The following is a 60948-nucleotide window of genomic DNA, read 5'->3' on the forward strand; positions in this document are numbered from 1 at the left end:
CAAGATATAGTGAGGTATCTCTGAAGGTATCTATGAATCTCAGAAGAAAAACTACCTTGCCTCGTGGGGATGAAGACCGGGACAAAGTTACATCTTTCGACCAGAATGTAGCCGTAGCATCAGCTGGGCCCTCATCATCAGAAGACTGCTGCTCATCAGTTGTTTCGAGGTCTGTAGCATGTGGTGCTTTCTTCTTCTGATACGTCTTCTAATGCTCCTTCACTGCAAGATCCATCCTGCATCGCCGCCTCCTCGACTATACTCTCATTCCTGCGTAATAATCAAGGGAGTAATCCATCCGCCGGAAACTGAAGCTTCCCCGCGGGCCGCGATTGATTAGCAGACCATCACCTGTTAGCAATCCATTGACTCCCATTCATGTTGGCGTCACTTTGACAGCAAATAACTTTACATCTGAGGCGTTTAAAGACTCCATTTGTCCATTATTTATTTCTAAAGAAACACAACAATTTATAAAACGCTCCATTACCTTGTATCTTACTTTATGGCCCCGTAGAAGCAGTTTTTGTAAAATAGGCTAACGATTGCGTCATAACCACGCGACTCTCTGTCGCACAGTCGAGAAATTACCATAGACAGTATATAAGATGGACACAGCGACCCCATTGACTTCAACGGAGAAAAGTGAAGCCCATTTGAAGCACTCACTTCCTGATCGCCAGGCGAACTGCGCAGGCTCAAACTGAGCTTGAACACGTGAGCAACGTGTCTGACAGCTGTCAGTCTTCTAGTAGCTGTGCGGAGAGAAATCTGAATCATTCCCTCCCGAATCTCGCGGAGACGGAGAGCGTGAGTATTAGCTGTCCATGAGCTAGCAGCAGGATCAACTTTATCACTCTCTGTGGGCTACTCCCTTCACTTTATCGGACTTAATGCCTCCACGTCCCCCCGATTGCCTGCGAGCTTCTACGCCGGTCTATACGGTAATTTCTCTACAGTGCGACAGAGAGTCGCGTGAGTTATGACGCAATCGTTAGCCTATTTTTACAAAAACGGCTTCTACGGGGCCATAACGTAAGGTACAAGGTAATGGAGCCTTTTATACATTGTCGAGTTTCTTTAGAAATAAATAATGGACAAATGGAGTCTTTGGACGCCTCAGATGTAAAGTTATTCGCTGTCAAAGTGACGCAAAAATGAATGGGAGTCAATGGAATGCTAACAGCAGGTGAAGTTCTGCTACAATGGCGGCGCCCGCGGAGGCTTCAGTTTCCGGCGGATGGATTACCCCCTTGGAAATTACCGTATAGCAGGCGGAGAAGCTCGCATGCAATCGAGGGGACGTGGAGGCATAAAGTCCGATAAAGTCAAGGGAGAAGCCAATAGAGAGTGATAAAGTTGCTCCTGCTGCTAGCTCATGGACAGCTAATGCTCACGCTCTCCGACGTCTCTGAGAGATTCGGAAGGGAATGATTCAGATTTCTCTCGGCACAGCTAAGACTTACATATGTCAGACAGGCTCACGTCACATATACGTCGTCAAGCTCAGTTTGAGCCTGCGCAGTTCGCCCAGCCATCAGGAAGTGAGTGCTTCTAATTTACTTCACTTTTCTCCGTTGAAACCTATGGGGTCGCTGTGTCCAGTTTATATACTGTCTATGGTTATAATCAAGGAACTGTGCTGCCCATGGGTGCAGCAGGCGCAATGAAATTACGCAGCGCCTGTAAATAGACAGTATATAAGGTAAAAAGTCCCCAGCTCGGTAACTTCCAATGTGGTAATATTGTAATATCATTAAGTAAGTAATATAAGTAAGTAAGTTTGTAATATCATTGCGCTGCTGGTACGGCAGCAGTTCCTTGATTATTACGCAGGAATGAGAGTATAGTTCCTAGTCATATTGGCCTAGAAAATCGCAACTTTTTATTTTCTGTCGGTCTTAGTACACGACATAACTACAGAAGAGTCAAGTTTTAAATAGAAAAAAATAATATCGAAACTCTTTGGTCCTTTTTTTAAGAGAGATGATAACGGTCTAATTAGATTCAATGATCTATGCTAAGCTATGCTAAAAGTGCTACCGCCAGACCCGGAGATCGGCTGAATGGATTCGAAAGCGGTAAAACTGTTTAACTCTAGGGGAGCTGGACAATGAGTCCTATTTCCAAAAAAAGTGGAGTGTTCCTTTAATAAACACACTGATGCTTCTGAGCTTGATAATGGCAGTGGATAGCAACCATCAGTTTGAAGGTCAAAAAAAGTGAATCCATCCATCATAAATGAACTCCACGTGACTCTGGCGGGTTAATAAAGAAGCAAAGCGATGAGTTTGTGTTTATAAAGTTATAAATATTAAAAAAATTCTTAAGTAAAATAACTAGCTACACTGCTGATATTTACGCTACGCACTATACGCTACTTCTGAAGTCACAAGTTGTGTAAGTTGTGCTTTAGGCGTAAGTAGACTGGCGGTTTGGCCAGAAGCTAGCATTTTACCTCGTAACCTGTTAAATATGGATATTTTTCTTACACAAACTCATGGTTTATTGGCTTTTATTAACCCCCGGAGCCGTGTGGAGGACTTTTTTTAGCTTCACAAAGTCATGTACACCTAGGATGGCTTCAGGGTGAGTAAATCATGGGCTAATTTTCATTTGAAAGTGAACTAGAAGATTGACACAAGAGACTTCTTATAGATCTCCTGCATGGTCCTTCATCCAAACAATTTTGCAAATATCTTAATTTAGGTTTCTGGTTTAAAGCACTGATTTATGAACTCTCATGTGAAAATATATCAATCAAGCACAAAATCTCTAAAATGTGCATATTTTGTGATTTATTTCCTAAAGAGGCAGCAACCTATACAACATAATCATAAACTGATGTTGGCATGTCTAATCATGTCAGTGTTTAATTTAATAACAATGAAACTTTAGTGTTTGAGAAAAATACACTTGCATTAATGAATTGCTAATGAAATAACGACCAACATTCTGTTATGTTATTATGACAACATTTTTTAAGTTTTATTTATCAGTTCAAAAATATCTTAACTATGTAATCAGCTGCTGTGATTTTGAACTTTATTCAGGGTTCTTGCATCTTTATAACATGTGGGAATCATCAGTGATCTGAGATGCAGAGCAGTTACACAGACAGATGTGTGTGTGCTTCAAGCTGCACAAAACAACTTCTGAATGAAACAATCCACAAGTCCCTCAGCGATCTTCCTTACATTAAAGCCATCGTCAAAGTGCTAGTTCAAAACCAGCATGACACACTTCATCGTTTACCACTGTTAATACACAAAATTACATGAAATACACACGCATCCTTGTTCATTACAGGTGCTCGATTTGGGTTTGATCCAACAATTCTAAAATAAATGTTAATTTTTCGCGTGTTTTAGTCTTCAAATAAAGTTCAATATCTCTACTCGATGTGTACGTTGTTTTTAGTCTACTTAACTATTTTACAACTCCAGTTTTATTCCAAATATGAAAGGAGAAAGCACAAGCAAAGGCGTTAGTGGAGAGCAGACGCTGAACAGAGCTGGTTGAGTCTACACGGTTCTCATGCGGCGGTTAAATGCGCAGCGGCTCATTGTTGATCACAGTCAGATTGTGTGAGTCCAGATTCACTCCGAGAAATCATGGCAGAAACCGCTCCAGCGTCCGCGACCAAAGCGGCCAAGAAGAAACCAGCAGCCAAAAGCAAGAAGCCGGGTCCAAACGTCCGCGAGCTGATCGTCAAGGCTGTGTCCGCATCTAAAGAGAGGAGCGGGGTGTCCCTCGCCGCCCTGAAGAAAGCGCTCGCTGCCGGCGGATACGATGTGGAGAAGAACAACTCCCGCGTCAAGACCGCCGTCAAGAGTCTCGTTACCAATGAAACCCTGGTCCAGACTAAAGGAACCGGCGCCTCGGGCTCCTTCAAGCTCAACAAGAAGCAGAGCGAGACCAAGACAAAACCCGCCAAGAAAGCGGCTCCTAAAGCCAAGAAGCCCGCAGCCAAGAAACCCGCTGCCGCTAAGAAGCCCAAAACTGCAGCAGCAAAGAAGCCCGTCGCTAAGAAATCTCCGAAGAAAGTGAAGAAACCCGCCGCTAAAAAGGCAACGAAGAGTCCCAAGAAGACAAAGAAAGCAGCGACTCCTAAGAAAGCAGCGACTCCTAAGAAAGCAGCCAAGAGCCCGAAAAAGGCAAAGGCAGCCAAACCTAAAACTGCGAAACCTAAAGCAGCAAAGCCTAAAAAGACAGCCGCCAAAAAGAAATAAACGTTCCCCCCTTTTTTCCAAATCAAAAAGGCTCTTTTAAGAGCCACCCACTAATTCATAGCAAGAGCATTATTTTATCGGTCATCTGTTCAATGAAAGTGTCGCGTTTCCATTACAGATTTGCGCGATTTTTTTCTAAATGGCGATAAAAACTATTGCAAAAACGTCATTTTTTCCCCTCGCGATAATCATTACAAAAATCATGGCAACGGATGTTTATATGGTTTGTATATCCCAGCCATCGCACTAGTCATTATTTTTAAATGAAGGAGACGTAACTTAGGTGTATCATCCAAGCATTAATTTTAAGGAAAGCCCTATAGCCTAGCCTACTTGTGAGCCTTGTTTGAGTTGTTTTTTTCCTCCTATCTGCTTTGAGGTCTTGATTGTGGCGTTTCTTTGAGGTTTAGAATCCAGTATTCCTGCAATTATTTGGTCTTTTATGACTTTAATAAATAACTCCGTCTTCTATCCAAACACACCGGGCCATCTACAGCCTATATGGGGAGGCTGCAGACCTGGAGCCGGTAGATATAGGACCCAAACAGTTTTACGCCCCTGACAGTTTTACGCCCCTGTTGTTCCTGATGCGTCCAGTAGGGGGATATACTGCGAAATAACTATCATTAAATCGACGCTAACACATTAATAACCCGTCCATAGACTTGAAAATTTTGTGGTTTTTGTTCATTTAAATATAAACGCTACAGTGTAGATCTGCACGGATTAAAATAGAAAAATAGATGCAGATATTCAGTCGGTGTTCACTCTCTTCACTCAGCCTACAGAAGACTTTTGTTTTTGTGAATTTAAAAATTAAAAATACACATAGTTGGATCAACTACGTGTTATGACAAGTAATGATATGACCTACTGCAGTTATAGGCCTATTCACCGTATGTTTTTATATGGAGACTAAGTGAAATATGTTATTGTGAATTTATATAAAGTTACATTTAGATATTAACCATATTTAGACCATTAGACATACAGTACCGTGTAATCATATGGATCCTCGATTTAATATCTGCTGTAGCTACTATTCTCTATTGATCGTCACACAGCTACAAAACAGTGTCCTACATACGTGGTAAGATAAATTTAAGCCAGATCGTCCTGAACCTTTTGGTAAATTCTGGGCAAGTTTCATCTGCATAAAGACAGAACCATCCAATGGCAAAACCTTTAAACTCAAAGGTTTCTAAAACAAATAATATCCTCGAGTCTGTTGTAAAGAACCTTTAATTTTTTATTGACAATGTAATATTGTATTGATTTGTGTAGCCTAATTCAATCTCTTTTGTACCCCCCTTGTTTTTTTTTTGTTTTTTTCCCTCTTCTCACTGTTAATGTCTGTATCCTTTCATTTGCAATACAAAATAAATAAATTAATTAATTTAAAAAAAGATTAAAACATACCTCAATTCGTTTCGCTGTACAACCTCCCCCTACTGGACGCATCAGGAACAACAGGGGCGTAAAACTGTCAGGGGCGTAAAACTGTTTGGGTCCTATATCTACCGGCTCCCAGGTCTGCAGCCTCCCCATACTCTCTACAGCTGACATGTAAATGCGCAAAAACTGTTTCCATTGCAGATTTACGAAATATTCATTTTTCGAATTGCCCGAAAACAACCCTCATGCGAGCGCAAAAACTTTTTTTGCGATAAATAAGAGTTTTTGCGAGATTGATATTGTGTTTCCATAGGGCGTATTTTCAATTCGTAATTTCAATGTGCGTAATTTGAAGGGTAAAATGGCTCCGCGAGAACAAAATAATGGGCCCTTTATGTTCATGTGCAAATACATTTCGACATTAAAGTTGATGATATGTGATCGTTTCGATGAAATCCTCTGCGTAGACATGTTTATAGCAGTAAACTACACAGCTTCAAGATCAACTTGTTACATTTGAATCAATTATGTTTCTGTTTTCAACCAGAGGGAGTAAAAATGGGCAAGGCAAGTTTATTTGTATAGCAGTTTATACATAATGGTAATTCAGAGTGCTTTACGTTAAAAAACAACAACAATGATTATTATGAAATAAAAAATGTAGAAATTATATAATTGAAACTAAAATACATTAAAAGGAAGCTAAGAGGCTGTTGAATAGAGGGACTACTGCGTGACGTGTGTGTCTGTAGCAGAAAGGGGGTTGGGTTTGTTGTTTGGAGGCAAGCTCACTGATTGGCTCGATGATGTGTTCAGACTCCAGCCAATAGGAGACTAGCGAGCTTTCTTTTAAAATGCAGAACCCAGCGGCCTAAAGTATCACAGTATTTTTTTATAGTAAAAAGATCAACAACTGTAAGCCACAATGAGCGGAAGAGGTAAAACCGGTGGAAAGGCTCGTGCTAAGGCCAAGAGTCGCTCTTCCAGGGCGGGACTGCAGTTCCCCGTCGGCCGTGTTCACAGGCTTCTCCGCAAAGGCAACTATGCCCAGCGCGTCGGTGCCGGTGCTCCGGTGTATTTGGCCGCTGTGCTCGAGTATCTGACCGCTGAGATCCTGGAGTTGGCTGGAAACGCCGCTCGGGACAACAAGAAGACCCGCATCATCCCTCGACACCTGCAGCTGGCGGTGCGCAACGACGAGGAGCTGAACAAGCTTCTGGGCGGCGTGACCATCGCTCAGGGCGGCGTGTTGCCCAACATTCAGGCCGTGCTGCTGCCCAAGAAGACCGAGAAGCCCGCCAAGTCCAAGTAAATGGACCGAGCGTCTCTTCAAACCAAAGGCTCTTTTAAGAGCCACACAATTTCTCCCTCAGAGAGTGATTTCATTCGTTCCATAATCCATTTATATTTGAATTTCTATTAAAGTGTTTAAAAAATAATAAAAATTAACAGTTGCTGGCGAATGCCTATGAATTGACCGTTCTTGTACTATAACGTTACAATGCTGACAAAAAAATGAATAAACATGTAGTAGGTGCCACAGGTCAGAGTAGATATATTTTTTAATTAAAATCTGACTAGATATACACAAGGCCCCCAAATTATGTTTTAAACCTTTTTTTTTTTTTAAACTAGTCTGTGTAGCGAGGATAATGATTGTATTATGAAAATTAAGTTTGATTGGCATGGTCAAAATATTTAAACCGATTGATTCATCTAAACAGCAGAAATGAAATGTATGACTAAGTGACATAAATATCTGTACTTGTCTCAGTTTTTACTATATTAGTTCCAGAAGTCAAATTCTGGATTTAATACGTTTTTAAAAAACAATCACGTGTTTTGGCGTTCAAAGTTAAAAACTGGTTTCCTATCTTCGGATACAAATAAAAAACAAAGCACGTTCGGGCGGGAACCACAAACTGTCGTCTCTTGTTTGAAAACAGGAGGCGCACAGCCATTGGCCAACTGTCACTTACAGACGCGAGACAATAACCAATAGAATGCCTCTGAAGCAAAGCCATCCAATGAGCGCGTGGCAGCCCTATGATTAAAACGCGCTGTGTTCTGGTGAATTTTCATTCATTCAATCGTCTTGTTCACAGCAGCAACCGACCTCCATTGTAACAATGGCAAGAACTAAGCAGACCGCTCGTAAGTCCACCGGAGGAAAAGCCCCGAGGAAGCAGCTGGCCACTAAAGCCGCCCGTAAGAGCGCACCCGCTACCGGCGGCGTTAAGAAGCCTCACCGTTACAGGCCCGGTACCGTGGCGCTGAGAGAGATCCGCCGGTATCAGAAATCCACTGAACTGCTGATCCGCAAACTGCCCTTCCAGCGTCTGGTGAGAGAAATCGCTCAAGACTTCAAGACGGATCTGCGCTTCCAGAGCTCGGCTGTCATGGCCCTGCAGGAGGCGAGCGAGGCTTATTTGGTGGGTCTGTTTGAGGACACCAACTTGTGCGCCATCCACGCCAAGAGAGTCACCATCATGCCCAAAGACATCCAGCTGGCCCGCCGCATCCGCGGAGAGCGCGCTTAGATCCACAGCAGCCACACAAACCCAAAGGCTCTTTTAAGAGCCACATCAATGTCTCTATGAAAGAGGTTTTCTTTTTTGAATATCTGCTTTAAGGTCAAGATTGTATTTACTATAAGTTTTACTCAAAAGGATATTTCCGTAAGTAGAATGCAGAATGGTAAGCAATGTCACCGTGCTTGCTTTACATGTTAAGATATTTTATTTATACTTTTCATAAGTATATTTTATTTTAACTCTTATCTTTTTCCAGCATGAAACTTTTCTTTATTGGAATGTAGCAGTGGTTCTCACTGCAGATCCATGGGTGTGAAGTCCTGAATGTGTAAGTGAAGCAAAAAAAAATATTTTGAGAACCATGTATTTCTCTGTATTTTTGACCGTCCTGGGCCACATCGTAATAGATTTGATAGATTGAAATTGATCAAACCTTATCTATAAATTTCTTTACCAACTCATCTCGTTCTTTGGTAAATACTGCATACTATATAGAGGTACATGCTCTATAGTCTCTGCTTCTCTACAGGATATACACAAACCAGTTTATTGTTTCACTATTGAGAATTATGAATGATTTTAACCAGAATGTCCTATTCAGAGTTGTGAAATAATTATCTTATGCATATACTTACGGATACTGTAGAGGTGCTGATTTCCCAGTCCCACAGTTTACAATAGGTATTACAATACTGGGATTTCGGTAATATCCAGAATCATAACATCTTTAGTTGCTGTCCAATCAAAACTGAGCTAAAAGCTCCACAACATATTCTTAATGATTGTGCCTGAACGGTTTCAACTTTATTAATCAAGGATTTTGATGGAGGTCCATAAATACTGACCTGATCAATGCAGAATATATTCATGTAAAGATTTTCAACTAGTTCTCATTATATTCCTGATAAACATCTTAATTATTTTTTTTTTTTTTTAATTTTCTAACAATTTCTGTATTTGTGTCTTGAAAGTTAAACTGGAATCCATCTATATCCATATACATATCTTATAACTTTAGCTTGTTCAAGTTACTTACTATATAGTTTCACTTTTATTTCAGGGACACGATTTCTCTTTGCAACTAACAGTAAAAACTCCTTTTGTTGTCCCATTTTTTCTTCATTAATCGCTGTTTGTATGACTTGTTACATGATGTGATGCATTATGACCCCTCTTCCATATTGCTCCATCATCAGCATAGAGAGATCTTCATATCTATTTTGAAAAACATATTTTATATCATGTTATTAAATAACATTGGACTGCATACACCTTGTGGAGTACCATTATCTATTTTATATATTCTGGAATATGATGGTCCAACCCTTACCTGAACGGTTATATTAAGAAATATTTTACAGTTAAACATTCTGCCTTCAATCCCTAATTGTTCCAACTTTATTAACAGCCCCTCCTTCCAAAGCATTTTTCTGAAGCTTTTTTAATATTGAAAAAATATGCCTATTACCACCTCTTTATTAACTTGAGCCTTTCTTATGACAAATCAGATACATTTTTAATCATCATATAGCATATCTCATCCTTTCCTGGAGATGTTTGCCTTAACATCTCTTTTTAAATCATGTAATGAAAATTTGACATCAAAATAATCATTATAAGGTCTTATCTCCGTCATATTTTGATGTTCTTTTCTAATTGGTTCTCTGTTGATTTTAATTTCTTCTAATCGGTTACCATTACTATGTACTTTAACAAACACCACTGCTAACATTTCTGCTTTTTCAACATTAGTCACAGCTATTCTTTCCCCATTACTCAGAGAAGACCAGAATGTCTTTCTGATCATATACCCATACTTACTGACATCTATTTTCTCTCCGAATCACAGTAACTTCTCCATTAGTTATTTTTAGCAGCTCGAATAACCAGTCTCACATTGGTTATTTTTTTTTATACAGAATGAAGTCATCAAATATATATGTCGTCCTAACCTTTTTAAAAGCCTTATTTCTAGCTTGAATTGCTTTGCTACATAATTGTCTGATTTGATTAACTGATTTCTTCCTTTTTATTCCTTTACTTTTTCCAATAATTCCTTCAGCTGTACTATACAATACTTTACATAATTGATCATTGTATATTTATACATCATACATTTCCTCAACTCAAAGTGTCAAATATAAGCGGGCTAACTTCTAGTAGCTCTATCATCATTCATTCATACACGACCCTTCAAATCCAGCATTTATTACCTTGCCATTATGTTCAGTATTACCACTCCCCCATTAAGTATTATAAGCATTAAAATCCCCACACAATATTACCGGTTTGATTACCCACTCCCATTATCTTATCTATTCCAATCCTTAATATATTGCAAGTAAAAATAATGACCTTAACACAGTTATCTTAAAAATACTTCTACTGTAATTGATTCATATTCATCACTCAATTCTATAATCCTATATATAATTTATTTTTTGATAAATATAGCCACCCCTTCACCATTCCCTGTTTGACTATCTAATACCAGTATACCTTTTTTAACTTTTACCCATTTGCGATTAAACTTTGATTGTCTAAGCATTGATTTTATTCACTGTGCCACTTATGTCATTTATTTAATTTTTACAGAAAATTAGAAGATTTCCATTTCTCAGATTCTTAGCACTCTCTTATCTGTTTTAATGCCTTGGGAAGTTTTATTGGATTGGTCAAATTGTTATCTGCAAACTTCAGCAGTACCCAAAAATCATCTTTGCTTTTCCATGTCGGCATCCTGATATTTTTCACTATCAGTTCCCGAATCGTTTCTGCAAGGTTTCTTTCTCACGAGTGGCAATTTTCCTCCAATAATTTCCTAAATTCCTCCCGCTAGAATCTTCCTCCATCTCCGGATCACTTCCGGTACTAACGTCACTTCCCTGCATCAATGCTCCAGTCACAGTCCAGTGTTGTCAACCGCCCAATCCTCCAATTGGAGAGATCGTGTCGGGTGACGTTTAATGGGACCGCCCATATGGTTTCAACTAGGTCCGCTAGCTGACTATAAACTCCTCTTCTCCGGATTTTTTTCTTTATTCTGTTCTGTCCTGTTTTGAATAGTGACTGTCGACAATGTCTGGAAGAGGAAAAGGCGGGAAAGGACTCGGGAAAGGAGGCGCCAAGCGGCACCGAAAGGTTCTCCGCGATAATATCCAGGGAATCACTAAACCCGCTATTCGGCGTCTTGCTCGGCGTGGCGGCGTCAAGCGCATCTCTGGCCTGATCTATGAAGAGACGCGCGGTGTGTTGAAGGTGTTTCTGGAGAACGTCATTCGTGATGCTGTGACTTACACTGAACACGCCAAGAGAAAGACCGTCACCGCCATGGATGTTGTGTACGCGCTGAAGCGGCAGGGACGCACCCTGTACGGGTTCGGCGGTTAAGAGATCCACGAAGAAGAAAAACCCAACGGCTCTTTTAAGAGCCACCCACATTTACACACAAAGAACAAGTTTCCATGTTATAATAATGAATTGAATTGATTTTACCGAGAGTATTGGCAGTTCTTATGGTATGATTCAGTAACAAACGTCATTCTAACATTACTTAGTGGACATTGTATGTTAATTAAATATGCTAATGTGAACGATTGAATGAGGTAACGTTACGTGTATAGAATAGAATAATTCTTTATTGTCCACCTTGGTGGGAATTTTTCTTTGGCTCACCAAACATACAATAAAAGTAGACAAACAAACAACGTCTCAAACGTAATAAGGAAATATTTCTAGATAAATAAAAAAGAAAAAGATACACTGTAAAATATCATAATGAGACTAAATACTTAAATACATCAAGATGCTCATTTGTTGTTGTCACTTAATTTGATTAAGGATGCAAATGGCATTTGGAATAAAAGATTTTTTAAAAGTACTTTTAGCCAGAGGCGCCTCCCAGACTTCAGAAGTTCAAACTCGCTAGAGAGGGGGTGAGTACTATCTACAGTGATTTTCCTAGCTTTCCTCCTTGTTCTGTCAATGTATATTTGGGTCAGGTGTTTTTGTGGTTTTCCTACTATTTTACTAGCCTTTGACACTATTCTGTTGAGCTTTTTCTTAGGCTTGCAATTTAAATGGCCAAACCAAGCAGAGAGATGAAAAGTTAAAACACTTTCAATGTGTGTGATATACACTAGCTCCATAATCTGAGCACTGACACCCAGGCAGTTCAGTCTTCTGAGGAGACTAAGTCGTTGTGAACATTTCTTAAAAATATAATCTGTATTATCTTTAAAACTCAGGTGGTTGTCAAGGACCGTACCTAAATACTTAAAAGTGTCCACAGTTTCAACTACTTGATCATGTAGTGGCGGTTTTATGATATTCATTGATCTTTAGTAAAATATAGATGATTCAAAGAATGTCACATGTGTGACTCTCACTTGTTAGTGTGAGAAGATGATGTTTATGTACCTGGGAAGGCAGAAGGGAGAGACACTCCAGAGAACAGACGAACGAGGACCTCTGACCTAGATGTCAGAAGGCCATTTGGTGAAGGAGGGCTTAGGAGTTGGCTCTAGTGACGAATCGAAACTAGTGTTATGGCTTCCTTGTCTATGGAAAACCACTGGATGGAAAACTACTGTGGGAGGAGGGCTCTGAAGAAGAAGACCTTGAATCTTAGATAAAAGCTGGTTCAGTCTGTCTGGGGGTGTGTCACTCTTCTGCACAGGGTAACAACTGTGTATTAGACTGCTCCTATTCTTGCAAGAATAAATACTTTAATTTTATAATTTGACTCTGAGTCTCCCTTACGCAGTGATGTTTGTTTGATGAATTTTTGCCACAACAATTTGGTGTCAGAAGTGAGATTCCTTGGACGATGCCTCCTGGACCTGAGATCGGACGGTGTTTGGCCACCTGGACTGAGTAAGTTCCAGCTCTACCTCGTAAACTTGAGAGAGAGAGGCCGGCCGATGTCAGAGCCCCGGGGGGTCGACCACTGGAATCAAAGAACTCAGGTGGCTCCGAACAACATATCTCTGGGTAAGGTATAATTCAATTAAGTTTAATTGGGGGAAGAGTGAAATTGAACCATATTGGCTGAGAACTGTTTTCTGTGGTACGTAATCTGAAATTAATTGAGATCTACGTACAGATCAAGATATTTCAAACAGATACGAGGAAAATAATCTGAAATTAATTGAGGTCTGTGACAGAACAAGATATTTCAAGCAGATAAATAATCTGGAATTAATTGAGAACTGTGGCAGACCAAGACATTTCACACAGATAGGTACCTGGAAATTAATTGTTCCACCACGGAGCAAAGTATTTTTGGGTGCTGAGGCTAATTAGGGGGAGCCAAGAAAGTCGTAACAGATTTTTTGGTAAACCGTAATTAGGAGGACACTAATAGTGTAACCCGTCCGACTGGGTTAAAAGAAAGGTCGGGTTTGTCGGGGACGCTTGACAAATAAAGAGAACGCGCGTAAAAGAGAAATCCACAGAAAGCAGATAAGCGGTCAATATGGCGAAGTCTCAAAAGCAAGCTTGCGAAATTTGGTACACCGGTGTTTTGTCAAATGAGATAAAATTAAGGGCAGAAATGTATGATATTGAGAAACAAGATTAAAGACGGTGCGGGAATCAGTTGAACAGGGCAGAGAGAAACAAAGGTTGTTGTGTCTGCGTTCAACGTGTGTAAAAGTGTGAAAAGACAATGAGTTGTTGGCTTGAAGAAGATAAAAGATAAAAGAGTCGATGTAGAATGTATTTCCATATAGTAAGATTGAATATAACTGATAAAAGGGTTTTTATTTTTCATCCATTAGATGGATGCATGACATTAGATGTCAGAAGATTTTGTTTGTAACAAAAGTTGAAGTAGCAAGCAGCAATAAGGCTGTCTTTGTGAAGGATTGAGATTTGAGTAATATGATATTTTGGTTTCTGTAAAAACACTAGAGATAAGTGGGACAGAGACAGTAATGATAATAGTTGTTGAATCGGCAGACTAACCATTTTGAGAAGAAAACAACTGTAGAAAATGTATGTTATGAAAATAACATTTCTGATAAAATGTATGGAACTATTTATGAACGCCTGTTAAGTCAGATTAAGAAATGGTATAAAAAAATGAGGTTCAGATTAAAAATAATAAGGTATTGAGTATGATTAACAGGGATTAACATGAAATAAAGATAATTAATGTTTCATTTAGCAAAATGGGGAACAATTCTATATTTTAATGGTAAAATAAAGAGTGAAATTATGTTTATTTTTGGTTTGACAACCATTATCTTTTGAACCTAAAGACTCCAGCTATGCTGGGAGTACAGCAACAGCGCGTGCTTATTCAGCCCGGCTTCTGGGTGTTAAATGTGTACTTGCTATTGTAATCACTGTTGTTGATGATAATACCGAATTAGAGAAATGTAAAGACAGATTTTGGAATTAAATAATGTAAAATGTCAGATATTTTGTTGATATTAAGTCATTGAGGGAAAAAAAAAAGACATTGTCTGTTTTATAAAGGAAATTATGGGTCGGGGATAATTTTCCCTGGACAAGTGTTAAAGTTAAACAGAAACTTTGTGAAAACAACTTAGAAACAATTTATGCATTTCCGTGCAGTTTATGAAAATGAATGTTCTGCCAATAATGATGAAGATTATGATTTGGCTAGTGTGATAGAATCCGCCACTGGTGGACTGTCAAAGAATAGAGAGAACTGCTTATCAGCTGTGTTTACATTCTGATTGGAACACACTGCTTCAAGGGTGTCAGTAAGTTGGTGCTGCTAGAAAGCTCAAGGTGATCGAACTATAGGCAAAGGGACAGAGAGTGTTTTAATTGTGGTCAGCTGCGTTTAGCAGTAACTGTAAATGACCACTCAGAAAGGTGGAAAAGAAAGTTGATGGAATGTGAAAGTGACGTGTATTAATGTGGGTTTGAAAGTAGAACAGGATTTGAAGACGATATTAAAGTTTTCGTCTGAGAAAGAACTGATAATGTGAATGCAGTGCTAAGTAAATGAAAGAAAAAAGAAAGTTGATAGATGGAAGTCGTAAGTAGATTGAAAGAGAAAAGAAAGTTGAAAGATTTAAGTTGTAAGGAAATCCTTTTAAAAGGAAAGAACTAAAGTACCAGTATATGTAAATTGCAGATAAGCAAAATATTTGTAAAAGTAAAGGTAACTAAAAATATGATTGTCTTATAATGAAACGCTTAAAAAAAAAGGGTTTTGGAAGATCCTAATTGTAGATTGGTAAACCCCTAGAAGAGAAAATATGGAAAATATTGTCAGATAAAGTTGTAATTGAAAACCTGACAACTAAAATGTAGATGTTTTAATGAAACGTTATTGAGAAATAGAATAACTATTTGTTGCTAAATGTAAAAATGTAGAAAGGGATCTGATTAAACAAACAGTCTGGTAGTGTTGACCATGAAGCAGCTAGAAGATGTTTTGGTTTCAAAAGATAAGATTGGGACTTGGCTGAAACTGACTCAATATGAGTGGAAATTTGTAATGTCTAAATTCCCTGATGTATGGGCAAAAGACAACTATAAAATTATTCTAAAATTGAAAAGCGTATGTAATTTCTGGCAAAGATGCCTTAAGCTGCCAGAATTAAAAGATAAAGTAGAGAATGTTTAGGGATGAGAAACAGTGTATCAAGTCCTGAAGGTCTCAGAGTCTCTGTCTCATTCAATGTCAGAAGGCTGTTATCTTAGCCTGTCATGACGATAAGTAAAGCACAGTGTAAGAGTTTGGATAACAAAGGTTAGGTGAATTGAGAATTTATACAAGTATTCAAACTAAAGATAACCTTATAAATACTCAGAGCATAATGTATTTTAGATTATTGTAATGGTTCTAATTTGAGTTAAACATTTGTATATTAACATTTATGAACTATTAAGGGTTCTATGATTAATTAAGTTTCAGTCTTAGGAGGCTGTTTGAAAAGATTATTTGTGTAAGAGAGACGGCTGAGTGGAGGAAGGGACTTGGCACTCTGTTTGTCTTTCTGTTATCAGGCCTGGTAAGGCAAGCTTAAACAAAATAATGATAATGAACCAAAACAACCCAGTTGACTTTTCTAAAGAAAAAATGAATAATGAACAGATAGAACATTTGAAACGGTTTGAAAGGCCATGTAAAATTATATAAAAGCTACAGGAGAATGTGAAGTTTAAATCTTATTTAAACCTTAAATATTATACTTTTAGAGTTAATATATAAAAAAAGCGAACATTGTAAATGAGCAGTTAACATGCTGTATGTGTGTCTAGCATGAGTGTGTGTGATGGTGACAGCACTTTATGTCTTGTAGGTGTTAAGTGTAGGGCAGCTATTCCGCCTGAATAGTGAGTATATTGTGTCTTTAACCTCTGGAGAGTGTTTTTTTTCATTACAGATGTGTTAAGGCAAGTGACAAATTGTAAAGGCAAATGCTGAGTGAATCTGATGAGAAGATGATAGAGAACATGGGACGAGATTTAAGATCACGCTCCGTCTGGTAGTAATTACTTTTGTCATTTATGATGTGGATTTGAATTACTTTTGGATAAGTTTAGGTATTTATATAAATTGGAATTGTGGAGTTGTAGATCATGGGTTGAAATAAAAGAAGATGTTATAGATTTGACAGCAACAACAAAGATGTGACACATTGGCTAAGTCAATATCAAATTATGCAGAGAGCCATTTATCAGAGAGCCGTAAACAGGAGGAGAATGTTTTTTTTTGACTGACATTGACCAAGTCTGTACAGCATGACCTGACCTGATAAACTATTGATGACTTTAAAATGGTTGAAGAGGACTGAGTTGCGAGACAAAACAGCAGACCTGAAAAAGCAGGATACGCGGTTAGACTGAGGGCCGTTGCCCTTCAAATACTTCGATAAGAAAATGAGATTGTGACTTTTAAGTGAAGAATGTAATATTTTGTTTCAGAGGCAGAGAAAGATGCCTGGAGGAAGTTTGTCTGAGGGACAACGTTTGGGTTAGTGTTGATGGCAGACTTTATCCAAGACACTATGTTAAATGTTATGTTAAATTGATGATCGAGTTGTGTCGACCATCAAAAGGGGGATGCTTTATGTTTTATTAGGAATAAATGTTGGGAGAACACTAGGGGTAATTGGGTAAAAGCCCTGAAAGAAGCCATTTTTCTGCCTAACAAAATTGCTGTCTGGATTGTTTCAACAGGAAAGCAAGGGCATCCAAGGCCGTGGCAGCACGTACTTTACTATCTGACAATAACCTCAAAATTTGTTTTGCTTTACAGAGAGCATGCAGAATTGGGAGACAGGGCAAAATGTGTTGAATAATGGCTATGGATGAATTTTGCTAACTGTCCTGGCCTGATTGTTATTATTGTGGCAGAAAGGTGCTACACCTTGTACAGAGCATAACTTTAAAATTTTCCTTTTGCAGAATGTCAGGAGGATTGCATCAAGCTGAACTGATTCTGTTTTTCCAAATGTATGAATACTGACTTGTTAACGTGGATATGTGTTTTTCAGGGGAAAAGGACTTCGACTTTATTAAGCAAGAAATGTCTAATGATATTTGAAAATGAAATGGAAAATAATGATTTTTGAAAATTCCACAGGTCACACCAAAAGGGATGAGAGGGAAAGACAAGCGGTCACTAACAAAATACTTAAAGTCTCCATTCACAGGTGACAGTAAGCAGGAAATGGTTCATTCCATTGGGGGTGTGGTGGTGATCCCATTAGTCCATGAGGCAAACGAGATGATCAACACGCCTGGAGGAGGATGTGGACCAACTAATGAATTAAGAATGTGGTTTTGGGATGATTTTGAGGACTTTATTTGAGTAAATTGAAATAGAGCTTAGTATTGATATTGGTATATGACAAATGATTTGATTGGTTACTGATTCATTAGAAAATATTTAAGGCAAATGTTTTGAGGAAGAGAAGATCTATTAATTCATGTAAATTATGGGGATTATTATTGAAGCTTATCAAGTAGAACCACTGCCTGATTGAATTAAAAGTAAAAGAACAAAATATGGTTAGGGAAATGGATATGGGGAAAATGTTGAATGTGCAGGAGTTATGATTGTATGTGTTATTCTGATAATTTTGTTATTCATGGGTGAATGTGAGAAAACTGGAATGTCTGTTCAATTGAAAATGACAGTCTATCTGAATGATGATGATGATGAACAAAATTATGCAGATGATTCAAGTAGAGATTACAGTTTAATGTGTTGGTGTTTTCTTTTCTTTTTGAGAACGATTGATATGTGAAGAGGGTTAAAAGTAGCAGTCATCCGTGTTACGAGATGGCGTACAAGGACAGGGTTTTTGAAACGGAGGGATTTTTTTATTTATTTTATTTTTTTATTTTTTATTTTTATTTATTTATTTATTTATTATCTGTTTGTTTTCCTACTGTGCTATAATCTTTTTCCTTACTAGTGTGACTGCGGTAGTGAGCCCGGCATTAGTAAATTGTTTACTTGCTTGCTAAATAATTAATGGGGCTTTCCCCCACAAAAAAAACAGCCTTATGCTTCTTCATTCTAAACTTTTTCTTCACAGGTTCAAGGAGACTGATTTTTATGATGTGATGTAATGACTTGAACTTGCATTTATTATTGTTGTTATTATTATTATTATGTTTGATAAATAATGATAAAAAGTGAGGAGTGTAGTGGCGGTTTTATGATATTCATTGATCTTTAGTAAAATATAGATGATTCAAAGAATGTCACATGTGTGACTCTCACTTGTTAGTGTGAGAAGATGATGTTTATGTACCTGGGAAGGCAGAAGGGAGAGACACTCCAGAGAACAGACGAACGAGGACCTCTGACCTAGATGTCAGAAGGCCATTTGGTGAAGGAGGGCTTAGGAGTTGGCTCTAGTGACGAATCGAAACTAGTGTTATGGCTTCCTTGTCTATGGAAAACCACTGGATGGAAAACTACTGTGGGAGGAGGGCTCTGAAGAAGAAGACCTTGAATCTTAGATAAAAGCTGGTTCAGTCTGTCTGGGGGTGTGTCACTCTTCTGCACAGGGTAACAACTGTGTATTAGACTGCTCCTATTCTTGCAAGAATAAATACTTTAATTTTATAATTTGACTCTGAGTCTCCCTTACGCAGTGATGTTTGTTTGATGAATTTTTGCCACAACAATCATTAAGTAAAACTGGCTCTGTTTTTCTGTCTTGTTTTTTGCAAAAAAGCAGCTCGTTTGTCTTTGCTACATTGATTTCTAGCTCGCTATCTTTGCACCATGCTTCAAGGGCCTTTATATGTGCAAGATAAGAGACCTCATCAAAGGGGTTGGTTTTTTGTAGGAGGCCTACTAAGGCCATATCATCTGCATATTTAATCAATTTAAAGGTGCTATTGTTTATGGAAAAATCATTTGTAAATAATGAAAAAAGCATAGGGGAAAGAACACTGCCTTGTGGGCAGCCTGTACTAATGGTATGCACTCCTGACAAAAAGCCATTTACACAAACCCTCTGAGGGCGACAAGAGAGAAAGTCTCTGATCCAGAGAATCAAGCCCTTATCTATATTAATATTAGCTAGTCTTTGCAGGAGAATGTGTAACTTCATAGAATTAAATGCTCCACTAAAACATATGAAAGCCGTGTATAGCGCTTTCATATGCATTACTGTACACCTAAAGCGCTTTAACCCTGTAAGACCCAAACATAGAAAAACCTAAAAAAAATTTGTTTTACCTTTCAGATGTTGTTGGAGGCCTTTGATGCAGAAATTAAAAAGTTTTACAAAAAAAAAAATGTTTATGTATGTTTTTAGAGAAACGTTGTAATATCGCAACATTGGGCTTAGTTGGGAGCATGATTGTCTGAACAACAATTCAGAACAACTAAAGGTTCATTTGCAGGTTTGATTGCTTACTTGGCCCCATAAATAATGTATACATATATAACATGAATAATAATCACACATTAGTCATATTTTTTATGAAGTCATTTATTAAAAAGAAAATATTAAACAAATAAATCTAGCTTTTTCTAGCAACTTCTTCATTCCCTTTTTTCTTTTCATGACTGACTTTCATTGGTTGTGAAAGTCCCAAAAACAGTTCTTGTCCTCTGAAAAGCAAAGGCGAACATCACACTTGCTGCATTGTGTGTTGGTGTATCCTTTATGGCAGTGTCTGCAGCGTCCTCTCCCTGTCTTCTTTGGGAAATGTGCAACTAGGTCCTTGCGTACATCCAATGGAAGGAGTGCAGATCTCTTGGACGGTCTCTTCTGAGTATTCAGAGGGCTACTTGATGTCACTGTCTGTGTTTCTGGGCTCCCTTTGCCTGGAGATGGTCGTCCTCTCTTTGGAGTTTGATGTGTTGTGTTGACCAGGATGAGAGAGGATGCTAGCTGTGCCTGAAACTGTCTCCTGTTCATTGTCTCTTTGTTAGACATCTTGAGAGCTTTGCAGTCCCGCTTGTAGAGGAGCCAGGCATTGACCACAGCGAGGATGATGGTGTGCCAAAAGATGTACATGTACCAGCGACGGGATTTGATGGGGAACTTATATTTGGCTGTAAATGAGTCCAACAAATCCACACCTCCCATGTACTTGTTGTAGGTACTTGTTGTTTCTGGAAGTGTGGAAGCAAGTTTCATCACAACATCACCTGACAATCCAAGTTCAGATTTGGCTCGTATTCCGTTGACACTGCCTTGGTAGATATCGAAGTCACACATCATGCCAGAGATTCCAGTTCTCACCCACATTTTGAATCCCCATGGGTTTGGCTTGCCTCGCATATATTGCTTGATCCTGCTGAACCTCCCCTTGAAAGGAATCATCATCTCATCCACAGAGTTGTGCTCTTCTGGTACCACCTGCAGGCATTTCTCTCTGAATGAGTCAAGCCATGGTCTGAGTTTCCATAGTTTGTCTTTCTTTTCCGTCTCAGATACTGTCAGGTTGTTTGCAAAGTGTAATGATGTCAACAGGGATTGGAATCTGTTGCGTGGCATCACATCAGCAACAGGGGAGTACCGTGTCTCTGTCTCCCAATACATACGGGTTCCAGCCATCTGTACTAGGCCCATCTTCAGGTACATGCCAAACATTTTTTCAATTTCCTTTACAGTGGTGTTTAAAGATGTTCCATGTGTCTGAAAGCTGTACTCATTTGTGTTTTGTGTCAGAGCCTCAATCATGTCTTCGGACACAAACTTCTGGAAGTATTCCCGTGGTGTGTGGAGGGAAATGTCATCTCCTGTGATATCCATACCAGAAAAATCAGTGTTGGGACTGATGAAATCTTTTTTCAGCCAGCGATACCTGTCACGGGGCATGGTGTGTTTGTTTGTTTTTGGCTCAATGTCCACGTAATTATCAGCTGGAATGTCCATGGGTGGTTGGTTTTCTTTGTCCACTTGTTGACAGACATCTTCATCTGAGTCTTCGTCATTCTCATCCGTGTCATTGAGGTCCATCTCAAATTCACTGTCACCATTTTGGATGGATTCAATCACATCCACACTGTATCGTGGCTCACTCCTTGCTGGTGGCATTCTGAAAATAAAACAACAATTAATTAACATGTATAAATATGCTTTTGTAGTACATAACCTGAAGTAATAGGTTTGTGGACCAAGTGCTCAGGGTAGAAATGTTTTCCAGGCAGACAATACTGTCTGTTTATTGTAAGTTTCTTTCTAACCTGTTGCTGTCTGCTAAATGCCCTAAATGTAAATGGCATAGCCTATGCTGTCTACTTATCATGCTAAATGGAACATTCATCCCAATCACCAGCCATTTAGTCAAACAATACTTCCTTGACATAACAATACTGCTTGTTATGCTCTCTAATTATCATACTAAAAGGAAAACATGCATACCCCCACTTACATCCACACCCCACATTCATGAACATTTTCACCTTTCCCAGAACTAAATTGTCTGTTGATATCCTCTGGAATTTTAGGTCAGTCTGATCAAATGAACTACATTTTCAGAGATACAACTTTTAAATCAGTCAAATGTGACCAGAGCACAACAAAAAAGTAGAATGTACAGGTATACTGTCCATGTATAAGAAAATACTCTTTTAGGCAGTGGTGTAGTGGAGGGAATACAACCTGTTTGAGCCCACTGCAACAAGCCTGCTATTTTGACTACCACACTCACCCAGTGTTGTATAATTGCAACAAGTAGGCTATATAATAAGCTCTAAATTAAATTTGATGAATTTATTACACAATAACTACATATGTACATGCGTGCCCTAGACATTACAATAACAACCAAAAAATATATATAAGACATTTTACTTACTTGAATCTGATGAATCCAGTCTATTGAAACAAAGAGATGTTGTTCAAAGGAAGCCTTGAGGTGTTGTGTGAGTTCATGGCCATAAGGCGGGACTTATAAACAAATGTATGATCCAATAGCATTGTGAAACTGAACAATAGGACCCAATGACTATGTAAATGTGGTAAAAAATAATAATATATATAACAGATTGTTTTTAAGGATGGTTAAATGTAACGTTGTAATTTTACAGCAAGGGGTGTTACAGGGTTAAATTATCAGGGAATCTCTTCACAACCACCACATAGCATGATAACGTCCTCTAAGAGTCACCGTACAATGGCGCCAGCACGTTATAAGTTATAAGTGAAAAGAAGAGAGTAATAGAGCCAATTCAATGGAAGGGGACTTCTGCACAATTTTAAAGTGCCTTTCAACAATATTTATGGATCATTCCTAGTAACATTTCAGTCCCCTGGTCTTTTAAAAGTGGTGGTGGTTTAAAAGTCCAATTCAATGCTAGGGGATTGTTAGGAGGCCATGATTGATAAGGGCCAATGGAGGGTCTTTGACTCCAGGGTTACCTCTACTCTTTACGAGAAGTGCCATGGGATTTTAATGACCAGAGTCAGGACCTCGGTTTAACGTCTCATCCGATTCCTAGGATAATGTATGAAATAAACGGAGATGTTGTAATGTGATGATGTTTTTGTAGTATGACTTGTGTTTTAATGTATTTTAATTATGTATTAATGTTTTTCAATTTGATTAAACAACTGAAATGATCAATATTGTACTTAAAATATTTTATACTTGCAGTGCGTTCCGAAAAATGTGGGAAAATTAAACAAAGAAACATGATAGAATGGGGGATGGTGGTAGGGCATGAGGCGATGGGCGGGATTACCATTTAAAGCCTGTGATTGGTTGCCCTACAAGTCAATGAACTTTTAATGTAGCCAATGAAATCATTCTGTGGGTTGGTCCAGGAAACCTACCAATCAGAGAAGGCTGTACCTCCCTTTGGAAATTAGCATAGAACAGTGGATAAAATCCCGCCTGTAGCGACTCAGCTTTATCGTGCTTTGAGTGTCTCTGACTGAAGCATCATGCCTGAACCAGCGAAGTCCGCTCCCAAGAAGGGCTCGAAGAAGGCCGTCACTAAAACCGCCGGCAAGGGCGGAAAGAAGCGCAGAAAGTCCAGGAAGGAGAGCTACGCGATCTACGTGTACAAAGTCCTGAAGCAGGTTCATCCAGACACCGGGATCTCCTCCAAGGCGATGGGAATCATGAACTCTTTCGTCAACGACATCTTCGAGCGCATCGCCGGTGAAGCGTCTCGTCTCGCTCACTACAACAAGCGCTCCACCATCACATCGAGAGAGATCCAGACCGCCGTGCGTCTGCTGCTGCCCGGAGAGCTGGCCAAACACGCCGTGTCCGAGGGCACAAAGGCGGTCACCAAATACACCAGCTCAAAGTAGAGGATCCGCTCAACACGACACAAAGGCTCTTTTAAGAGCCACACATATTGTCTTTAAAAAGAGCATTACATTGTACGTTAATTAGACTTTGCTTGACTTCTAGGCAACTTAGTCTCTAGGGAAAATGAAAAAAACATACATTGATTTATACCGCTGGGCTACAAATTAGGAATAAGTTTAGTTCACTCAATTGTTACATCCTTACGCAAATTAATTAATGTTCTCTGTAATGTCAAAAGATTATTGTATGAAGTGAAGAATTTCTGCACAATTTTAAAATGCCTTTAAACAATATTTATCGATCTTGGTAATATCTCAGTCCATCAGGCTTTAAAAGTGGGGGCTATTTAAAATGTTTTCCCAGGCTATTTAAAATATATTCAAAATTAAATATTAAAAGATTTTCACAATACTTTGGTATGTCTATTATAAGGAATAGAAAAATTATTGGATTTAAATTCTATTGTACATTAAGCATGTTGTCACGTCCCTAAGGCATTTAACTGAATTTGTACTTAAAAAAAATATTTAAAAAAATGTGAACTGTCAATTTTTGGCAACATTGTATTTGTTTCTTTCATCTAAAAAAATGCAAGATATTTGATAAATTAATGGATGTTCCTCAATCTGAACCTGAACTCAACCTCATCACACCAACTTTTCTCCGCATATAATAATTTAGACTCCACCCATGTGACATAATTTACCAGAAATTACACCATTCAAGTCTTTTTAACAGTGTTGTGAAGATGGTAGATGGTATCATCCTTTTTATTAATATGTTTGATCTTACAGTCAAGGGAGGGTACTGTCAAGCTTAACAACTCAACCCCATCACATAAAATTAGGATGGAAAATGATTATTTTTCACAATTTTATTTTAATCCATACGTATATAGAATTAACTTATTTTATTGCTGCCATATATGGTCTACTCTCCTTCACAACAGCACAGTAGTGGCCATTTTGTGCAAAAAAGTTTTTCACTTCATTTATGAATAATTTTAATAAAAATATATAAAATTTAAGTGAAGATATACTGACCAAATTCATTACAACTCATAAATTTGTTATAAATAGAACATTTGATGTAATGTGTCCACTTAAACATTGACTGCTTAATTAGGTTCTTCAAACGCATGTTGTTTATGATTAGTATCGCTGGATTGAGTTATCTGAGATAATTGCGAGTTCAAAAGGGGATGTGTATCGATAGTAGAAACATTGCATCTTCAAGTAAGCCCCATGGTGGCATTATTAACTGCACCTTGGAAATTCATAAAGCCATATATCAAACGTTAAAAGAAAAATCTATAATTATGCCACAGAGGAAATTATAGTTCCAAACTAAATGGACTTTTATCAAGATAAACTATTACAGGTGGATGCCGTACTGGTGTGGCTTTCTTAATTCCTCATGAAATAGCAGTCCTAAAAAGAACAACGGATCATTTATCGGTATACACGGCACAGCTTTTAGGATTTTTTATTGGCAATACAGTGGTTGGAAGAAAATAATCTGAACCAAAAATGTTTAGCCATAGCTTCTGACAGCATTATCTAGTGTACAATCTGGGAAAGCATTATCATTATGCAGACAAGATATGATATACCAAATAATAATTGCCTTTAATACTATAGAGGGCAAGATGTATCCTTCCTTTGGGTTCATGTAGGCGTGGAAGGAAATGAGATTGTAGATGTTAAAAGGATCAATAAAACATGAAGCAGTTGATATAAGTATAAGTATAAGCAGAATTTAAAACCATTATAAAGGGACATACAAACAAAATATGGCAAGAATACTGGGACACAGCTAGCACTGCATGGACGACATTTGTATAATGTACAAGAAACAAGTAGACAACATTTTTAGGCAGGGCAGGAATCCAAAGGAAGAAATGATAATTACACGACTTAGAATAGGTCACGCTGGTTTACATTTCACATTACATAGAATAGGAAAACACCCCACTGGACTTTGCACCCACTGCAACACACAAGAGACAGCACAGCCAGTAAAACACATTATTAGTTTGCAAAAGATGAGGAAGAAAGAATGGCGTTAGAAATACAAGGTGGAAAACAAATCATGACACTAAAAATCTGCTGGGAAAAAACAATGTCTGGGAAAATGTAGTCTCCTAATGAATTTTCAAAAAAAATTGGGAAAAGTGAAAGAATTAAATATTTATATATAGTTTTTTTTCATCCTTCTTTCCCGTCAAGCTGCTGTCCATACTCCAGTCCAGTAGGTGGCGGTAATGCACCTTTTTAATTTGGTTTGCCAACCACCAATAAAAATCAAAAGAAGAATAAGTAGAGACATTGATCTGCAGGCCAAAGAGCGAGCATTGTTTTTCTCCACAGCAGAGCAGGAGCTACACTTATTACAGTATCTTTGTATTTTAATAACTTCGTAATTAGTTGATGATGATAAGTTAATTTTTAATGTCAGAGCCACCCACAAGAACATAACAAGTAAAAGTGAAGTACAAGAATATTCTACAAAATGGTAATTTTTATAGGCTACTTATACTGTTCTTAGTCTCTTAAAAAAAAAAAAAAAAAAAAAAACCCACTGTAAAATTATGTGTTTGTCTGTTTATAACAGCAAACAAGAAAAAGGCTGAGCAAAAACAGGTGGTGGTCCTGCCCTTGACCCTTGGGTTGAATGTGAACCGACCCATTGTGGAGGGCATCTGGGTTCAGCTTTTCCTTAGACCCATGACCAGGGACCAGTAGCAGCAACTCCTACATTACTGGTAAATTAACTTTAAATGATCTTACTAAACTGTAAAATAATTTGTTGCTGCATTAAGTTAAGTAGGCCTGGCTGGTACAGTCATTTCAACCATTAAATCTTGAGTAGTGATGAATTGCTTTGACTTGTAAAAGTGAAAAACGTATGTTAATGTAAATATATTTTTTTTATGTTTTATAAAGTTATCTCTTAGGCTTATGGGATTTTACTTAGTTATAGAAGTTACCAGTGTGATTACTGAAATGTTCTATTCATGTATTCTCTTATGTCTGTATTTTTAGGTGTGTGTGTGTGTTAGTCTTCTTGGTTACAGGTTAAGGAACCACTGGCATTGTTGGAGATTGACTGAGTTGTTGTTCTGGACATGCTGGCGCCCAGCAACTCAAAACTGTGGCCTGGAAGGTCACGACGTGTCTAACTTCAGGGTCCGAGTGTCAGCTGCACAATCGATGGAGATATGCTTCAGTTGTATATCTGTGGAAAATTATGTGTTTATCTATTTTCTTAGCCAATGAGAATCATTCCTCCTGAAGCAAGGACGTATAGCCCTTGGTGAAGGGTACAATTACTGTGATCTTTGTAACTGTAAGCGGGGCGGCCTACAAACTCCCATGTGAGTGAAGCTGACTTCTGCTGATGAAACTGCAAACTATCTTCAGTAAAACTTTTCTTCAATTTATTATAATTCTGACTCCGGTCTTCATTCATCATATCTAGGTCTGTAAATCCCCTTACTTTTATTCAGTAATACACTTCATAACATATGAATGTGCAATATATGAACACAATAAAGGATATATTTTTTTTAAATATTACATGTGATGCTATTTTTGTCTTTTTATATTCAGTTGAAAATGATATAGTGCAACAAACATTAGCACCTTTAAGAAGTGATATCTGTTTACCTAACCTAATAGTTTCAATGCATTACAGTGTGCTTGTCCAAAACAGCATTTTAATACTCTTTTTTCCCCCCCAACCTAATTTTTTTTTCTATTAGTGATTTAAATCAAGTCAACTGAAAGTTATGAGCATTTAACTTCAGCTGATCTGTTTCTCTCTCTTTTTTTATCTCATTCTGTAATAGTGTATATATATATATAAAAAATAAACAATTGTTAAAAGAGAATTTGAACAATTTGTTCAAACAAAAGTATTATTTTCATAAAAACATCAACATCTCATCATGGTTTGGATTCGACACCCACGTTTTTTACAGGCACACTGGTGGCTGACGAGGCCTCCGGGACAGGCAGGACTGCAGGTAAAGGCATCTGTTAATTCTCATTAAGAACATTTGCAGACGTCTGATAGAAGTCAATCTGGTTAGTAATAAATTAAGATGGCAATGCTGTTTGTGGAGTTGTTTAATCCTCTGCTGAGATCTTCAGAGATTGAATGTCTTCTTTTATCTTCAGTTGATTTCATCAGTGGCTGGAAGTCTGTTGTTTCTCTTCTTTTTGTTTCTCTTTGCTTGTTAACAGCAAATGTTTGAAAGAATGTTTCAAAAACATACTAACCTAATAAAAAATGTCACTCTAACATTAAGAAAACTGGACAATTTAACATTTCCAGAACCAAAGCAGAATGTCATTTGGAATGATAAAATAATATAGACAGTATTTAGATTGGTGGCCACAACTAAAAAAGTTAAACATTCAAATTAAAGCGGTAAACAACTAGAAGTGCCAACACAAATTGACATTTACTAATTTAGATATTTCATATAATTGTAAAATAGCATGAGTGAAAATGCCACAATCCATTATAAAGTGACACCATTCGGAAATGTATTCTGCAAAATGGCTCCAACCATTCAGATGTGCTGGATCTTGACTCCGTCTCTTCACAATGCAGAGTAATGTAGATCAGATACTATATTAAACCGGATGCCTATTATAATGTGGCAACAGCAAGTCAAACACTTAAACAATACAGACATCTCCAGAAGGAATGCATGGGAATCATCATTGACCGGAGATGAAGATCTGTTAGACAGATGTGTGTGTGCTTCAAGCTGCACAAAACAACGTCTGAATGAAACAATCCACAAGTCCCTCAGCGATCTTCCTTACATTAAAGCCATCGTCAAAGTGCTAGTTCAAAACCAGGATGACACACTCAGTAGTTTACTACTGTTAATACACACAATTACATGAAATACACACGCAGCCTTGTTCATTGCAGGTGCTTGATTTGGGTTTGATCCAACGATATTAAAATAAATGTTCACTTGTCGCGTGTTTTAGTCTTCAAATAAAGTTCAATATCTCTACTCGGTGTGTATGCTGTTTTAATCTACTAAACTATTTTACAACTCCAGTTTTATTCCAAATATGAATGGAGAAAACACAAGCAAAGGCGTTAGTGGAGGAGCAGACGCTGAACAGAGCTGGTTGAGTCTACACGGTTCTCATGCGGCGGTTAAATGCGCAGCGGCTCATTGTTGATCACAGTCGATTGTGTGAGTCCAGATTCACTCCGAGAAATCATGGCAGAAACCGCTCCAGCGTCCGCGACCAAAGCGGCCAAGAAGAAACCAGCAGCCAAAAGCAAGAAGCCGGGTCCAAACGTCCGCGAGCTGATCGTCAAGGCTGTGTCCGCATCTAAAGAGAGGAGCGGGGTGTCCCTCGCCGCCCTGAAGAAAGCGCTCGCTGCCGGTGGATACGATGTGGAGAAGAACAACTCCCGCGTCAAGACCGCCGTCAAGAGTCTCGTTACCAATGAAACCCTGGTCCAGACTAAAGGAACCGGCGCCTCGGGCTCCTTCAAGCTCAACAAGAAGCAGAGCGAGACCAAGACAAAACCCGCTAAGAAAGCGGCTCCTAAAGCCAAGAAGCCCGCAGCCAAGAAACCCGCTGCCGCGAAGAAGCCCAAAACTGCAGCAGCAAAGAAGCCCGTCGCTAAGAAATCCCCGAAGAAAGTGAAGAAACCCGCCGCTAAAAAGGCAACGAAGAGTCCCAAGAAGGCAAAGAAACCGGCGACTCCTAAGAAAGCAGCGACTCCTAAGAAAGCAGCCAAGAGCCCGAAAAAGGCAAAGGTAGCCAAACCCAAAACGGCGAAACCTAAAGCAGCAAAGCCTAAAAAGACAGCAGCCAAAAAGAAATGATCCCATTCCTTGCTATTTTTTTATTATTATCAAAAGGCTCTTTTAAGAGCCACCCACTAGTTCATAGCAAAGAGCATTATTTTATAGGTCATCTGTTCAATGTGTCATTGTTACTGCAAGAGCAAAATAATGGGCCCTAGAGTTCATACAAAATTTCACGCGTCTTAAACCTATAGTCTCAAGACTAAAATGCATGTTTTATCTGAAAGCAATTTGACCTGATGTATCCTAAAATATGTCAGTGATATTGTTTTATCTCAAGATGCACACCAATAAGGTTTCCCCCCTAAGGCACATTTATAAAAGCTATTAAATGTCCTAATTGAACCAAGGCCTAATCCTGGCTTAATCTGAGACTTGCACCAATGCTACATTTTTCAAAAGGTCATAATCATTTGATAACAAACAAGTATTCATTACTTAAATGAGCTAATTGTTTCTGCCTTAAATGATTAAATTGTTTAAATTAATAAATGTTTAGCTAACTGTGATGTACATTTCTGAAATACATAATTTAGAGTTACCTCTGATCACACTAAACTGTAATGTGGACACATGCATTTTCTGTAAGGCTGCTTTGAAACGATGTGTTATGTGAAAAGCACTATACAATTAAATGTGAATTGAACGTTACAATTTACCTTTAAACATGTTGATGTAATCTGTATCTGTGTGTAGACGTTCACATGTTTATACCAGTGAACTTTGAAACTACACTTATAGACCGACTTTGATTTATTACTATGCTCAAAACCAGATAGTAAAGTGAAAATGGTAATTCAACATGCTTTATATAGTCATAAAATAGACATACCAAATGAAAAATATAAAAATAATGAAAATTAAGAAAATGAATAAACGAATGACGTTTCCAAAACTTTAAAGAAATACATCGAAAGAAAGCTAAGAAGGCATGATTGAATAGCAGCAACAAACACTTGAGAATAGCAGAAAGGGGGTTGGGTTTGGAGGGAAGCTCACTGATTGGCTCGATGATGTGTTCAGACTCCAGCCAATAGGAGATTAGCTAGCTTTCTCTTAAAACGCAGAACACAGCGGTCGAAAGTGTTACTTTCTGTGAAGAACAACAACTGTAAACTACAATGAGCGGAAGAGGTAAAACTGGCGGAAAGGCTCGTGCTAAGGCCAAGACTCGCTCTTCCAGGGCGGGACTGCAGTTCCCCGTCGGCCGTGTTCACAGGCTTCTCCGCAAAGGCAACTATGCCCAGCGCGTCGGTGCCGGTGCTCCGGTGTATTTGGCCGCTGTGCTCGAGTATCTGACCGCTGAGATCCTGGAGTTGGCTGGAAACGCCGCTCGGGACAACAAGAAGACCCGCATCATCCCTCGACACCTGCAGCTGGCAGTGCGCAACGACGAGGAGCTGAACAAGCTTCTGGGCGGCGTGACCATCGCTCAGGGCGGCGTGTTGCCCAACATTCAGGCCGTGCTGCTGCCCAAGAAGACCGAGAAGCCCGCCAAGTCCAAGTAAATAGACCGAGCGTCTCTTCAAAGTTAAAACCAAAGGCTCTTTTAAGAGCCACACAATTTCTCCAAGGAAGAGTGATTTAAATTTTGGATTTTTTTCTCTGTTAAAGTTTGTTTGATATCAAATAATAAAAATGGCAGCAGAATTCCCATAAACAGTTCTTGTACTATGGTGACTAAAAAATCCCCCCGTAATTTCTTATGGAAACTAACGATCTTTCTGGGATTCCATTCATAAATCAGTTTTCCAAGGAAGCTTTTTTTTATTCAAGTCTGACTAGAAATTAAAGTCCCTAGACAATTGAGTAATACAGTCTCACTGCACTATATGTAAGTATTTAATGAATGTACTATGAAAGTGCATATGGTTTTATTAGCATGGCTAAAAATAATTAAATGTTATATTGATATAAATACAAAGAACTTAAACATAAGTTAAGTATATGCACTTTTCTCGGTTTTTACTATTAGTGCCGCAAGTCCAACACTACACTTTCAATAACATTTAAAAAATCTAAAACGGGCTTTGCTGTACAAATTTATACCTGATTTCATGTATACAAAGAGAAACAAAAGATGTTCGGGCGGGAACCACACACACATTTCTTGAGACGAGACACGCACGTCGTACAGCCATTGGCCAACTGTCATTACAGACTCGAGACAACAACCAATAGAATGCCTCTGAAGCAAAGCCATCCAATGAGCGCATAGCAGCCCTATGCTTAAATTGCGCTGTGTCCTAGTAAACTTTCATTCGTTCGTTTTGTTCACAGCAGCAACCAACCCCCATTGTATGTAATAATGGCAAGAACTAAGCAGACCGCCCGTAAGTCAACCGGAGGAAAAGCCCCGAGGAAGCAGCTGGCCACTAAAGCCGCCCGTAAGAGCGCACCCGCTACCGGCGGCGTCAAGAAGCCTCACCGTTACAGGCCCGGTACCGTGGCGCTGAGAGAGATCCGCCGTTATCAGAAATCCACTGAACTGCTGATTCGCAAACTGCCCTTCCAGCGTCTGGTGAGAGAAATCGCTCAAGACTTCAAGACGGATCTGCGCTTCCAGAGCTCGGCTGTCATGGCCCTGCAGGAGGCGAGCGAGGCTTATTTGGTGGGTCTGTTTGAGGACACCAACTTGTGCGCCATCCACGCCAAGAGAGTCACCATCATGCCCAAAGACATCCAGCTGGCCCGCCGCATCCGCGGAGAGCGCGCTTAGATCCGCAGCAGCCACACAAACCCAAAGGCTCTTTTAAGAGCCACCCCAATGTCTCTATAAGACCATTTTCTTCATTTAACATTCAGTTTTGTGGTAACTGCACACGTTTACGTTTTAATTAAATATACATTTTTATTATCATAACTTAAGTAAATCAATAACGATAATATATTACATTCCAAGGAGCAGGATATGCGTTTTTAAATATTTACTGTGTTATGTATGTGACCGATCGTAGTTGCATTGTTTGTTCTCGTCTTCTCCTTTTTCCTTCTTTAGGATTGTTTCTGGATGTAACGAGAGGCTGTGGGTGATTGAACCAAACAAGAGATCTGGACTACACATTTCCCAGAAATCACCTGGAGGGCATTGCGCTTGATGGTGGTTTTGTGTGCTGTGATTTCTGAGATCTCTTTCTATTGTGTGACAGATTAACAGAGTGCTGTTAGTTACCTTTGTTACAGTTTGATCTTGATAACATCAGTGCCCTATTGATCCGTATAACTTCATTATTTGAGAAGTTGTAGGGAGTGCCTTATTTATTTTTGTAGTCCAAAAAGGCCACCACTTTTTCTCCTGTATTGTTTAGAATAAGTAGGTAGGGTATGTCATTGTATGTTTTGTTTCTTTTATTTTGATTAATAGGGAAGCTTATTGTTGTATGCCAAAAGGCCATCACTTTTTCTCCTGTATTGTTTAGAATAAGTAGGTAGGGTATGTTTTGATTATTTTATATTGATTTGTAGGTAAGTTAGTTTTTATGGGGAAGTTTTTTTTTTAAGGCATTAGCTCCCCCCTGAAGTTATTTTTTTGTGTGCTTCAAAACAGTTTGGTTGTTTTGTTTAAGAAATTGATTTGTTAAAACCACGAATATCACTATAAAAACAGCCCAGAGAACAAGAAAATAAAAATGGGTAAATACAAAGTATTAGTTTGTCATGTTACTCCCTGACCTAGACCAGGAACCATAACAACAGCTTTCTTATTGGAAGAGTCAGAAATCAAATACATACTGTTTAAATTCTTCCAGAAAAAGGTCAAAAGCTTACTTACAATATTTGTATACAAAATATTTGGTTAGAAACTAAATTGAGTAAATAAAAAACATATGATTGTTCTTTCACAATGCATATAGCCCAAAATAACATTTTCATATTTCAATGAGATTTCACTAATCATACCACACATTTTTTTTAATGTTTTTTACAAAAATTCTTAGTATGGCTACCCACAATACCAAATTAAATGAGAAATATTAAATTTGGAGACCACAGAAGGTGCAATTTACATCATAGTCGTCAGAAATAACCATTTGTAAAACATTTTGTGGTATAGCAACAATGTATAATTTTATAAGACACTTCTTTGATCTTATTGTACAAAAATATATATTTTTTGTGACAAAGCCCACACTCTAGCCCAGTTAATTTCACTTGTATGTCTGTTCCAATAAAATATGGCATTGGGACAAGAGACGACATCTTTCTGGAACAGCACGAATACTCCTGTGGTTTGATTGGCTGCAAAGAGATAATTTACCAACAGATGTATTTGATAAATTTTTTTGTAGCTTGTTATTAAAGCCCTTCATAAGCATAACAATCCCAGAAGGGATAGCTAAAAAAAACAAAAGCTAATTCCTTTGCTGTAAATAGGGATTTTATAATGTGACAAAAATGCTTCATATTTTAAAAGGAATTCCTTGGTCATTAAAGACTCACTATATATATATATATATATATATATATATATATATGAACTATATTTCCATAATAAGTATGCAGAATGTATTGTCACAGTGTTTGCTTGTTCCTTGAAGTGTTTTTTTTTTTTTTTTTTTTGACCAAGCTTTGAATGACAACTGGACTTCATAGGAGTGTAGGAGAGGCTTCTCACTGCAGATTGTGGAGTGTGAGATCCAGCTCCTCCTCTCTGAATGTAATTTGGGTAACGGGTGAAGATAGACGCTCCAACCAAACCCTGTAACACCCACAGCTCCAACCAAACCCTATATCATCCACAGCTCCAACCAAACCCTATATCATCCACAGCTCCAACCAAACCCTGTATCACCCACAGCTCCAACCAAACCCTATAACACCCACAGCTCCAACCAAACCCTATAACACCCACAGCTCCAACCAAACCCTGTATCACCCACAGCTCCAACCAAACCCTGTATCACCCACAGCTCCAACCAAACCCTATAACACCCACAGCTCCAACCAAACCCTGTATCATCCACAGCTCCAACCAAACCCTATATCATCCACAGCTCCAACCAAACCCTATATCATCCACAGCTCCAACCAAACCCTATATCATCCACAGCTCCAACCAAACCCTATATCATCCACAGCTCCAACCAAACCCTATATCATCCACAGCTCCAACCAAACCCTGTATCACCCACAGCTCCAACCAAACCCTATAACACCCACAGCTCCAACCAAACCCTGTATCACCCACAGCTCCAACCAAACCCTGTAACACCCACAGCTCCAACCAAACCCTGTATCACCCACAGCTCCAACCAAACCCTGTAACACCCACAGCTCCAACCAAACCCTGTAACACCCACAGCTATAGAGCTGGTAAGTCCCGCCCCTCCGTAAAACCCCGCTGGACCTCAAAGTTGAAAAAGCGTCAATGCAAGTGAATGGGAGAAAATAATTATTTTCTGGTCCCGTTTGAATTGTGCCATGAATGTGAACATATGCTGTCTGTGAATTTTTTATATAATCTTTCGTGTGAAGAATGCTACAATTTAGCGGGTAGAAGTTTGATACGGGTAGACTTTGTGTGAGAGCACTTTGTGGACTACAACTCTTCGCTGCTTTCGACGCGTTTGAAACGTCAACACCACTAGCACACGGCTCTAGCTCACGGATCCCGCTAGACATGGCTGTGTCTTTGGTGCACTTCACCGCCTTCTTTCAGGGAGAGGACAAAATCGTTGAGGTTGGCGAAAACCACGGGTAAGTCAACTTTATGGGGTGACGTCACATAGGCGACATGTAGTCTTTCTCGTTATGTCTTTTCCACAACTGCTAGCCGACGAATCATACCATATACTGTCAAACTTGTAACATGAAAGATTATATAAAAAATTCACAGACAACATATGTTCACATTCATGGCACAATTCAAACGGGACCAGAAAATAATTATTTTCTCCCATTCACTTGCATTGACGCTTTTTCAACTTTGAGGTCCAGCGGGGTTTCACGGAGGGGGCGGGACTTACCAGCTCTATATCCCTCCACACATTAGATCCACAGAGGTGGCGCTGAACTACGTCAAACTCGACCCGTGACGTGCAGATAGGAGGAGCTGCATGTCATTTGCTGAGCGTGTCGCGTGACGTGAAATAGAACCGCCCATTGATTTGGTTTCAACTAGGTCCGCTAGCTGAGTATAAACTGCTCTTCTCCAGCAGTTTTTCTGTATTCTGTTCTGTTGTGAGTTCAAGAGTATCTTTCGTCATGTCTGGAAGAGGAAAAGGCGGGAAAGGACTCGGGAAAGGAGGCGCTAAGCGGCACCGAAAGGTTCTCCGCGATAACATCCAGGGAATCACTAAACCCGCTATTCGTCGTCTTGCTCGGCGTGGCGGCGTCAAGCGTATCTCTGGCCTGATCTATGAAGAGACGCGCGGTGTGTTGAAGGTATTTCTGGAGAACGTCATTCGTGATGCTGTGACTTACACTGAACACGCCAAGAGAAAGACCGTCACCGCCATGGATGTTGTGTACGCGCTGAAGCGGCAGGGACGCACCCTGTACGGGTTCGGCGGTTAAGAGATCCACGAAGAAGAAAAACCCAACGGCTCTTTTAAGAGCCACCCACATTTACACACTAAGAACAAGTTTCCAAGTTGTTTAAAATGAATTTGAGTGGAGCTTACAGAGATTATTTTGATTTATTTATGGAGTTTAGATTCATTGATGCATTTTTAACATTCCTGTGGTCATTATGGTTGTTAAACATACTAATATTATCTCTTTATTAAAGTAGCAATTATGTAATTTGGTTTTAAAGTTGATTCAACTGAAATTATCAATATTTTACTTTCAATTTTGAATACCCCTTGTGCACTGTTCGATTTCTGTACACCCTTTATGGAGCGGGTCAAATTGACCCTAATTGTATTCAATACAATTCCTCAAATCACACTATGAAAAACAACAAAGATTCAGGTACAAATTGTAGACTTTTAATATCAACATTTGTCAAATATTACTATATATATGTATATATATATGTATATATATATATATATATATATATATATATATATATGATTTATTAATATTTTTTTAACCATTTTTTAACCATTTTGATTACTATTGATTAACAGTACACTTTTTTTTTTTTTTACATTTTATGCTTAGAACATCATAACTGAACAATTACATTTAGCTGTATAATGCAAATAATGTTTACTTTTGCTAAGTTGGCTCAACTTTTGTTTTGTAGACTCAATTCATAAAGTCAATAAGTTACTTCTGAGAAAAAGTCACAAAATATCAAGAAAAAAAACTAAGGTTTAATTTTATTTCAGGTAACTTGAAAAAAATAAATGATCGTTAATTTTTACAATCTGTGGCTGACAAAATATTTTTCTGTATCGAAATAAGTATGGAAAAGCAATTTTTTTAGCTTCATAAGGTAGTAAAAAGCCACAATAACAAAATATAACCAATAAATATTATTTTGGGTCGGTACAGTTGCCTTAGAGCGTTAATATGTGTGGGTCAAATTGACCCGCGAATATCACGAACGTAATAGTAATTTTATTTGTATATGTCAAAACACATCAGCATGTTGAAACTTTGCATGCATGTTCGTGATGATAAATGAGAAAAAAAGTCACAAAATATCAAGAAGAAAAAAATCATAGGTTAGTATTGCCAACAACTAGAAAATCGAAACGGGTCAAATTGACCCGCAACATAACACAAGGAATACTGCAGTGCATTTCGAAAAATGCGGTAAAATGAACAAAGAAACATGATATAATGGGGGATGGTAGTAGGACATGAGGCGATGGACGGGATTACCATTTAAAGCCTGTGATTGGTTGTCCTACAAGTCAATGAACTTTAAATATAGCCAATAAAATCATTATATGGGTTGGTCCAGGAAACCTACCAATCAGAGAAGGCTGCACCTCCCTTTGGAAATTAGCATAGAGCAGTGGATAAAATCCCGCCTGTAGCGACACAGCTTTATCGTGCTTTGAGTGTCTCTGACTGAAGCATCATGCCTGAACCAGCGAAGTCCGCTCCCAAGAAGGGCTCGAAGAAGGCCGTCACTAAAACCGCCGGCAAGGGCGGAAAGAAGCGCAGAAAGTCCAGGAAGGAGAGCTACGCGATCTACGTGTACAAAGTCCTGAAGCAGGTTCATCCCGACACCGGGATCTCCTCCAAGGCGATGGGAATCATGAACTCTTTCGTGAACGACATCTTCGAGCGCATCGCCGGTGAAGCGTCTCGTCTCGCTCACTACAACAAGCGCTCCACCATCACATCGAGAGAGATCCAGACCGCCGTGCGTCTGCTGCTGCCCGGAGAGCTGGCCAAACACGCCGTGTCCGAGGGCACAAAGGCGGTCACCAAATACACCAGCTCAAAGTAGAGGATCCGCTCAACACAACACAAAGGCTCTTTTAAGAGCCACACATAATGTCTGTAAAAAGAGCTTCAGGAATACACAGCTGCAACAATGTACATCTAATGAGTGATTATAATCAAGTTATTAATCAATATTAGAATCAATATTCTAAATATAAAATGAGTTGAATGACTTCTCTAATCTTATGAGATTTTACTTAATTATAGAAGTTACCAGTGTGTTTACTGAAATATTATTTTCATGTATTCTCTAATATCTGTATTTGATATCTGAATGCACAGTAACAGTGCTCGCTCATTTTGCCCAGCTTCCAGAAATGAGTTGTCAACTTTAACGTGCCAATACGTCCATCTGCTTTTCTAGGCACCATGACAACTATATGGTCATTGAAGTCTGTAGTTTAAGGGGCCATTTTTTTTTGCTAAAGCCTTACTTTCCAGTTAGACTAATGTGTAGCTTTCCTTGAGAGAAAGAACGTATTATCTTGATGTTTTGAGAGGACTCTCCAATTTATAGTTAGAGCCTGGCCAAATCCAACCTTGGAAAAGCTGTGTCAATGTGTGTGTTAGTCTTCTTGGTTACAGGTTAAGGAACCACTGGCATTATTGGAGATTGACTGAGTTGTTGTTCGGGACATGTTGACGCCCAGCCACCCAAATCTGTGGCCTGGAAGGTCATGACGTGCCTAACTTCAGGGTCCGAGTGTCAGCTGCACAATCGATGGAGATATGCTTTAGTCTATCTGTATATCTGTGGAAAATTACTATGTTTATCTATTTTCCTAGCCAATGAAAATCATTTGACCTGAAGCAAGGACGTATTAGACCTTGGAAATGGTATAACTGCTGTGATCTTTGTAACTGTAAGCGGGGTGGCCTACAAACTCCTGTGTGAGACTTGAAGCTGCAAACTATCTTCAGTAAAACTTTTCTTCAATTTATTATAATTTTGACTCTGGGTCTTCATTCATCATATCTGGTTCTGGTTAAAATATATATATGATTGAATAACCCAAAAACATGTAAAAGAATGATAATATATGGAGAATAATTCATAAAATAAATAATATGAATAAAGACGCTATCATAAACATTGACCATTTTGGATACACCAGTTTGCTAAATGTCACTGCTGTATTTGTTTTGTCTTATTAAGGATATTCCATCTAAAAGGAGCATCATAACCAAAGGGTCATGGTGGCATTTTTATTATTTATTAGGACTATTCGTTTATAATAAAAAGTTGACCAATTTTGTCGTTTTATAGAAATAATGTCAGTGGAGATCTGTTAGCTTGAAAAATAATTAACCTGGAGTTCCACACATTCAATACATATTCAACATATCAGACATAGTGGCATCTGTCTCAGCTTTTACTGACATTTTTCAAGCACGAAATTATCATGTTTGTGAGTAAAAACATATGTGCTGAAATTGCATCACTCTGTCAGTGGAAAGAACATTTCTAATTCATATAGGCATGTTATAAAACTTTATCTTACACTGCTCCCTTAGATCACATTACTCACTTACATCACATAACTCACTTATATTACACTACTAGTAATGTAATATAAGTGAGTAATGTAATACAAGTGAGCAGTGAAATATAAGTGAGTACTGTATAACTCATTACATTGAATGAATGCAATGTTTAGAGAGCCAATAATGCAGTGTTGACAGAACCGTGCTAATATGGTCATGGTTCTAGCTGCTGTGTTGTTTGTTTATTAAGCGTGCAGGGCAACCACTCATTAGAATTTAATCTAGCCTTGAGGTCATGAACGCATTAAATACATTTTCCGCATTTGTTCTTGAGAGCTTATGTCGTAATTTAGACATGTTTTTAAGATGAAAAAATGCAGTTTTACAGATGCTAAACGTGGCTTTCAAATGAATTGGCATCAAAGAGCACACCCAGGTTCCTAACCATCGAAGAAGACTTGACAGAGCAGCCGTGTTAGACACTATTCTAGGTTATAAGTCAAGAATAAATTTTTTATTTTAATACATAATTTAATATAATTAATGTGAATGTATGTCGCAGAATGTAATGTGAATGTATAAATGTAATGTGAATGTTTGTCGCAGTGTCAAATATAAATTTCCGCTCTGTGAAAACAGACTGGACAATAAAGTTTAACTAATTATCTCAAAATAATAGGATTGGAAAGTAGAATTTGAAAATCACATATTGCTTAAGTAATTTTATTTTATTATAAAGTTTTTTTTCCCTCCTTCCCATTGATCCCTCAAATTCCAGTCCACAGTCCAACCACCATTAAACCAGAATAGAAAAAGAAGACTATTAAGACAGAAGAGATGACAGAAACCAATGAAATATTCCTGGTAAAATAAAAAATCTAATGTGTACAAAACAGATGATAAGAGAAAATGGATTCCTAAATATTAATTTAGGCCTAATGTTGTGGATTTTGACTTACAACCAATATGTGCAAAAAATGGCTGAACTGACATCAGAGAGTTTTGCTCTCTGTTCAGAGTTAGTGAGTGGCTCTAAAAAATAAAAATAAAAATAAAACTGTGGCTTTCATATTAAGGTGTTGTTTTGGTCAGCTTGAAGCACACAAACATTATCTGAGCCTGTTTGTGACTCATATCTTCACTCAGCAGATGATCTGTCAATCAGATTTCTTTTTTTCAAAATGTTTGAATAATATAAATTCACAAATTTGACTTGATAGATTGTCTAAATGATCAATCAGACGACAGAAAGCATGTAGTAGATTGTGTACACGTTTTTACAGCATTTAATAATCTAGATTAATGTTACATATTTTGGCCTAAGTCCCTGATGTTTTCAAATTGGAAAAGCCCCTGCATTTAGGCATAAGAGGTTGAATAAACTTCCACAAAACTGAGTTCTGCAGAAAAACAAAATGTTTTAATTGTTTTAACATCATTAAATGTGTTCTGTTAGTCTGAGCAAAACCGAGTGGAGACCCAGAAGCAGTGGTTTGGCTGAAACTGTGTAACAAACCGGACGAGACACTTCTAGAAACCTGTAAACTCAACACTAATCCATTATCCTCATCATTTCAGTCCACGACATAATTTAAAGAAGAAAAACAATCTAACGTGTTTAATGAGATAAAATATGGATACTCTGCTGACCGAAGAGGAGGGCCAGACATGAGTCACAGACAGACTCGATGTTCGTGTGCTTCAATCTGCCCAAAACAACAACTGTATGAAAGCCTCCTAAGGCTCCTCACGGATGCTGATTTCATTAAAGTATCATTCAGACTGTTTGCTGAACACACAGAGGACGCGTTCAGGATTTTATCCCCTTTTTCATTAAAACTATCCATCTGATTTGCACGCGGCTTTTCCCCGCGGCTGATGCTCGTCTTGGATTTGGTCTGACAAAGGCAAAAGTAACGTTTCCTCTTCGCGTTTTTTAGTCTCTAATGAAAGCCCAGAACCTCTGCTTGGTGTTCACTTAGTTTTGACTGTATCAAACAATTTAAAAGCTCCAGTTTTGCTCCAAATGTTAGAGAAGAAAACACAAGCGTCGGCGAGCAGCAGACACCGAGCGGGACAGGTTGAGTCTACGAGGTTCTCATGTGTTGTTTAAGACCGCAGCGCCGCTCGAGCGCTGTTCAGTCATTGCTGAAACCAGACAGAGTTTGTAAGACTACAGATCCGATCTGAGAGAGAGAGAAATGGCAGAAACCGCCCCAGCCCCCGCTGCTGCCTCCCCGGCTAAAGCGCCCAAGAAGAAGTCCGCTGTGAAAGCCAAGAAAGCAGGTCCAGGCGTCGGCGAGCTGATCGTCAAGGCTGTGTCCGCATCCAAGGAGAGGAGCGGTGTGTCCCTCGCCGCCCTGAAGAAAGCGCTCGCTGCCGGTGGATATGATGTGGAGAAGAACAACTCCCGCGTCAAGACCGCCATCAAGAGCCTGGTGACCAAAGGCACTCTGGTTCAGGTCAAAGGAACCGGAGCCTCGGGCTCCTTCAAGCTCAACAAGCAGCAAACCGAGACCAAGAAGAAAGCGGCTCCTAAAGCCAAGAAGCCCGCAGCCAAGAAACCCGTTGCCGCTAAGAAGCCCAAAGCTGCTGCAGCAAAGAAGGTCGTCGCAAAGAAATCTCCGAAGAAAGTGAAGAAACCCGCCGCTAAAAAGGCAACGAAGAGCCCCAAGAAGGCAAAGAAACCGACGACTCCTAAGAAAGCAGCGACTCCGAAGAAAGCAGCCAAGAGCCCGAAAAAGGCAAAGGCAGCCAAACCCAAAACAGCAAAGCCTAAAGCCGCCAAACCTAAAAAGGCAGCTCCCAAAAAGAAATAAATCTACTATTTGTTTCTCAACGGCTCTTTTAAGAGCCATCCACTAACTCTGAGTAAAGAGCAAAACTCGTGTATTTGAATGATTTATTAATTCTGGAATCAAATAACCAGATGTGACTTTTGACCACTTTACTCATGCAACTAAACAAGTTACCAAGTTTAGTTAAAACTAAACCATTTTTACTCATAAATTTAGCCATGTAAGCCAAAAAGCTTATGCTGGTTCAAACAGTGATCACGGTCCGAATAGGATGTTGATTAACAGCACAGAATATACACAAAATAACATGCTGGAGAAATGTGACAAAACAAACAAACACAACAATGGCAGTGATACAATTACAATAGGATAAAAATACTACAGTATCAGATCTACTCAATGTGCACAGAATATAGTGTGTGAAAGATAAAGCACTTTTCGTAGGAAGAGTGTATAATATCCATGTTAGTACTTTTAACATTTTCCATCAAACATGACGGTGATTTAATCTTTTCTGTCTAGTCATGTGACCCTTCCATAAAAAAGGGGCTGGGTTTTGGAGGGAAGTTCAGTGATTGGTTTGAAACTTATCGGAGTCTAAACCAATGGGCGACTGGCACTCTTGTTTAAATACAGTATGTGCTGCAGTCCCTGATCTTCATCATTCTGTTAACTTCGTCAGGATTGTCTGTTGTAGTAACTGATTTTAATAATGAGCGGAAGAGGTAAAACCGGCGGAAAGGCTCGTGCTAAGGCCAAGAGTCGCTCATCCAGGGCGGGACTGCAGTTCCCCGTCGGCCGTGTTCACAGGCTTCTCCGCAAAGGCAACTATGCCCAGCGCGTCGGTGCCGGTGCTCCGGTGTATTTGGCCGCTGTGCTCGAGTATCTGACCGCTGAGATCCTGGAGTTGGCTGGAAACGCCGCTCGGGACAACAAGAAGACCCGCATCATCCCTCGACACCTGCAGCTGGCGGTGCGCAACGACGAGGAGCTGAACAAGCTTCTGGGCGGCGTGACCATCGCTCAGGGCGGCGTGTTGCCCAACATTCAGGCCGTGCTGCTGCCCAAGAAGACCGAGAAGCCCGCCAAGTCCAAGTAAATGGACCGAGCATCTCTTCAAAGTTAAAACCAAAGGCTCTTTTAAGAGCCACCCAATTTCTCCATAAAGAGTATTTCAATATGTCTGATATTCATTAAACTTTCAATTAAATTTGAAATCATAAAATAGGCAGAAGAGAGCTAATGAATTAGCAGTTCTTGTACTATACAATTCTGGCAATAATAAAACTAAAATATTGCCACAGGTTGAAGATTATATGCGTCTTACAGAAACTAACTATTGTTAAAGTGTCTGAGTGATATGCTAATAATAAATCAGTTTATTTTCAATGACGCTATTTGTATTCTTAAAATCTTACTAAAAAAACATGTCCCTAGAGAATTTAAATGAGTGACATGTTTTATTGTTATCTAGTCTCACTGCACTATTTGTAAGGATTTAATGAATGTATTATGGAAGTGCATATAGTTCTATTGAAAGGATAGCCACTTGAGATGTAACGTCTCATTTTCAAAGGGGACCTAAAACACAAGCAGAATATTACAACACAACACAACAACCTTACAAAACAAAAATAAGCTACAAATATACAAAAGAAATGCTCAACCTGTCCCCCCCCCCCCCCCCCCCCACACACACATACACACCAACCACAAATTCGAAATACAAAAACTCAACATCATACATCAACATAAGACCAATTAATAACAAAAATTACCTCGAATTATCAAAAAAAGGAAGAAAAATATGATCAAGTTATTTTAAGATAAGACAATAAAGATAGCCTAAAGTGATTAAGGGAGGTAATCGATCTCAGAGAAACAGGAAGATGTACCAGTACAAAGGGGGCTTTATGTCCGACTTCACTGAAAAATTTAGGAACAAGAAAAAAAGGATATTGCGTATGTCTAAGTAAGTAAGAAGATCTATATGCAATCAACAATTGTTTCAAATAAAAAGGACAAACAAAATAAACACATTTAAAAATAAACAGAAGCCAATGGAATTGTCTCCTAGATTTGGGATGCAACCAATTTATTATACGTAATTATACATATGACAATGATGAGTACGATATGGACACCTTTACACAAATCTGCACAAATATTGTAAACAACATTAAGAGGCTTAAAATAAATATCATGGGTATTTTGATAAACAATATCAACATAATCAATAAGAGGTCATATTAACTGAGAAACAATTATTTTCCTGTCTTGAAATGTAACACAATTGATTGAGCGATAAAGTGAAGGCAGACAATATGTTCTATTAACAATATAATCAATATGGGGCTTAAAAGTAAGTTCAGGATCAATCCAAAGGCCAAGATATTTAAATGAATCAACATTATCAAGAGATAAGCCATCATCAAAAATAATATTAAAATCAAGGATAGGAATGACAACAACACGTCCCAAACATCATACAACAAGATTTCCTCTTATTCAATATATAAATATTGTTATGAAACCATTTTTTAAAACAAATTAAAATTAGATTGTAAAGGATTATGAATTTGTAAATGTAAGTGTCATCAGCATAAAGATGTACCATGGCTATTATTAGCATAGCTAAAGAGATTTAAACTGATATTTTGATATAAATACAAACAAATCAAACATAACGTGATTAAGTATATGTACGTGACATATCTCAGTTTTTTTTTTTTTTGTCCAAGTCCAACTCTACAATCATAAATAATATTTAAAAAATTACAAAATCTCGTTTTTTTTCTGTACACATAAAAAACTGATTTCGCCTATTCTTTTTTCATGTATACAAAGAGAAACAAAGGATGTTTGGGCGGGAACCACAAACTATCGTCTCTTGTTAACGACTCTGGTTTGAAAACAGGAAGCGCGCAGCCATTGGTCAACTGTCATTTACAGATGCCAGACAACAACCAATCGAATGCCTCTGAAGCAAAGCCATCCAATGAGCGCATGGGAGCCCTATGCTTAAAAAGCGCTGTGTTCTGGTGAGATGTTCATTCGTCCTGTTCGTAGCAGCAACAGAGCTCCTCTGAAACAATGGCAAGAACTAAGCAGACCGCTCGTAAGTCCACCGGAGGAAAAGCCCCGAGGAAGCAGCTGGCCACTAAAGCCGCCCGTAAGAGCGCACCCGCCACCGGCGGCGTTAAGAAGCCTCACCGTTACAGGCCCGGTACCGTGGCGCTGAGAGAGATCCGCCGTTATCAGAAATCCACTGAACTGCTGATCCGCAAACTGCCTTTCCAGCGTCTGGTGAGAGAAATCGCTCAAGACTTCAAGACGGATCTGCGCTTCCAGAGCTCGGCTGTCATGGCCCTGCAGGAGGCGAGCGAGGCTTATTTGGTGGGTCTGTTTGAGGACACCAACTTGTGCGCCATCCACGCCAAGAGAGTCACCATCATGCCCAAAGACATCCAGCTGGCCCGCCGCATCCGCGGAGAGCGCGCTTAGATCCACAGCTGTCACACAAACGCAAAGGCTCTTTTAAGAGCCACCCCAATGTTTCTATGAAAGAGGTTTTCTTTATCAAAACAAAAGTAACAGCTAATAATATATTACATGCTAGGGAGCAGGAATATATATACATTCTTAAAGTCAGATTGTAGCTGCATTGTTCTTGCTGTCTACATTTGTTTCCTTTAGTATTGGTTTTGGATGTAATGAGAGGCTATTGGTGATTGTACAAATAAGAGATCCAGACTACACGTCCCAGAATTCCTCTTGAGGGAGTGTACCAAGCTTTAATGACGCTGGAGCCCTCCGATGGACATTTCATTTGTTGCACTTTAGTTCATATAATTTCTGCATCACCCAACTATCTTTTAATTTGATAATTTATTTAAATCACGAGAACCGGATGTCCATCAAATAGTGTTCATGTCCAGACATGTAATAGTTTAAGATCTGCACCTCATCACCTTTCATACAGGAGCCCTCTCTGATTAATCTTGATGGTTGTTGTGCTGTGTGTGAAGACTGTGATTTCTGAGATCTCTCTCTTGTGGTGTTTAACAGATTAACAGAGTGCTGTTAGTTACGTTTGTTAGTTTGATCTTTTGATAACACCAGTGCCCTTTTGTCCTATCTGTATAACTTCATTATTTGAGAAGCTAGGATTTAGGCTATTGGTTAGATAAGGAGGTAGGGTATGTCCTTGTATGTTTTGTTTCTTTATTTTGATTTGTAGGGAAGTTATTTTTTCTTGTTGGGAAGTTTGTTTCTTGTATGCATTATATAGCTAACCCTTGAAGTTTTTTTTTTTGCTTCCAAACTGTTTGGTTGTTGTTGTTTGTTTGTTTTGTTTAAGAAGTTGATTTGTTAAAACCACGAACATCACTGTGAAAAATAGCCCAGAGAACAAGACGAATAAAAATGGGTAAATACAAAGTATTTGTTTGTCATTTGTTACACCCTGACTTAGAGGAACTGTAACAACAGCTTTCTTATTGGAAGAGTCAGAAATCATACTGTTCAAATTCTTTTTGTTCAAATTACACTTTTCACACTTGCATATTTGTCCAGAAATAAAATTAATATAAAATAAACAAACCTTTCACAATGTATATAACCCAGAATTATATTTTCATATTTCAATATTTTAGGAATTATACCACAAAAAATAAGTTTTTTCTAAAAATTCTTCGTATACTTACAATACCAAAATAAATTAGATACAGTTTCAGTTTGGAGACCACAGAAAGAGCAATTACATCAAAGTCGTCAGAAATAAACCCCTTATTGGATAGCAACGATGTATCATTTTACAAGACACTTTGATCTTATTGTACGAAAATATTTCTTTGTGGCAAAGTCCACACTCTAGCCCAGTTAATTTCACTTGTATGTCTGTTCCAATAAAATATGGCATTGGGACAAGAGACGACATCTTTCTGGAACAGCACGAATACCCATGTGGTTTGATTTGCTGGTAAGAGATAATTTACCAACAGATAAGTCAGATAATTTTTTGTATCTTGTTATTAAACCCCGTACCAAACCCTATAACACCCACAGCTCCAACCAAACCCTACAACACCCACAGCTCTATCCCTCCACACATTAGATCCACAGAGGTGGAGCTGAACTACGTCAAACCTGGTCAAACTCAACCCATGACGTGCAGAGAGGCGGAGCTGCATGTCATTTGCTGAGCGTGTCGCGTGACGTTTAATAGAACCGCCCATTGATTTGGTTTCAACTAGGTCCGCTAGCTGAGTATAAACTCCTCTTCTCCAGCAGATTTTCTTTGTTCTGTTCTGTTGTTATTTGTACCGTATCTGTTGTCATGTCTGGAAGAGGAAAAGGCGGGAAAGGACTCGGGAAAGGAGGCGCTAAGCGACACCGAAAGGTTCTCCGCGATAATATCCAGGGAATCACTAAACCCGCTATTCGGCGTCTTGCTCGGCGTGGCGGCGTCAAGCGTATCTCTGGCCTGATCTATGAAGAGACGCGCGGTGTGTTGAAGGTGTTTCTGGAGAACGTCATTCGTGATGCTGTGACTTACACTGAACACGCCAAGAGGAAGACCGTCACCGCCATGGATGTTGTGTACGCGCTGAAGCGGCAGGGACGCACCCTGTACGGGTTCGGCGGTTAAGAGGTCCACGAAGAAGAAAAACCCAACGGCTCTTTTAAGAGCCACCCACATTTACACACAAAGAACAAGTTTCCATGTGGTTAAAAAAATTAAATAGTTACTTACCCAGAGTATTGAGAGTTCTTAATGTGCCATTCAGTAACATGCGTTATAACATTACTTGGTGGACATTGTATGGTAATTAAATATTCTAATGTGAATGAATGCGTTAAGTGTATAGCGCTTTCATTCATATGCACTACTGTACACCCAAAGCACTTAAAATCATATCAGGGAATCTCTCCTCAACCACCTCAAATGTGTGTAGCATCCCCTAAGAATCCCAGTACAACGGCGGCAGTACACACACACACACACACACAAACACACACACACGCGCGCACTATAGGTGAGAGGGAGTAATGGAGCCAATTCAATGGAAGGGGATTTCTGCACAATTTTAAAGTGCCTTCCAACTATATTTATGGATCATTCCTGGTAATAGTCCCCTGGTCTTTTAAAAGTGGTGGTGGTCCAATTGAATGTTAGGAGGCCATGATTGATAAGGGCCAAATGGAGGGTTTTTGGCTCCAGGGTTACACCCCTAATGTTACTCTTTACGAGAAGTGCCATGGGATTTTAATGGCCACAGAGAGTCAGGATGTCGGTTTAACGTCTCATCCGATTCCTATGGATAATGTATGAAATAAACAGAGGTAATGTGATGATCTGTGTTTTTGTAGTATAAATATGCTTTCATGTATTTTAATCATGTATTCATGTTTTTCAATTTGATTAAACAACTGAAATTATCAATTTTGAATACTGCAGTGCATTTCGAAAAATGCGGTAAAACGAACAAAGAAACATGATATAATGGGGGATGGTAGTAGGACATGAGGCGATGGGCGGGATACGCATTTAAAGCCTGTGATTGGTTGTCCTACAAGTCAAGGAACTTTTAATGCAGCCAATGAAATCATTCTGTGGGTTGGTCCAGGGAAACCACCAATCAGAGGAGGCTGTACCTCCCTTTGTAAATTAGCATAGAGCAGTGGATAAAAGCCCGCCTGTAGCGACACAGCTTTATCTTGCTTTGAGTGTCTCTGACTGAAGCATCATGCCTGAACCAGCGAAGTCCGCTCCCAAGAAGGGCTCGAAGAAGGCCGTCACTAAAACCGCCGGCAAGGGCGGAAAGAAGCGCAGAAAGTCCAGGAAGGAGAGCTACGCGATCTACGTGTACAAAGTCCTGAAGCAGGTTCATCCCGACACCGGGATCTCCTCCAAGGCGATGGGAATCATGAACTCTTTCGTCAACGACATCTTCGAGCGCATCGCCGGTGAAGCGTCTCGTCTCGCTCACTACAACAAGCGCTCCACCATCACATCGAGAGAGATCCAGACCGCCGTGCGTCTGCTGCTGCCCGGAGAGCTGGCCAAACACGCCGTGTCCGAGGGCACAAAGGCGGTCACCAAATACACCAGCTCCAAGTAGAGGATCCGCTCAACACAACACAAAGGCTCTTTTAAGAGCCACTCATAATGTCTGTAAAAAGAGCTTCAGTTTTTTTTTTTTGCACTATTTTTGGTTTAATAGTTTTAAGAATAGTGTTATTGTTTAATGTTCTTGTTGATGTAAAACATAAAAATACTAATGCAATCAGTCAAGTTTTAGCTTAGTTTAGTTATTCATTAGTGGAAGATTTTTTTTATGAAATGTCTCAAAATAAACATCCTGTAGATATTAGTTTAGAACCTTGATTTATGTCTGTCGTGATAAACATGAACATAAGATTACTACACAAATCTAAAGCACTTTGCTGTATAGAATAAAATGGCACAGGAGTATTTATACGTTTGCATTAATAAAATAAAAAAAGCAGATATAACCCAAATATTCACCTCAATTTTAAGAGTTTGGGGACCCATTTTCAAGCTGTTCGTAGATTATCACAATCTGCTTTAACTGAGATTAATAACTGAAAAGTAACAACAGATGTTGGCAGCTGCTTATTAAAGATATTCCATCTGAAATTACCATTATAAACAAAGGGTCCTGATTTTTTTTTGTTTTCATTTACTAGTAGCTTTTTTTTTTTTAAGTTGACCAATTTTGTTGTGTGTTTATAGTGTGTTTGGGGCATCAAGGTAAATAACTTTAGTGTGATTAAGTGAAGCTATTGATATTATAAAGCTATGTAACAAATCGGATGGTTACATGTTTTTAATTTGCTTCAGCAGTTTTTTTTTTTAGGTTGAGCGGACTCAACATAACGTCATGCAATTACAAACTACAGGGTGCACATGAAGTGATGCCTGTTGAAGTAAATGAAAGAAAAATGTTCACTCCTAAAACAGATTTGTGGACAAATCTAAAGCCCCTTTTTGTAGTTTCATTATTTAGAGACTGTGGTGGCAAACACAATTCTATCACTGAATAAGAGACAAACATTTCCAATAGTCTTTGATGGTTTATTTTCTGGCAGGAAAAGGCCAGCGGTCGTACAGTCACACAGAGTGTCTGCAGATTGTGACAGTGAAGGGAGAGCATCCTCTCCTTTTTTAGACTTGACTCCCAGAATGTTATGTTTCTAGGCCAATGATGGTATTTCAACAATACATGGAACATTTTTAGACTTGTTCATCATATTGTATCCTTGAGTGGAGGCCCTCCTGTCACGACCAACACTCTTTACCATTCCAATACAATTCCCTTAGAATGAGGTGTGTGTGTGTGTTCTCTTTTACTGTCATATGATGCTCACTGTTACGTACCCTGCAATTATTAAAGGGGTATTGGGAATAACATTAAATGTGGGAGTTTGACTTCGTACCAATGTAAATGCAGGCAAAGAAGACAACAGCTCTAAAGGCAATCAACACGTATTTATTTACAAAAATATAATGGGAAGAATCCATAAACTAACCAACTTACAATAATACTTACAGAAAAGTAAAGAACAAAAAGAAACCCAGGCAGGGGAAAAGAAGAAGGGAATTGGGCGACAAGTAACACTCAAACACATCTTACAATTTCCTCCACAAGACACTGACTGACCGGAGCAGCCAGAGTACAAGGCACATGAACTCTGACACAAGTCATAGATATGTGCCGTTATTTCAAGGCCCTCTTTACAGCAAAGCTCATGTTGTATAAGTTCTAAGGTGGAAAGGATTCCTTTGACTTATTTATATTATTATTATTAGCTGCATTGTTGCTGTTGGAGCTGATCTGTTAAAATGTCAAAGTACCCGTTGTTCCTCACATTCAATAAACTTCAAGATATTTGTGACGTCTCCGTCTCAGCTTTACTGAACATTTAATTCAAAATAATCATGTTTGTGAGGAGAAACATCTCAGTGCCTATAGAATCATTGTCAATTTAAAGAAACAATTGCATTCTTAGGCCTGATATAAAATAGCTGTCAAATGCATATAGTTGTAACAGTTTTGTGGCCCTGAGCATCCAAATGACAACTCTCTGTATTTTACAATGAAATGCCATTAAATTATGACATACTAATTTTTTTTTTTACTGTACACTCAGATGATAGTTTACAAATTATGATACAAATGTGAGAGACAAAGACATTACATTATTTATTTTTTTATAGCATACAGTATATGTGACCCTGGATCACAAAACCAGTCAGAAGTCGCACAGGTATATCTGTGGCAAATTATAGATTTTTTTTATGCCAAAAATCATTAGGATATTAAGTACAGTTCCATGAATATATTTTGTACATTTCCTACTGTACATATATACAAAAGTTATGTTTGTGAGTGAATGCAGCAAAAGCATGAACATAAATGCACAACTTTAAAGGTTATTTTCTCAATGTTTTAGATTTTTTGGCACCCTCAGATTCCAGATTTTCATCAACCATGCATCATTTGAAAGCTGAATAAATAAGCTTTCCATTGATGTATAAATCTTAATAATAATAAAAAAAAAATTACCCTTGTGACTGGTTTTGTGCATTAATTTAAAAACAGTTGATTAATTTCAACTGTTATTTATATACACACATTGTGATACAGAATAAAACTTGTTTACAAATTACTCAAACAAGCGAAACCGAACAGGCAACGGGAAACCAAAACCAACAAAACGTCAAGCTTTTACTATTGGAAGAACAGACGTTACAAAGATATAAGGTCACTGAATCTAGTTCTAATAAGGTTATGACGAATCTAAATAATCACAACAAAATAGACCATACAAAAGCAGAATAACACACTAAAATAATATTTATCATGCTTGATGACAAATGATCAGAGGTGGAAAGTCCAGGTTCAGAAAGTAAAAGTCCTCCTCAGTATTTTGTTCCAATCACCTGGACTTGCTAATTAGCACAGTTTTTCAGCCAGGAGAGAGAACTAATTAGTGAAATCAGCTGACTGAGTTCATGGGTGGAATAAACATATGGCAGGACTTTTACTTTCTGACCCCTGGACTTTCCACCTCTGCAAATGATATAAGGTAAATTAAATATTTTGACAGAATTATGTATGTAAAATTAATATCATGAATCTTTTAAAACATGTTAATATCAGATTGAAGTTTCTTCCTCTGTTACGGCGTACTGACTTTGGTTTTCAGTAGATGGAGCTGTGAAATACACAGACAAAAACATTTATTTCCAACTCAGAAAAGAAAGAAAGAAAGAAAGAAAGAAAGAGAGAAATAAAGAAAGAAAGAAAGAGAGAGAGAGAGAGATAGAGTGTGTGTGTGTGTGTGAGTGTGTGTGTGTGCGCGTGTGTGTGAGACAGAAGCTTTACCTCTCGCTCTGTAACATTTGTAAAGCAGCACGACTGTCGCGAGCAGATACGGAGAAGCTGCCAGAAGAAAACTGAGGATGTGGAAGACAGAAATCTGACCTGAAAAACAGAGACAAGAACATTATTCAGCAAGATTGCTATGTATTAAAGGCAGAAATTAATATAATTTTTCTACAAACTAAACTTGCTTTAGATTCTACACACATCTATTATTTTGATAACTTCATACATAAACATGACTGTGTATGTGCTTTAATCAAAACATTAATTCTCATTCATGTCCTTAATGACAGCAAACACGGCTTAGGGATGAAATGGAGGCAAGCATTCTTTAAAACGAGACATGGTGGCACTTGTGTTTGCCTGTATATTGATTTTTGGTCATTTATTTTAAAGTTTATAAGGGGATAAACCTCTCACCCAACAATACTGACATACCGACTACATATAAGCACCTTCAGATTCCTTCCTTGCTGATTTCAAATGAAAAGTAATTAATTTATAGACAGATTCTGGCACGAAAGTCATCTAGTTTTATTTTAATGTTGATTGGCTGTAATTACAACACTGTTCATTTCATTAAACTATAGGATGTTGGTTATGAGGTGTTGATGATTTCAATTGTAATTGGTTACAATAACAGGCACAATATTTAGTATATTTTGATTTGATTTAATAGATACTTTCGTTCACGTGAGTTATGTGAACTGATTGTGCTCCAGCAGAAATAAGAGAGACTCATATATAAATGTGTGGCGTATCTCATCAGACGCTCATGAATAAAATAACCTCTGACTGAGATCCAGCTGTGGAGAGACTGTCCTCTCTCTGTTTTACAGTAGTAGAAACCCTCATGTGACTTTGAGACAGTAGTGATGCTCATCTCTCCTGTTGTCTGATTCTGGATCAGTGATCCGTCTTTATAGAAATCAGCGCTGAGGATCGGGGAGTTTGTAGGTCGATGTAAACAGTGTAGAGTCAGAGTCTCTCCCTCAATCACAGGATCAACAGAACTCTCCAGAATCACCTCGCCGTCTACAAACACAAGATATGTGTGTTTAATACTGTAAATACTGTAGTAAGAATATAGCAAAACAAATCAGAAGAAAAATACTGATATTAATGACCCTTCGCTAAGCCCCGCCCTCCTTAGTTACTGTTGCTACGCCTGACAAGCTTTCGCGCATGGCACGTCTACTAGTGTGTATGCAGCGGTGTCAGTCATTCCCAAGCAGATAATTAGTAATTTTTGGCGAACAGGTGAAATATCTGAGAGAGCGAGACAGAAGGGACTGCATGCATTCGAGGGATATATCCCCGACATAATGCAACCGATTAGAGAATAATTTAATCAAAATTGAAGCTAAAGCCTATAGTCCCAGCGCAAGCAGCAGCGCCTCATACACTGACCATTCAAATGGGAAACACACACACTGAGGAACATCTGTGTTCATGCACAGCAGGGTAAGTGACATGTGAAAATCTAAAAATTATAAATCAAACAACTTATCCATAAATCTTGTGGAAGAACACTAACACCGGGAGAGCCGCGACCGGATTGGGGTAAAGTTACCCAGGGGTAACGTTAGTAGGCCGTCGATTAACACAATGCTGAAATATATGTTAAAGTATGTCAGTGAGCCCATAGATATACATAATAAAGGCTAGATGTCTTACGGCGGAATCCATCTTGTCACAGGCAAGCTTTCTGGCGGGCTCTATTGTTCCTGGTGTAAGGCGAGTGATCTGCACGAACATAAATACTCTTATCTCGCTGAAATCTAGACGGATTTACAAACGGTTTGGTTTCTTACAAACGTTATTAACGTTGGTATAATTCTGGATGCTTGAACATGTTAAAATATATAATATTATAATTATTCATAAGTACGCAATTTCATGACTACATCTCTGACGTTTATAACAAACCAAGCCGTTTGAATATCGGTAGAAAATTGAGCAAGTTATGGTTATTTAAAAAGTACATGCACCATTAAAACACAATGTTACGAGTGAGCGAGCTGACTGTGACAAGATGGCCGCCATGTGCAGACGTCGACCTCCATTGGCCAGCAGCGCGGACGAGACATCTAGCCTTTATTATATGATATCTATGAGTGAGCCTCCGTCTTGCCTTTAATCGTCTTATTTTACGTTCAAATATATGCATTATGAACAAAGAACCGTCATTATTTCCAAGCAATATGTGTTTTTGTTCATCCTGTCGACATGTAGTTGTGAATGGGGCGTCCCACTCTTGATCCACGCCCGTCATTTCTCCCCTCGGCTTTTAGGATTCGGGAAGGAAAAATATTCCACCCCACCATCCAAACTTTTAGGATACCGGGTATCAGATTTGCACAATTCATTCGCACAACGCTTCGGCTTTCCCTCGCTCGAAAGCTTGCCAGACCTCCTGCGCCTAATTACGGTTGCTAAGCCACGATTGGCCAGTGCCGGTTGCGTGGCTTAGCGAAGGGTCAATTGTACTTTATACTTCTAAAGCTTTTGTATGCTAGTGTCATGTAGTTTAACCAAATCTCATGAGAAAACGCAACTATTTTACGAGTAGACAATTGTTTTGTTTGGATTTTCTTTTTTAAAGGAAGCATTGTAGGAGCATTAATTCTTTGTTATTTATTCACTGTCACATGGGCACAGCTGATCACTTCCGCACTCTTTATTATTTCCTATGGTGGATTGTTTGATACACATTAGCCACCAATTTGCCAAAATGTAAAATAGTTTTAACATTGTACAGATGTCAGTCTGCGATCAGCTGTACAGAAAATATTCTAATCTAAATTCAAACAAAAAGTCTACATACATTTTCATGAGTGCAAATGTCATGATTATGAACCGGACTCACCGTGTACAGTGATGTTTCGAGGACGACGTTTCTCTCCAGACTCAGACTCACACCAGTACACTCCAGTGTCAGATGTGCTGAGAGAGGCGATTACACATGAAGATCCTGTTTGTTTTGCAAAAGTTTGTGTGTGTTTGTCTGTGTATCTTCTTACTGTCCATCCAGCAGAGTTACTCTGATCCTCACAGCTCAGAGAGAGAGAGTCAGATGAGAAGTGTTGACTTCTGCTGGGCTTGAGGACCAGAGACACTGAAGCAGAAACTCCTGAAAAGAGGAAAATCTCAGTCAGAACGGACAGCACAGAGACTGCAGTGACACACAGATCCGGATGAGCACCAGCATAAACCCTCACCAGTGATCCACAGTGTGTGTGCGCTGCTGTTGTGTGTGTAATAGGCTGGTCGTCCTCTCTCTGCTCTGCACGTATACACTCCTGTGTGCTGTAGAGCGGCAGGACTGAGAGTGTAAGATCCTCCAGCTCCTCTGCTGCTGTCTGACAGATGATCATGATCTCTGAACCAGCTGAACGTCCAGCCTGTAGAGGAGCCTGAAACCTCACAGATCAGAGTCCCTGATTCTCCTTCAGTCAGCCACGGCTGTGGAGACACTCGCACTGATGCCTGAGCTTCAGCTGAACAAAACAACATGAGTTACAGAGCCGTAGAGAAACTGATGGAGAAGCTGATCACAACACACACACACTCACCTGATACAGTCAGTGTAACAGCATCACTGATATTTGATTTCTGTGAGTCTGATCTCTCTCCTCTACACCTGTAGTTACCGCTGTGAAAGTATTTAACATTACTGATGTTTAACTCTTGTGTTGAGCACAGACTGACAGCATTTCTGTGTTTCTGTTTATTAGCTCCACCGGTGCAGCAGTCTTGATCTGTACATCGATGGGCAGAGTTTCTATCCCAGTTGTTGGTTCCCTCTATTTCCCATCTGTACGTCCACTCAATGTCTCCTGCCCACTTTATATCACATCTGAGAGAGACTGTTTCTCCTCTAAACACTCGTCCATCAGGTCGTACCGTCACCACAGCTTTAGGACTCTCTGTACACACACAGATTATTGCATTTATAGTTTCAGAAGTTGTGTAGATATTGTCTTTGATCTGTATTTGTTGCGTCACACACTGCAGTCTCTCTTACCTGTAACATTTACCCACAGTGCATCACTGTATTGTGTGTAATAGACTGGTTTCCCTCTCCCAGCTCTACACCAGTACTGGCCTCCATCAGACACTGAATCAATCTTCAGGCTGTAGTTTGTCTTCTTCTTCTCTGTCTCAGGGTTCAGTGTGTGTTTGTACCAGTAAGAGTCCCAGTCTCCAGTGGACGGATCCATGCGACAGGACAAAGTCACTGTGTTTCCAGTCAGTGCAGCTCCTGCAGGATCTGATGTGAGTTCAGGCTTCGGCTGTAGATCTGCAGGAGAACAACAACAGTTTATAGGTACACCATTACCTTATAGGAGGCTTAACACAAGGACCACAGCAGCACGTCCATTGAACCCACGGCTTAACAACCACTAGCACAAGGTTCCTACCTTAGTTAACCTGATACTACATCCCCCTTTCTAAACAAAGGATAATCTTTGTGCAGATGCAGGAATAAACATTAAGAGCATTTCTAAACTGTAACAGAAGGCTCTTCCGATTAGTTATACTTCTTATACTGCAAAATATAACCCATTCCATCATTAAAATGCGATCAAGATCAGTAACAGTAATAACACACAATTATGGTTCTCAACCTTTGCCATACTGTTCGGCTATGAAGCACTTTGAACATGTGCTTCTGTAAACACCTAATCAACAACATAAATTGGCCACAATCTGCCCTCCCCATAACTCAGGTGCTATTCCTAAGAACAAACAAAGTCTTTCAAGTAAGATGGAGGATTCCTTATTCGGGCTGGGAAACGTCTCTCACACGCTGGAGTCTGCGTTGCTTATAGTTTGTGTTGATTACATCAAAAGTGTTTGTAGTTTTTGTAAAAATAAGTGCAAGGCTGGAAAAACTGGTTGAGAGATAGACTGGTCTATGAAACAAAGGACCTTGCTGGAAATTAACATCTGATCTCCCCCATACAGTCTCACTCTCTCTCACACCTAAAGACTCACACAAGAATATATATGTGGTTTAATGTGAATGATTATTATGTTTAGTATCATTTTTAATGTCTCAGAGTGAGTGGTACAAATGTCTCATTTCCAACTAAGTTAAACAAAAATAAATCAGGTTTTGAGAAGTTTAGAGAAACTGGAACACAAAGGAAGGTTGTCTCTAGGCAAATGTTCTCCTACCCCCAAAAGGTGTTAACTCTGAATGTAAATTCCCATTGTTAACATGTGAAAGAGGTTTTGGCTATTTAATGGAATGCGGCAGGAGGATCGGGGCGCTTTCTGTATCTAGACTGGCCCGTGATGGCTGGGAGTGACCGAGACTTCCAGCCTCATGTATTTATTCAGGTTGGGTTCGCATCTCTTCTCTTTATTCATGTTTTGTATTGATTATCTTTGAATTGATTATACAGTTGACCTGATACCTGATTTAATAAATTGTTACATTTGATTATTCAAACTGATTTTGACCTTGTTCATTTAATAGTTTAAAAGTAATAGTCAAACATTCGCTCACTTTTAGTGATGCATAGCTATTATCAAAACCTTTCATTTATGGAGTCAGATGAAATAACGAGTAAATACATATGAGAAATGTATTGCATTTAATCCAAATTACTTTGAGATGCTGGGAAGACGGAACGCGCAAGAAACCGTCGCTGTATTATTGGAAACCCTTATTGGACCAATATAGCGCGGCTTACAGAAGTAAAAGCATTGATGTCCCGTTTACATGCATGTTCTTTTGTATACACATACCACACAAATATGGATTATACAATATTTACATAATTTAAAAGTTTAAAAATGAATTTCAATGTGATGAGGTCATGTGAAAGCTGGAATTGCTTATTCTTGAATAAATAATACAATCCATCTTTTTAAGTGGACAATGATGTTGAACTCACCCTTCACTGAGAGATAAACAGCAGATCCTGATGTTGATGAGTTTGGTCTTCCATCTCTCTGTCCTTTACACCAGTACTGACCCTGATCAGACTCAGTAACTCCTCTGATAGTGAGAGTGTGTGTGTTTACAGTGTAACGCCCAGACGTATGTAACTTTACACTGTATTTATACCACTCATAACTCCAGTCACTGTAAGTCTTTATCACACACTTCAGATCGACTGTTTCTCCAGTGAATACAGGACGGTCTGGTGTCACAGTCACTGTAGATGTGGGTAAATCTGAGAAGAAACACAGAAACACAAACTGACTCAAACTGCTCTTTCAGTGCAAAGTAAAATAATCACATCTTGTAAATGTTTAAAGGATGTTGAAGATCTCAATGATGAAGTTGTATTGCAGCGGTGACAGCAGAAGTGCATTTAAGCCCCTGCGTAAAATAAAAAACATTTTCATAAATCATATGTTCAGATATTTTTTTTTTGTAATGTTTGACAAATGTTGATATCTTTGTTGCTTTTCATAGTGTGATTTTTAAGGAATTGTATTGAATCCAATTAGGTCAATTTGACCCGCTCCATAAAGGGTGTACACAGACATTGAACAGTGCACGAGGGTTAAATCAAAACGGCCTAATGTTGTTGAATGAAATGTCAACCCAGGACGAGCTATAGGACTGTGAAGCTTTGGGGATGTTGATCAAGATCGACTCAATCTACTATTTTGATCATCGTTCTGAATGAATCCCATCCCAATTAAAGTCTTTGACAAAAATTGTATTTTCTCAGTTTTTGGTTTAAAGTGTTGACTTTTTAAAAACAACCACATTCAAGTGTTGATAAAAAAGAATGCATGAATATAATAAAATTTTTTTAAAATGAGTTAAAGTGCAGTTAAAGGTATATTTCAAGTATAAAAAATGTAATACGTACCTAACTAGGAACATAGTAGTATACTTGTATATTTATTAATTTTTGCACTTTAAGTATGATGTTATGTTATTACATGGCTTGGTTGAATTCTAATGTAGAATGCGGTATGTAATGTCTTGATAACCGCTGCTAAAGATAACACACCGTTGCCATGAAAAACTGAGCGTTGCCATGGATACGGTGTTCTTTAGCGGAAGCAATATAATTGTTTTTAAATCAATAAACTCCTTTTTAAATCAATATTTTGTGTCAAATGATTGATTTATTTGGTAGGTAGCCATGTAATAAGCGGGATAATGAGTGAGGCGGTTGTTATAGCGAATACAACCCCTTCAGGCTCCGCTTCGAGTCGGGGTTGTATTCGCTATAACAACCGCCTCGCTCTACATTATCCCTTACTTATCACACACCATTTGGTCTTTTTTCCCCACACACCTATCACCTGCTGGTGTGCGATGGTGATTGCCAATTAATCACACACACACACAAAAAAGTACAAGTATACTTCTTGCAGTATAAAACTACAAAATTAGTTGTTTACTGAGAGTATACTTCAAAGTGTACTTTCATAAACTAAAAATAAGAAAAAGACTAGTATACTTATAAGTTCATTTGTAGTACAGATGCAGTAAAAATAAGAAACGTAGTTGTGTGCACAACTGTTACACTTATAGTACACTTAAACATATAATTTTTATATACTAAAAGTCACTTACTATAGTACATTGACATTAGTATACTGACTACATGAAGTATACTTAAAAATATACTTGAACATGTATTCATAAAATTAACTTGAAGTATACTTCCTTTTTGTAAGGGTTTTGCTGTTGTACTGTCATTAGTTTTGTCTTGTCAGTTGTTTCGATGCTCCGTCACGATCTCAGACAAACACTTCTGACTCGCCACAGAAAGCAGAATGAAGCTCCTGAAGGAGAGATGAAGATCTCCAACTACAAGCTCATATGAGGAGATACTGAGTCTGAATCCACTTCATCAGACTATCTGAAGACTTCATGAACTCATTTAACATCTTTATCTGTGAGTCACGTCATTCTCTCTGACTTCAGCACTAAACTCATCTTGTATATTAGTAAATATCTCATGTAACCATAGCGACAGTGACTAAAGTAAATCTCAAAGATGGAGACGTCTATAACACTGGAAAGTCACAATTTGCATAATATTATAAAAGTATCCTGATAAAAAGGTGCAACACACACGACATCTGAAGACAATCATGACTAAAAGTGAATTGCTTATAACAACAGATGTGGCTGATACAGAAGATCATAAGTGTTGAAATATG

The 60948-nt window shown here is 38.7% G+C and overlaps 16 protein-coding genes across 16 annotated transcripts; 15 read left to right on the forward strand and 1 right to left on the reverse strand.

Moving 5' to 3' along the window:
- Nucleotides 1-3580: 3580 nt before the first annotated feature.
- Nucleotides 3581-4232, forward strand: LOC306992680 (histone H1-like; the record flags this gene model as incomplete). The annotated part of the gene is made up of 1 exon (XM_079601806.1): nt 3581-4232. The coding sequence occupies exon 1, from the start codon at nt 3615-3617 to the stop codon at nt 4230-4232; it is 618 nt and encodes a 205-aa protein (XP_079457932.1). The 5' UTR covers nt 3581-3614.
- A 2301-nt stretch (nt 4233-6533) lies between these two features.
- On the forward strand, nt 6534-6994 carry LOC306992742 (histone H2A-like). Its single transcript, XM_079601900.1, has one exon. It carries the CDS (start codon nt 6553-6555, stop codon nt 6937-6939), a length of 387 nt encoding a protein of 128 aa, XP_079458026.1. The 5' UTR covers nt 6534-6552; the 3' UTR covers nt 6940-6994.
- A 636-nt stretch (nt 6995-7630) lies between these two features.
- LOC306992706 (histone H3.2) lies at nt 7631-8332 on the forward strand. Its single transcript, XM_079601845.1, has one exon. It carries the CDS (start codon nt 7757-7759, stop codon nt 8165-8167), a length of 411 nt encoding a protein of 136 aa, XP_079457971.1. The 5' UTR covers nt 7631-7756; the 3' UTR covers nt 8168-8332.
- A 2907-nt stretch (nt 8333-11239) lies between these two features.
- LOC306992857 (histone H4) lies at nt 11240-11662 on the forward strand (the record flags this gene model as incomplete). The annotated part of the gene is made up of 1 exon (XM_079602111.1): nt 11240-11662. One exon carries the CDS (start codon nt 11240-11242, stop codon nt 11549-11551), a length of 312 nt encoding a protein of 103 aa, XP_079458237.1. The 3' UTR covers nt 11552-11662.
- Nucleotides 11663-23507: 11845 nt separating this feature from the next.
- Nucleotides 23508-23947, forward strand: LOC306992813 (histone H2B-like). The gene has a single exon (XM_079602025.1). The coding sequence runs from the start codon at nt 23518-23520 to the stop codon at nt 23890-23892; it is 375 nt and encodes a 124-aa protein (XP_079458151.1). The 5' UTR covers nt 23508-23517; the 3' UTR covers nt 23893-23947.
- Nucleotides 23948-29141: 5194 nt separating this feature from the next.
- Nucleotides 29142-29765, forward strand: LOC306992875 (histone H1-like; the record flags this gene model as incomplete). Its single annotated transcript, XM_079602142.1, has 1 exon — nt 29142-29765. Exon 1 carries the CDS (start codon nt 29148-29150, stop codon nt 29763-29765), a length of 618 nt encoding a protein of 205 aa, XP_079458268.1. The 5' UTR covers nt 29142-29147.
- A 1094-nt stretch (nt 29766-30859) lies between these two features.
- Nucleotides 30860-31313, forward strand: LOC306987568 (histone H2A-like). Its single transcript, XM_079591948.1, has one exon. The coding sequence runs from the start codon at nt 30869-30871 to the stop codon at nt 31253-31255; it is 387 nt and encodes a 128-aa protein (XP_079448074.1). The 5' UTR covers nt 30860-30868; the 3' UTR covers nt 31256-31313.
- Nucleotides 31314-32010: 697 nt separating this feature from the next.
- LOC306984071 (histone H3.2) lies at nt 32011-33382 on the forward strand. Its single transcript, XM_079585082.1, has 2 exons — nt 32011-32559; nt 32746-33382. The coding sequence occupies exon 1, from the start codon at nt 32056-32058 to the stop codon at nt 32464-32466; it is 411 nt and encodes a 136-aa protein (XP_079441208.1). The 5' UTR covers nt 32011-32055; the 3' UTR covers nt 32467-32559; nt 32746-33382.
- A 2500-nt stretch (nt 33383-35882) lies between these two features.
- LOC306992849 (histone H4) lies at nt 35883-36627 on the forward strand. Its single transcript, XM_079602087.1, has one exon. The coding sequence runs from the start codon at nt 35952-35954 to the stop codon at nt 36261-36263; it is 312 nt and encodes a 103-aa protein (XP_079458213.1). The 5' UTR covers nt 35883-35951; the 3' UTR covers nt 36264-36627.
- An 812-nt stretch (nt 36628-37439) lies between these two features.
- LOC306992785 (histone H2B-like) lies at nt 37440-38989 on the forward strand. Its single transcript, XM_079601975.1, has one exon. It carries the CDS (start codon nt 37729-37731, stop codon nt 38101-38103), a length of 375 nt encoding a protein of 124 aa, XP_079458101.1. The 5' UTR covers nt 37440-37728; the 3' UTR covers nt 38104-38989.
- A 2741-nt stretch (nt 38990-41730) lies between these two features.
- On the forward strand, nt 41731-42441 carry LOC306992669 (histone H1-like). Its single transcript, XM_079601798.1, has one exon. The coding sequence runs from the start codon at nt 41786-41788 to the stop codon at nt 42401-42403; it is 618 nt and encodes a 205-aa protein (XP_079457924.1). The 5' UTR covers nt 41731-41785; the 3' UTR covers nt 42404-42441.
- A 620-nt stretch (nt 42442-43061) lies between these two features.
- LOC306987559 (histone H2A-like) lies at nt 43062-43546 on the forward strand. The gene has a single exon (XM_079591935.1). It carries the CDS (start codon nt 43095-43097, stop codon nt 43479-43481), a length of 387 nt encoding a protein of 128 aa, XP_079448061.1. The 5' UTR covers nt 43062-43094; the 3' UTR covers nt 43482-43546.
- A 1911-nt stretch (nt 43547-45457) lies between these two features.
- Nucleotides 45458-46807, forward strand: LOC306992309 (histone H3.2). Its single transcript, XM_079601030.1, has one exon. It carries the CDS (start codon nt 45476-45478, stop codon nt 45884-45886), a length of 411 nt encoding a protein of 136 aa, XP_079457156.1. The 5' UTR covers nt 45458-45475; the 3' UTR covers nt 45887-46807.
- Nucleotides 46808-47706: 899 nt separating this feature from the next.
- LOC306984138 (histone H4) lies at nt 47707-48131 on the forward strand. The gene has a single exon (XM_079585211.1). It carries the CDS (start codon nt 47721-47723, stop codon nt 48030-48032), a length of 312 nt encoding a protein of 103 aa, XP_079441337.1. The 5' UTR covers nt 47707-47720; the 3' UTR covers nt 48033-48131.
- Nucleotides 48132-49119: 988 nt separating this feature from the next.
- Nucleotides 49120-49559, forward strand: LOC306989593 (histone H2B-like). The gene has a single exon (XM_079595442.1). It carries the CDS (start codon nt 49132-49134, stop codon nt 49504-49506), a length of 375 nt encoding a protein of 124 aa, XP_079451568.1. The 5' UTR covers nt 49120-49131; the 3' UTR covers nt 49507-49559.
- A 1288-nt stretch (nt 49560-50847) lies between these two features.
- Nucleotides 50848-60371, reverse strand: LOC306988017 (Fc receptor-like protein 5; the record flags this gene model as incomplete). The annotated part of the gene is made up of 9 exons (XM_079592713.1): nt 50848-52627; nt 52798-52896; nt 53587-53832; nt 55667-55930; nt 56019-56297; nt 56373-56726; nt 56825-57100; nt 58707-58988; nt 60356-60371. 9 exons carry the CDS (start codon nt 60369-60371, stop codon nt 52569-52571), a joined length of 1875 nt encoding a protein of 624 aa, XP_079448839.1. The 3' UTR covers nt 50848-52568.
- Nucleotides 60372-60948: the final 577 nt, after the last annotated feature.

The sequence above is a fragment of the Phoxinus phoxinus genome (genome assembly GCF_949152265.1).
Source record: "Phoxinus phoxinus genome assembly, chromosome: 2".
NCBI lineage: Eukaryota > Metazoa > Chordata > Actinopteri > Cypriniformes > Leuciscidae > Phoxinus > Phoxinus phoxinus.

Excerpts from the sequence above, each read along its gene's own strand:
- LOC306992309 (XM_079601030.1), top strand. The coding sequence starts at position 45,476 with ATGGCAAGAACTAAGCAGACCGCTCGTAAGTCCACCGGAGGAAAAGCC.
- LOC306992669 (XM_079601798.1), top strand. The coding sequence starts at position 41,786 with ATGGCAGAAACCGCCCCAGCCCCCGCTGCTGCCTCCCCGGCTAAAGCG.
- LOC306987568 (XM_079591948.1), top strand. The coding sequence starts at position 30,869 with ATGAGCGGAAGAGGTAAAACTGGCGGAAAGGCTCGTGCTAAGGCCAAG.
- LOC306989593 (XM_079595442.1), top strand. The coding sequence starts at position 49,132 with ATGCCTGAACCAGCGAAGTCCGCTCCCAAGAAGGGCTCGAAGAAGGCC.
- LOC306992785 (XM_079601975.1), top strand. The coding sequence starts at position 37,729 with ATGCCTGAACCAGCGAAGTCCGCTCCCAAGAAGGGCTCGAAGAAGGCC.
- LOC306984071 (XM_079585082.1), top strand. The coding sequence starts at position 32,056 with ATGGCAAGAACTAAGCAGACCGCCCGTAAGTCAACCGGAGGAAAAGCC.
- LOC306992813 (XM_079602025.1), top strand. The coding sequence starts at position 23,518 with ATGCCTGAACCAGCGAAGTCCGCTCCCAAGAAGGGCTCGAAGAAGGCC.
- LOC306984138 (XM_079585211.1), top strand. The coding sequence starts at position 47,721 with ATGTCTGGAAGAGGAAAAGGCGGGAAAGGACTCGGGAAAGGAGGCGCT.
- LOC306992706 (XM_079601845.1), top strand. The coding sequence starts at position 7,757 with ATGGCAAGAACTAAGCAGACCGCTCGTAAGTCCACCGGAGGAAAAGCC.
- LOC306992849 (XM_079602087.1), top strand. The coding sequence starts at position 35,952 with ATGTCTGGAAGAGGAAAAGGCGGGAAAGGACTCGGGAAAGGAGGCGCT.
- LOC306987559 (XM_079591935.1), top strand. The coding sequence starts at position 43,095 with ATGAGCGGAAGAGGTAAAACCGGCGGAAAGGCTCGTGCTAAGGCCAAG.
- LOC306992742 (XM_079601900.1), top strand. The coding sequence starts at position 6,553 with ATGAGCGGAAGAGGTAAAACCGGTGGAAAGGCTCGTGCTAAGGCCAAG.